We start from the raw sequence: 72089 nt of genomic DNA, 5'->3' as shown, positions 1-72089 counted from the left end.
TTCAAGAATGGTTATAAGAAAACATATTTTCTGTAGTTTATAATGAACAAGAAGCTCATTTTTTTCATTAAGTTTATTTTTCCTCCCCTTACAAAGATTGCTGTCTTGCTGCTGGCTCATGTGCCACATGGATCAAGCAGAAGAAAAATAAAAGCAGCTGATTTTATATGTTTTTTCCCCAATTCTCAAACAACGACCTTATAATGGAAATAAACATTATATAAAAGAATCATTTTCATGTTCAATTTATCCATTTAAAATAGAAGTTAGAGCATTTTTTCTCTCTTCCTTCTGTCTGCCTTCCTGGCTGTTAAAATAGCGTTGCTTTGTATCACTTGGTTTCAGCAGTCCCTGAAACTCGATGGAGTTGCAAAGCTTTAAACAGTTGCACAGGTCTTTAATTGTAAATTAGTCTTGACAGAGCTGCTAGGCAGAGGCCTGGCCCATCCCGTCATGATGCTAGCCGACAGCCCCTTACTGCTCCTGGAGCAAGAAAACATGTGGAAGGAATTGTTCTTTTACATTTCGCAGCTTGTCATTTCCTCTGCAGGGCAACCTCTGACCTCCACGAAAGATCCTGACACCCATAAGGGAAGTATTCCCACTGTTGTAAAGGAAGTGGAAAAACAGTTTAATACTGCAAAAGGAGGAGCTGCGTGTGTGCCAGAAGAAGCTGGGAGGAAAAGAGAAGAGCTTAAAATGTTTCCAGCAGGTTAGGACTTTTATTGCATCATTTAATTTACTCAAAGTTTGCAAATAGATCTGCTTGGCATGTGTGTAAATGCCCTCGTTTCCCTTCCCCCTTGGACTGCGATATCATCTCGTAATTATTTCACTAGGCAAAGGAAGCAATGGAAGAGTTTAAATCAATTGTGAGGGATCAAAAGCAGCTTAGGTGAGAAGGTACAGAAGTGGTGGGCTCCTCTGTCTAAAATGTATTAGTAGGCCAAATGTGTTAGCAATTACAAGGTGTGTGTGGAGTGCACTGACAACATTAGATTAGGGCTGGTGTTTCTGTGACGTTTTTACATCCTTTCATTTTATTTGGTCATTTATATCCACAGATCACAACGTGTTGTTAGACACTTGGGAAGTATTTTTTTCTTCCTGCACCGTATTAATAGCACTATTGTTTTATTTATTATTAATTGTGCGGAAGTGAATTAAGTAAGAGTGCCTGTCTGTATTAATATCAGATAACATTTGTTTCTGGGATGTGGGATTACTTTTAAAAAGGAAAGACCTTCCAAGTCATACTGTTATTTATTTTTTTTATCCCAGGTAAAATGTGTATTTTAGAATAGGGTGGTACAACCCCTACACCCTATGCTGAACTCAGATGCTAGCGTGATGGCCAGATTCACCAGGTGGGCCCCCACAACTGAGGGCTGCAGTTGTACCCACGTCTCACTGCTGTGCCACCCACTACAGACAAGGCAAGGGGCACTTTTCATTTTAGGGAAAGGATGATCCTCCCACTCTTGGAATGTGAAGAGCTGAAATTGCAGTAATTCTTAGTCTTTTTCAAATCTTTAGTCTCCCTGCAATTAGGTAGCAGAATTTTGGATGCTGGTGTTGAGGCAACTGACATGGCAGCTTTCTTGTTAGAGCAACCCATGAAACATAGTTCAAAAATAATTTCTTTGGAGGTATTTGTTGACTGCCCAAGAATTTTAGGTCTACGTGTTTGCTATTATAAGTACATGCATTGAATAGTTCATTTTAAGTGAGTACAAGCAGCAGTAGGAAATAGTATGGTATTACTTAGTAGGGACTTATAAACATTGAATATTGATGTAGACTATCGTAGATGCATAAGAAGGAGAATACAGAGCTGGTGACAATTTATATTAAATGGTGACAACAGGTTAACCAAGTTACAGAAAAACACAGCAAACATTTCAGTACACTTTCTAATAAGAGCAACAGTTTGTTAGCATGTCTTTAACTAGCATGTCTTTTCTAGATGTTGATTCTTCCAAGAATGTGGATAGCTTACATATTTTGTAGCTTATGTAGCTTATACATATTTTTCCATTTTTTACTATAGTCAATTATATAATTGACTTCGAAGTTCATTTTGTTCATTTGCACATTAGTTGTACAAAGCTGCTTAGAATATTCATTTTTTAAATGAGAGTAACCTGCATGTGCAGAATTGTATTAAATAATATCTAATTGTATTTTGACATTTGTTTTCTGGTTCCTTTCAGTTCTTTTTTTTGTCCTTGCCAACATTTGGATGATTCCACATTTAGAGTGGATGTGTCAAAAAGCAGTTATTAGCTGTGCAAATAGACAGCTATTCCTTCTGCTATCTTCCTCCTATTCCCATGGCCAATGTTTATCTAGGTCAAAAATCACAATGTTGAAATTTTATTTAAATTAGTTGTATGGAATTTAGCTAAATAAAGCATTTTTGGGACCACATTTTCAATTCAAGAGGGTCTCTCACAAATACCCTGAAGCAATGTAGTTAAAGAACTGGTCTGATTATGAAAGGTAATAAATTACTACAACTTTGATTGAAGTAAGGTTAGATACAAAGGAAATTATTTTGCATAATCAAAGGATCTGGTCCAGTACTTTATGAGAAGAAATAGTGCTGTTACTTACTGAGAATTTTAAGAGCTGGTCTGGTATAATTGAAAGTCTACCTGAACTATTAGTAGTCCTCCAAAAGCACCCCTGAATTTGAATTAGGCAAAAAAATTTTTTTGCTTATTTTTATTCACAAGTCAACACTTGACAAGTTCGATTTCTGATATTCGCTGTATCTGTTACATCTTCATTTAATGCAAAACTTTGGTTTCAAAAGGTAGCTTTTTATGGTGGAGGATTGTCAGTAATATAACTACTAGACTCTGCATCTGTACTCAGAACTAGAGAGGAGGAAATACTTCATTTTGAAATCCCCAGATAATTTCTGCGGAACCACATATAAACTACTTTATGCTCTAACTTACATTTAATTTGGAGTGTCAACAGTGCCTGCATTTTCCTTCCCACCAACACTGGCATTCATAACTCCCCTGCCTTCCTCTCATATGAAGCCTGATCTCTTTTTTCAAAACCCCCAGTTAACACATGTACCACAGTACAAACCCTGGAAACATGTAAAATATTTTTCATACATACTGTTAGTCAACTTGTTACAAAAAGGTTGCATTCTGTAAATTTCAAATCTGCTGTTCCTTCACAGAATCACAGAATGGCTTGGGCTGGAAGGAACCTCAAAGTCCACACAACTTCAACCTCCTGCCCAGGGCTCCATCCAGCTTGGCCTTGAATGCCTTCAGAGATGGGGCATCCACGGCTTCTCTGGGCAGTCTTTGCCGGGGTCTATTCAGTCACTGGGTTAAGAATTTCTTCCCATATGCCACATAAATCTTCGCTGCTTTAGTTTAAAACTGTTCTCCCTTTTCCTATCACTATTGGTCTATTTAAAAAGAATCTCATTCAACCCCATACTCTACCACCTTTCTGTAGTATAACCAGGACAAGTTTTACATTTCCAGACCTTCCAGTTCAGAAGAATTATTCTGGTTAATGTGCAAGTTAACCAAATATTGTCTGAGCATATTTATAAACTTTAATTTGGAACTATCTCCACATCTGTGGAAAAACATTGCAAGTGGACTGTGTCCTTTCATGACATCAAAAAAGTTTGTCTGAACGAAGCTTTAGAATAACACCTAATAAAGAGTGCATTCAAAGTAACCTAGGAGTCAGTACACTTGCAGGTAATGTTCAGGGTATTCAGAACATATTATGATGTCCCCTCCATAGAAAAATAGTCAACAACGTCAGCAAAACAAACAATCAGGCAGAGACAGCTTCATTCTACTTATATTGCGTTGTTTGGAAAGAGTTTATTTGTTAAAACATACTTGTGTAGTTGAGAAATGATTCTGTTGAGAGGATTGTATTTATGCTTACAGCCACTTCTGAGACAATTTTGTGAAATCCAGTGAGTCTTCCTTGTAATATTTCTCATTATACTGCAGTGTTTCTTGTCCTTTTAACATGCTGTTTGCTTATACATAAGCATTGTATGCAGATGCAAAGTAATTGCTTAAAACAAAAACCCCAAAACTTATTTTCATTGGTAGTTCCTCATGGGTGACACTTTAAAGGGAAAAAAAATATGTTTTAAAATCAGAGTTACTTGTGTTTCATTTTTTTTTGTGCAAGAAGAGTCTCAAACGTCTGAACCTTCTCTTTCTCTACTGGGCTTATTCTCCTCTGAGCTGGACTGTGTAAAAGATTGGGGTGATTCTTGCAGATAGGATCAAATTCAGCTCCTCTCATGGTTGTGCAATCCATGTAATCCACATTCTTCCCTTTTTCCAACGCTAACCACATCGTTTGATTTCCCACAGGACAGGGTGTAACTGGGGAGAGAGTCCAGATTGGATTTTCATGTTATTTTCTATTTCCCTGCTGTAATTTAACCAAGCTGGAGTTTTCTGTGTCTACTATCCCACTTCTGGATGGCACCACTGTAAAATTCTTTCCCCCTGACTGAAGCAGCTGTAGCTCTCAGACAGAAGTGTCCTTCATCCTTGTCTATATTGCCTCAGATTAAGTAAAAAATATTTTGAATCAGATCAATATAAGATAACTCCCTAGTTTGTGAATGTTCTTTTCATTCGCTTTTTTTCCCCCAAAACTGAGATGCTCCATTTCATGGTGATAATAATTTCAGGAAAAAAAGAACTGAATATCTAACCTTTCTGTACCAATGTTCAAACAGGATAGGGAGACTAAGATACAAATTTCTGACGTGGTTACTTCAGCTTTGACTACTGCAGGTCCCTTCCCACCCCTGGAATATATCAAAGTTTCACAGTAAATTCTATGTATGCAGCCTCTACTTTCACAGCACAGATAACCTGTTTCCCACTCTACTGAAATCCCTGTTTGCATTGACTATACCTACACTTACATTTAAGTTTTTAGAGCATTTTTGAAGCAAATAGGCTTCCATGCTTGCTGCTCTTTGGTTCACATCGCAGAGTGATCTCAGGATCACAAGAACTGGACTCCATAGTGTGAAGCTAAGCAACAAGGTACTCTTTGGTTGTGCTCATTGGGAACTATTGCTCCATCATTTCCTAGGACCAGACGGGAGCAAGCCTGAGAGTAACTCTTCAACACATTCTGTGATCCCCAATACTTGTTAGAGTCCTCTAAATTTCTGGAGTTTACTCCACAGACTTACTCTATTACATCACAGTACTTTTTAAAGAAGACATAATAAAAAAAGATAACTTACACCTTTTACACCTGATATGTAGCAACTAAACTCTCTTGGAGACTTTGTACTACCAAGAAATAAGGCTGCCTTTAGCACTGTCAAGGTCTGGAAACAAAATTCATCTCACCAGTCCTTATCAAATCCAGGTGTTACACTGTGCCCATTCTACCATGTCATAAAAATGACATCCAATTTTTCCTGTTTGTTTTATACAAATGTGTAGTATTAAGCATTATGGTTGTATTAAGGTTTTTATTGTCTTTGCCAGGCCCTGGTATAATCACACTGTTTGATTCTTATGCATACGTTTATTGACTTCCAAATAAACCTATTATCCTCCTCTTGGACCTTCATCATAGGTATGGTATCTATCCTTGATCATTCTTAGTTAGTGCTGTTTTCTTTTCTTCTGATTGTTCATAGCATTATGTTCTCTTGTCAGAGAACAAAATGTGTTTTAAGTCAATTTACTAAAATGGTCACTGCTAAGTGCTATATCTGGACAAAGTTGACACCTTTGACATTTTCTAAAATGGCAAAAAAAGTGTATTTAAGGTATGATTTATGGGTACTGCATGTCAAAGGAATTCCTATGTTACTACAGTTCCTGATGCAGCCACTGTGACTGCTTCAATGAACGAATTGCTGATAGCATAGCTAGTTAATGATTTATTAGTTTTCTGTGGTCAATTATAACAAGTTATTAAAAAAAAAAAAAAGGAAAATGCAATTTAATAATGAAGAATTGTGTGAATCTTGTTTCTTTCTCAGGACTGCTTCATTTTGTGAATGCGAAATAAACAATTTCTACACAGCTCAGTTTTATAAGACACATTTCCTACACACTAAGAGCAACTCCTATGATTAAAAAGTAGACTGGAGTCTTTAGATGTCTTTCTGATTGCTGGCTTCTATTAAAAACTTCTTAAAATAATAGATAGGTTTAATTCCTCAAGCCAAAGAAAAATTATATCATCTTAAGTATTATCCATATTTATTATATTGATGAGACTTGGCTGCGGAGAAAAAAAAGGGAAGCAAAATCTCTTGTATTGCAAGTTTTAAATGTACCAGGCTAAGGTTTACTTAATTAGAACCTCCAGGCAATAAAGGAGCCCTTTTTTAAATTCTGTGAATCTTAATATGCTAAATAATGCAAAGCTTCAACTCTTCAAGCATGAGACACACATCTGGCAGCTTAACATTTAAATTACAGAAAAAAAAAACCACTTCAGTAGTAATTTTCATGAAGAAAAGAATGGGAAATGTATTACAACTAAATTTAATTTCTTTTTAGATTTTTCATCCTGTCTAATTGCAAGCATTTGCCATCTTCTCCTTTATATATTTATTTTCATACAGATTTTTTTTTTCTGTACATTTTATTGATCTTTAATTTGAACAGCTTCTTACTGTTACAGCCGTTGAAGAATTACATTGTGTTTTTACTTAGCAAAAATTGTTCAGAGAAATCTATGAGGAATTAAAGTAATGAGCTCACTGGTATAGCAAGAGAACAACATCCAGAGCCTTACAAATAAAATACAAAAAGAGCGTGTAATGATTAAGTAACAAACTGGAGTTCCTTCTCCCTCCCATTTCTTAAATTTGGGCTATTATTGTTTTCTTTTCAACCAAGCTCTTGTGCTATTCTTTTGACCAAGGTAATTATTTCTTTTTTCATTTGTCTGCAAAAACATTGTCAAAGTCTTCATTATTTCAGCAAAGCTGTTTGGAAACGATTTCAGTGTGCCAAAAAAAAAAAAAAAAAAAAAAAAAACCCCAAAAAAACACAACACAAAACCCCAAACAAAAAAAAACCAACAAATGCACAACAAAGAAAACCACAGTAGCCATCTTTTCAAAGGTATGCTTATATTTTAATATGTGTTTGTGGCTTCGTACACCAGCATATTATGGAATACGTGGAAAAGAATCCAATTATTTATACCACATGTGACTTATCCAGTAGCTGTAATTTATCCAGTTTCGCTGATTTCTGTAGACTCAGATGATGTAAATAGTTGTGATTATCTCATCTACTATTGATGCATTTATATACATCAGTATCCATTAGTCTCTACACAAACCGTAACATTGCATATGCTTATATTGTATGTCTACAGCTAAAATAATTAAGAGCAGATCTTCTCTATTCCATTTTTAAGTACTCTTGACTGTATTTTGTTTAGGGAGAAGTGGAACTAACTGTGAAAAAAAAAAAGGTGAAATAATCATTAAGTATTTTTTGGCTTATCTTCTATGTGCCATATATTAAGAAATTAGATGCAGAGCTTTATTTCCTTCTCACCACTTCTTGCTCTGATACAGGAGCATATTTTTATTTGCACTGCAGGTCACTGCTTTTCTGAAGTTCAACAAACACACTGCCTTAGCAAATAATGCTTAAAAACATGAGCATTTCTGATCTCTGTGCCTTATTCAGTGGGATTCTTGATGCACAGTCATGGCCATGAGAACAAACTTTTTTCACTTTACAGATGAACACATTTGGGAGTGTTTAAAATATCCTGCACTATTGTTCTTTCTGTGTCTGCTATTTCTTTTTCTATTTATTTTTTCCCCCATAGTCTTCATACAATCAGTATTTCCTGCACCACTGTATTTGAAATCTTCTCTGCATCTATCTTCCTAACACTTCTGGAAGGTAGGAGAGAACAAACAACCTATTTATAACTAGCACAGAGGGGAAAAAATGACCTGCCTGGAGTCACTCACGATTGCGGTGGGAGAGGGAATAAAAACCAGCTCCTTCCTTTGCAGAACTTCGTCTTACATACCAATATAAAAAGACATCTTTTTTTTTTTTTTTTTTTTTTTTCCAGAGAATGATTTTTACCAGGATTGCTGTGCTTATACAGATGAGCAGTGTGGCTTGTTTCAGCTGAAGGATGACCAAGGAGTGCACCACAAGGTATCAGGTTTGTTCTGAGCATCACCATCTCTCATTCACTGTACAGTGAAGTCATTGGAGCTTCCACTGGTGCCATTTGGGAATAATCTATATGCACTGTAGTTGCTGGGTTTCTTTACCACTGTGGATTTAATTATGGCTACCATAGGTTTTTATACAGTTGGCAGTATTTCAGTCTTCTGTGTTGATAAAAAAAAAGAGCTAATCTCTCAGCAAAACCAAACCAAAACCAACTAACCATTGAAACAAGCAAACAAAAAAGAAGAAATAATCTTCAAAAGTGGATGAGGAAAGATCATTTGATAATCAGAAAACAGCAGGTTGATCAATGCTGCACTGCAAGTTGATAATATTTCAACAATCATAGAGTCACAGAATGGGCTAGGTTGAAAAGGATCTCAAAGACCACCTAGTTTCAACCCCCTGCTATGTGCAGGGTTGCCAACCACCAGACCAGGCTGCTCAGAGTCACATCCAGCCTGGCCTTGAATGCCTCCAGGGACGGGGCATCCACAAGGAGGTCCATGGGCAACCTGTTCCAGTGCTTCACCACTCTCTGTGTGAAAAACTTCCTCCTAATATCTAACCTAAAACTCCCGTCTCAGTTTAAAACCATTCCCTCCTATGTATCTATAACCTTCCAGCCCACATCTCTTTGAGCAGAAGATCCTTACCACTGGATCCTTTTTCGTATTCTTATTCCTAGTAACTCAGTCAAGTACATAATTAATGCATTGTGGATCTAAGGTATTTTCTAAGGGAGGATGCCAATTTTCTCTGTAACTGTTGCTCCACAGTAACTATGTATGAATTATGGCTTCAAATATTAATATTCAAAATAACTGTTCTGGCAATTCATCTCTCCCTCATTCTAGGTCTACTCTGAAACATTTTAAACAATTTTAGTTGTCCTTGGAATAAAGTAGTCATGGTTAAACACTGCTCAGAGTACTCACAATCTTGCTTAACATGTGCATATTAAATATATATAATAAATACCCAATAGCTCGAAATTATTGTTGCAGCTTTGATTTTACATAATTGATGATGTGCACATACATATTCATGGACTAAACCTGATTGGTTAACAGGAAATTCCCTGCATTTCAAATGGCTAAGATTTCATGTTGTTTCTTTGGTGAGGTAAGGAAAATTTGGAGAAATCAGAGTTGTATATAAACGTCTGCAGACTGATGTGCACATGTGTGTGTAGTCCTATATCTATAGGAAGACCAATTTAAGTACTGATGGAGTGGGTGTAATAGGCAACGCAACCCAACCCATGGGAGTGTCAGAGTGAAATTCATTTCCTACAATCCCATAATAGCACATTGCCTTTGAACAAAATGCCATGCTCCTATAGGAACCTCAGCCATGGCTAACTCTGAAAGCCACATTAAAGTGACCTGGTTTCAGCAAGGTGTGTTAGCTCAAGGGTGATTCAGCACTGTCTAACCCCTTTGGACACTGTGAAATGACTCACAAGCTTTCAGTTATTGACATGTTTAAATAGATTTCTGAACAGCGTGTCCTGTGAGAATTGTTCTGCACAAAAGAAACGTGAGCACATGAAATCTAATTTCAAAGGTTTTAAGAGCCCCTTTCTTTTAATGGGGTGACTGAATCCTAATGTTGAAAGAGATCCATGTATTATCATGTTCAGGATTTAAACACTTGATCTGAATTATGTCATTTGAGTCTATTTTCTATATCCGGAACTGAAACTGTCTTCTAAAATAATTTTACTCAACAATCATAAATTGGATGCAATTGCAAACTAAATTAATTTAGGGCAGATGTAAGGGGAAAGACAGCAATTTATGTAGGGGATTATTCCCCTTAGCTTTCCCTTTTCCTTCTGTAAGTAGACTTTTATTAAAAAAAGACAACCACAACACACCAACCACAAACATTGGACCTTGGGGGGTCTCACTTTTTTGGGAAAGGTAGAATATACCCGCAAAAACAGAGGTGTTCCTCCTGCTTCCCCAAATCTTCTGTGCTACAGAGGTGTGTAGTCTCCCACTGAGTATCTTCCAAGTGGTGGTGATTAGTGACAACTTAGTGTCATGTGAAATAAGCATGCACACATATGCATGTATTTAAGATATAAAATGATGGCTGCAAAGTGCTGCTGGTCAGTGAACACAGTGCTGCTGGTCAGCGAAATCCATGAGAAGTAAAATACATTTCTGAGGCTTTAGACTCATTCTCATGCATGTAAGTGAGCTCCTCTTGTTGTTCTTCAAACAACATCAAAAAGTCTCATAGAATTGCAGTCATAATACTTTCCAACACCTTTGACATTTATGTCTCAAATATGTTTTCATATGTATTTTGCACAAGGGCCAGTTGCATGGAGACCATTGTCAGTGCAAGCAAAGTACTTTGCACACACTATCGAGAATGAATCCTTGACTTTTTCCTAGGGTATTAGTTCAGTCATGTGGCTAGGTGAAAGTGCAATGCTATCTATAGCTGCCTGGTGTTAGTATTTAAAAACAGCTTTGAGCATGCTACTCACTTCTAGTCTGCCTTAAGTATTCATATTTACACAGAATAACTTTTTGGCTATATATTCCATTCCTTGTGGCAGCTTTTCCAGTGACTGCTGAAAATATGATTGTATCGTATTTACTGATAACCATGATTAGCATTATGTAGGTATGGATATGAACCTCTCTCTGTTATATCTATAAGCCTTAAATTAAAATTCAAAATAGCTGTAGTCTATGTAATCCCAGTTTCAGAATACAAATATGCCTTTTAGAGCAAAATGTTTAACTCTGTAAAAAAAATAAATAATTTTTTTAGGTAGTTCTCATAATCAACAAAATATATAGTGAAATGACTACCTCTAATGCTAAAGCTGTGTTCCCTGGAAACTTAGATTTTTGAGATCTACAGAATAAACTTGGATATTTTGTTCATTGCGGGGTCATAAATGCTAAGATCAGGAGGGACCTTAAGTCATTTAGCTTGTCTTCTAGGATGTGTAGTTTACACAGATTTATCTAGTTTGGATCATTAAGACATCAAACACCTAGCAGACCCTTCACAGGCTTTGCTGTTGTTCCTAGGAGGATATTAATATATAGCTTTGTTGTCTCCTGCTGATGTCCATTTGGTAAATTATGACCTTATAGTATCTCTTGGTGGAAGTGATGCTGAGACATCTGAGCACGGTCAGTTAATACTAAGCACTTCAGTGAAAGGGGATACCACTGTTAAACTATTTGGCCTGAATAAAAGCCAAATCATTCCAGAGATAAGCATGGATTAAGACTCTGTACTTTGTATTACACTGAAAGATGCAGTACTGTCCCATCTTTCTCCTCTCTCATGCTGGCACCAGCGCAGGTGGCCTGGATCACAACGGGTCCAGCTGAGAGCTAACCCACTTTTAAAAAAATGAAAAGGAAAGAGGCCAAATAGTGATCATTTCCTTCTCTGATCAGTTCCCTCTATATGCTTTACTGTGCGGATGTCCAAATTTTTGTGCTGAAAATGTATGGTGTACAACACAGGGAAAAATGAGCAGCTAGAATGTGAGATGTCCATCTCACAGCCCATGGGCTGCATGTGGCCTGGCACAGCTCTCACTGTGGCTGCCTCTTGCCCCACGACATCATAGCAGCAGGTTTGCCTCACCAAGCAGCCCAGCCTGACCATGGGTGCACATCATTACAACAACCATACACTGAATTGCAGTTGACACTGACTGGGCTGAAACGAGGGCACATGGAGAGTGCAGTGCAGTGCTGACTCAAGTGATGGCAAATAACTGTAGGTGTTGTGATACAGTGGCTAAACACGGTCCTGTGAACAGTGAAAAACATGCAGCCGTGCTTTCTGTTTTGATACAGGAAATTGAGGATAGGCTTCAACACTGCAAAAGAAAAAAAACAAAAAAAACCCCAAAAAACATCAGTTCATGATTGTTACTCCATTTTCAGATCATATAAATACATTATTTGCAAATGCTCAAAAGGAATGTATAGAATTGTAATCAGATATTCAATTCAAAAGTTTGAAGCAGGGTGAAATTGGCCCTTTGGTACTGCACCCAACCAATTATTAACCATACTATTCTTTTTTTTTTTTTTTTCATTTCAAGTTCAACTGGAATAACCCTCCTGAAGAACACTATCAAGAAAAATCAAGTGCTATGAACGACACAAACCTAGAAGAAGGTAAAGCATCTTCAGAGAGCAATTTTTACTTGGAGGAGTTAGAGAAATATACCTTTTCTGTGTGGTAAGTAATCTCAGCACTAAATCGCTTCACAATCCAAAGTATCTTTTGTTGTTATTGTTACATAGAGGTATCTAAATTCAGATGAATACTATAAAGCTGCAAATCCAACCTGCAAAGTTTGCCTTTGTGAATGCAAGTTATGACAGACATCATAGGCTATTTCCACCAAACTTGTTTTTCTATATGTATGCTATTTTTTTCAGGTAAATAGTATTTCATTTTCTTCTCTTTGTTCACTATTGCCTATGGCATTATTTACAACATGCACGCCCTGTGTGGAGTACAGAAATACTGATTTTCTTGTACATTCTGTCTCAATGGAACTTTATAAAGAAGAATTAATTTTTATATCCCAAATCATTTTAAAGTAAGGAAGATGTGTTATTTTCCTTTCCCAGATAAGGGCAAGAGGCAAGATATTTCTAGCATTTATAAGCAACAAATGATTTGGTTTTTCTTCTACTCTATACTATTGTATATTGTACATCTCTGGCACCCTTTGTTTTCTGAAAATCATCTCATGGTCTCAAGCAGAGAATCCAGAGAATGAACATCAGAGTAGGATAGACATCTTGAAAATTTGGTTTCAAATGATATCTCTATCAAAACAATATAGGATTATTTAATTAGGGAAGTCAAGAATCCTCCAGCATTGCTGGTCTTGGGAGCAGCCCGTTCTCTATTTTGCCACTTTTTGCATTGGAAGTTTGGCAGGAAGCAAGATAAAGACCCTGCAGAAACCAGGTGCATTTCACTATAGAAACCTGAACCAATTCGTAGAGGTGGTCAGCTCTTACTATTATATTCTACTTGTCTCAATGTTCTAATTAGATTAACCATATTATCATCAGTGCTTTCCATCTCAAGATGCTTGATTTCTGTGTTAATGAACTTCAGTGTCTCTTCTGTTTTTTGCAGAAGTTATGGTGATCCAAATAATATTTTAAGTCAGCAGCTGGGCAGCACTGATCTTGCTTTCCAAAGCCATTCAGCTTGATAGTGTTGTTAAAGGCATCCAAATCCACTCTTCCTTAGCAAGGAAGAATTCCTGAAACACACATTGGTTTCTGGTCACTACTCAGGGTGTTGAACTGGTGGCTTTTGCACTGGCACATGGTGCCCCAGAGGGAGCAGCCATGTGCCTCAGTTGGCATGCACCTTGCAGTTTGACGTGGGAATCAAGAGAGAAACATAGTTCTTCCCCTTTTCTGTTGTACCTTTTCCTCTCTTTGACCCTTTTGAGGAGGATATAGACATGAAGCTTGGTGCTGATGCAGACAGCGGCTTTTTGATAAATATAGTGGAAATGCCACATCATGGCTTGAACCAGTGATTGAGCACTTGGTGGGAAGTCAGGGCTAGCCCAGGTGCAAGCAATGCACCTGAGTGATCTGAAGGGGTGGAGCCAGGATTCCTCTGTTCCCAGACCTCATTTAAGGGTTGGCAGTGGAGATAAGAGTATTTTGCTGGAAATCCCTGTATACCTGAGTCTTTCTTAAAGTAAGTAGTTTCTTTCCTTTATTTGCGTGCCCGCGGTTGTTGCATTTGAGCATGACCTTACTTGCTGCAGCCTAGGACCTTGCTACTCTGCTGTTGTTGTTGTGCTTTCCATTGTGTTTCAATAGGACAAGAGGTAACAGCCTTAAGTTGTGCCAGGGAAGGTTCAGGTTGGATGTTACAAAAAGCTTATTGTCTGAAAGAGTGTTGAGGCACTGGAATGGGCTGCCCAAGGGGGTGGTGGGGACACAGTCTCTGGAAGTGTTCACGAAGTGTGTAGAAGTGGTACTTAAGGACATGGGTTAGTGGGCAATGTTGGTGGTAGGTGGATGGTTGGATTAGATGTTCTTAGATGTCTTTAGCAACTATATTCATTCTGTAATTATGTGGTTTGCTGAGGTTTCTTGAGGGGTCAGATCCCTGTCTGAGTTACTGGGTGCAGGCTGTGTATTTCTGGTACAAAACGAAAGCTGCCAGGTACTTTTCACATGGTCTGTGCTGTCTGGCCTCAGTGGAGACAACTGAGGCTAGTATTTTATTATTACAATATGCTATTCTATTTATTGCTTCTGCCATCCTCTTTGAAATAAACACCAGTGCTTGCTTTATTTACTTATTTATTATGTGAAGGTCCCGTGAGGTTGGAACAAAACAGAATTTAGAGAGAGTGTCTTTGTTTCCTGCTTCACTAGTGGTAAAATGCCATCTTTATGGGAAAGGAAGGGAATGGGAAAACGAATCACTCAATTTTCGATAAAGTAATGTAGATATTATAATTAACATGCTACTTAACAGACATGTTTTTAATCATGACTTTTTAAACTGAGAATTAACTCAGTTTAAATGTATTTTTGTAATTGAAGGAGTATCAAATACTGTATGAGTTGTTAGCTGCATTTGCTAACACATCAGTATGAGGTTCCAGTTGTTGCTTTTGTCTTTATTTTCTCCTTTCTTCTCTCCCACTTTCTTCATGAAAGAACATCAACTCCTCTTTGTCTGTTTCCAGACCTTCCTCTCCTCTAGGACTGCTACCTTTTAAAAAATGCAATGCAAGATAATTAGCTACTACAAAATTTTTTAAGAGGACTGTAGATCTGGGGGCAGCTTAGATCTCCATAAACTTCAGAGTTTTAGATGTTCCAAGATACAATCTGAGCAATTTCCTTGATCTTTTATTGCAGCTGGTAAATCATTTATTGGAGCAGGTTATTTTACGAAATCCTCTTTAAAAACAAAATCCCATAAAATGTTTTTATCATAAAATACTGCACGACCAACAGTCTTCAAAGCTGTATATACACTGTATTAATTAAAAGCTAGTGTTGTACTGTGGCAAGTTAAAAGTATGCAGTCTGTCTCAATCTTTTTTTCCTCTGCCTCTCCTGATTATTTTTTTTTTTCCCTCTCATCTTCTCTTTTCTTGTAGGGCTTTCCAAAGGGGAGATTGGAGAGCATGAGCAAAATTTTCTTTAGCAATCAAAAATATTTTTGTGATAATTGTGATTTCCATCCCCCCCTACTGTTGCAGCATGCTTGTCCTCTTCTGTTCAGATTAATCTGACAGTGGTGCCTCACATCCGTAGGCCATAGTCAACCCTCCTTATAGTGGGCATTATATGCACATGTAACAAAAAGATTATTCTGGCTCCAGAAGCCCATAGGCTTCAACCTTGATCTCGCAGCCTGCCTGAGCAGCTCCTCCCCTGTGCCCAGATGCATCCTTGCTGAAAGCAACAGGCTTTGCTTAGAACCACCAAATGGATGGGGATGAGCACAACCTGTATAAAGAGAGAGAGCAGGTTAAGACAACACATGCATGTGGTCAGGTATTAAAAGGAGGTGGGCACAGCTGGTGTGATCAGCCCCAGGGAAGCTTTGCAGGTGCTGCTACAAAGCTGCCTGCAGGACCTGGCCTTCCACCACAGCTTTTCTGAGCTCCTTTTGCTCAGCAATTGGTCTTTCTATGACCAAGAGCCTACACAGCCCACAGCAGAAAGTGAATATTTCTAGTTCTAGTGGCTATTGTCTAAATTAGGTGAAATCTATAAGCTTGAGAGAGAAAACGTTTGGACAAGCTTCAGCCCTTGCAGCCTCAAACCTTCTGTCAGGAGCTTTCCGGCTGCTTATTCTTCAGTTCCCCAAGGAAAAAAGTTCTTCATGGCTATTTGTCACTATAAAGGCAGATTTTCTTGAAGTAATACCTGCAGATGGGAGAAATAATTTTGGCGCTTGAGCATTTTAACGCTACTTTTGATGTGCAGTTGTATTTGAGTTAGAACTGCACAGATTGCAAGAACTTTCATCTGTTTCGATACCCTCAAATAAAGGCATACTGTCTGGGACTCTAGAAATCTTCAACTTGACCTCAAATAATGAATTAGCAGCTTCAGATACAACTGATGTATCATCAAATACAGCTCTTAAGGATTAATTTTGTGCACTAATATAAAGTAATGATCATCTTTTGTCTCCGTGCAATTAGCTTTGAACCTATGTGCCTGTAGCTCAGACAGGCTAAATGATGTTTGAAATTCTTTCTCCTCTCTGCTCCAAATGTGTCAAGCTGACTCTGTCCAGCTTCTGGAAAAGCAATTTACTGCAGCCATTCAGGGATGCAGCCATGTTTTGCTCCAGGTAGCTCAGGAGCAGGCTAGGTGATGTGTTTCAAAAGGATCAGATAGCATATTGAGCGTTAGTAGAGAATAAATCTACCTAGATTTACATACTCACACCTCTAAAATACCTGGGCTTGGATCAGGCATTGCTTCTGACTTGTAGCCATTCAGGAGCAGCCTTGGTGTGAGATGGCAGGATGGGGAGAACAGCATGCACTTGGCAGCACACACCAGCCTAGACAAGGCAGATGGAGATGATGAGCCACTTGTAACACTGCACTTGTACCCCTTATGGTATTTTCTGGTCAAACTCATGAGCGAATCGAGGGAAAGGAAGGGTTAACTGTAAGCAGCACAATATAGTAAAGTAGGTCTTTAATAAAAACAATAAACTTCCAATTTATAACACTCATGCGATTTGACATTGAAATAAATGCAGATGCTTCTTTGCTTGGTGTATTCCCTGTTGTGCTTTCTAAAGCACCTTCACATATGGTTTGCCTTGTTCCTGTGAAACTGCTTGTTGTTTATGTCACACAAACAGAACAGATTGAATTTACACTGAGTAAAGGGATGATGAATTGAATGTTGGAGGAGAATCCTTGTCTGAGCGTTTAAAATTTGTTCAAAATTAGTGTTGCATGTTTAAATAGTTTCTGTAGAATCTCCCTTGAGCTCCTCTAAAGATTTCATTAAAATAAAAAAAAGAATGGTGTGGCTGCCTATAAATGCAACCTTTTACTCAAATATGTAACATTTACCTAAGAACAAAGGTCAAATTTTACCAGTTTTTTTATAGCTGCTCTAATACAACCTGCTTCATGCACTATATATAAAATACTGTCATTAAGTGTGGGTGTTCAACTTTCTTTTTGGAAAGGAGACTGGCTTTTTATCCCTTGCTTTATGAAGGTCTAGTTTTTTGAAAATTACTTTAAGGAAGTAATTTCAGTGATTTCTGAGATGCCTACATCTATGTTTCTACTTCTGTTTCAAACTGGAAACCAGTTCACATATTCCAAGATGCAAATTTAAGGGTAAGCCATGTTTAAATGTTTACTATTTTCTTTGAATACTTGCAAATATTTGATATGTCCTTCCTAAAAATGCTGTGCTTTGGCCAAGTGAGCATGGAGTACCACCATGTTCAGTCCTGATTCTGGACTATCCACAGGAGTTTTGTTCTGCAGGCGAGTAACAGCAGGATGCAGGTCATTTTTTTTCCCCATGTGTTCAGATGTCAGATCATTGTTGGCATTGGTGCATGTCCTTGCAGTTTTGCAGATTGAGTTTTTGTGTTAGACTGGTATATATTTCTGTGAGTTTTTAGTTTTATTTTTAGCTGTGTGGGGCCCTGTGTGGGTTAGTTTAGCTTGTTGTGGTGAGTGTTTACGTTCTAGGTAACTTTACTCAATAGACAAAGCATTAAATACAGCTACATTGTCTTTGCTGATCTCACAAGACATCTGCTGCTTCTTTTCACTTGCTGTCATTCATAAATGGGCAATGTTGAATGAAATGCGTACACGTAGAGACTGTGTTCCTTTGCAGTCTGGTGTCAGTGAAGAACAGTACGTCTGTATGGATGTGCTGTGATGCATAAGCTGGTGCAACTTAAGGGTGAACGATGAATAAGGTGTAGATCCTGCTGATACACAGGTGGAAATGGAGAGGGCCAAGTTGCGTGAAGACAAATTGGAAGGCACAAGCATGTGCAATCTGCTACCTCTACTGAAATTTAAGTAATAGAAGTGGCATAAGAACATAGATTGGGATAATCAAATGTAATGAGTTTGTAAATTCCTGAATGTGGATTCACAGAGTAGACAATGAGAAAAATGGTTGCCCTCAAGTCCAACAGCATCAGAGGGAGGGCTGGTTGTCTGTCATTATATGCTATAAATTCCATCTTTGGTTCTTACTAAATAACTTGCTTGAATATTTGTAGCCATAACCTTCACCAGTTTAATATCATTTGAGTTCCCTTCTAGCTACAACGCACTCATTTTCATGTTTTACACAACATTTGGTATTACCAGAAATAAATGCTAAGGAAATACAAATCTATTCAGAGCTATCTTTTATAGAACACTTTTGCAAAGCCCTCCAACGTCTATGCACACAGTGGATTTTGCCCAAATTTGTATCACTGCAGTGACAGGAACATTTAATATTGCAAGTATCTATTTACTTCATCACAGTTATGCTTGAAATTAATTTTATTCATGTGTTCAGAATGGTGAGATGAGTTGGCAGCTGCTGCCCTGCCTCCTGCAGTTTCCTGATCTGTGGAACTTCTCTAGCTTAGAGGTGGCCTTCTAGCAGTGGGGAGGAGGAACTGGTGAAATAAATCCTTCAGCAGGCGCTGAGGGTTGAGTGATCAGTGGGTGACTGCTTTCTGATGGTGTCAGTGAGGTTTTTTTTTCCACTGGGGACTAACATTCTCAGGCAGAAAGGAGCAGTGAGCTCAGTCCTTGAGCAACTCCATTAATAAAACAAGTTTTCATAGAGATGTTGGCAAGGAACTTGTGTAGTTGCTGTGTGTTTATATATAAATAGAGGAGGAGGAGCAGGCAAATGCTCCCCCGTACTGTAACAGACAAGCCACTGTTTGCCCTTGCCCTCTTTGGGAGAACAGCTGTACAATTCTCTGCTATAATGCTTGTTTCCCTCTCTTCCTCCCACTTAGAGAATTCCTGTTTGGTGAAAGTGAAAGAAGATAGCAGTAGTTGAGGGAAAGCTGTTTATGGTGGTAGAGTATGGCTTTCATGCACGAAATCGTTAATTTCTCTTCTTAAATACTGGGAATGTTGAGTGTCCAGTCTCTGAGCCTGGTCAGAGTCAAGTAGCCTCTCAGAATATTACCTGTTTTTCTCCCTCATAAATATTTCAGACCATTTAGCATTATTCCCTGCTCAGCACAAAAGCACTTTTTTGACATAGCTGAATTGCTTTTCACTTTCTTTCAGCTCAAAAGAAGGCATAAGACTTTGTAAGCTAGCTGTGCTGCATTGGGTAAAGAGAGATGTGGTGGTTGCTTGTCATTTAATACACATTTTGTTTTCATGACATAGAGAAAATGACATTACTGATGACTAGCAGAGAAAAGAAAAGCTGTGAGTGCGCCCTACATGGTTATTTCTAATGAACAGATTGAATAAAAATAATAGGTGCATTACATAGCTAACTGTCACATCTTCAGGGCACTACAGTAAATAAGTGTTACTTATACATGTGCATTAGTAACAAAGTGGGTACCACACTTTGGATCCTATTGAGTACAGTGTGGAGGGGGAAAAAAAAAAAAAAGATAGATTGCTGCTTTTTATCTGTCACTGCTGAGGCACAGAAACATAGACCATATGTATGTAAAACAACTTTGTTATTTCAGTAAATTCTCTAACTCTTTCTCTTGTAGCCTGTAGCAAAATGTATAAGTAGCTGAAGATCCTGGTGGGATAGTTCTGAATCTATCAGAATAAAATACCTCTGCAGAGGCATAATTATTATTAAATACACAGTGATGTGTGACAAAACAACCAGATAACTAGAAGGTTCTCTGCCCTTGCAAACTTACAGTATAAAATGAGACACTTTGCAAGGGGTAAGAATATGAGACTGTGATGGCAATATGAAATGATGAAGAGAAGGAAAGTTTGGGCACATATGGGTCTTCTAACTGGTGAGGTGATTTTAAAAGTGTGAGTGTTCACTGAAATAATAAGGTGAGAGGCTGAAGTTCAGAAGTGAAGATGCTGGAATGGGGCAGCCCTCATATGTAGTTATATTAATGGCTAAGAGTTCACTTTGTCTTATGACAACCTTCTGGCTTAACTTGTGAGCTTATTGGTACTGAGATCTAATCATACATTTGCATTACGTCTTTGCTGAGTGATAATGACTAGCATTCCAGGGTTTGTTTTATAGGATTCAAAATGATGAAACTCCAGGTTCAGCCATTCTTTCTTGCAGATCTCTTGAATGCTACGTCTTTATCACAGATATGCAGAGATGCCCTGACTTTTAGCCCTCCAGTCTAAGCAGTTGCAGGAGTTAAGAGCTGGGGACGGAACAGAAAAATTCCTATTTGTTGATCAGCCCCATTACTCAGAATTAGGGAGAAGCTATTTCACAGAGCTTTTAACTAACTACTCACGTGACATGTTCTGTATTGTTTGGCCATTAATCCAAAAATCACTGTTCCCTTTGAAGCTTGCTGTATATAGAAGAAGCAATGCTACCCTTAACCAGTATATATATCATTTTATACAGGGTAACTGTCTGTGTTTGCATTTGCATGGAATTTCAGATAAATGTAGCGTAAGGGCCTTATAACATCAAAAAAACACTAAAGATAAGTTATGATATTTCAAAGTTGGAATAATTTCCATTTCAAAACATTGCATCATGATCTTCAGCTTCCGAAAGATACTCATGTATTTTTGTGCCACAAGTATTCAATTTAGCCTTATATTTGACAGGAGTTTTGAGGAAAGAAAAGATTCTTTTGTCTCTGTGTATCTGTCTTCCTGTCTCTGACTTTAACATATGTGCGTTAGGTATTGGGTTTGACCTACAAAATAGCAGAGAGCAAAGGGTGAAAGAAGCGTATTCAGTCCAGTTCATCATGTGATAAAGCACAGTGCATGTGGAGGAGTGCTTCCCTGTCTGCTCATGGATCATATACTTAAGTATACAATCCATTTGAAAACATTTCCAACAAAACTGGGCACTACCTGTAAGAATGAGAATATTGTCAGTGGTAGCCTCACTCATTCCTCAGCTTTCAGGAAAAAATATGACAAATGGAAGCTTTAGTAACGATAACCATGCCTGTATTTTTAGCTCAGGGCTGGAAACAAATAAATACTCATTTTCTGGATTTGAGATGCTGAAGGGAGGTCAATATCTGATACTGGAAACTAAACAATTTTATTGTGGCTTTAGGTGGAAATATGCTTCCCTGATATCTTTATTCAGTTCCTGAAACACAAGAAATCCAAATGCTGAGTTCATATCAGGACTGTCCAGATACTGGTCCACAGAATGGCTCCAACCAGCATCTGAGCAGCTTTCAGCAATGCCTTGTCATTGTACATGCCCAGAAGATTAATATCAGCTTTGCTGTGGTCACAGGGATGTGACTGTTGTGCACTGCCACCAATCTGCAGACGTGTGGGAGATTAAAAATTCTACCAAATAAGCTTTTACTTTTGGTTGGTTTCCCAGGTAAATTCATCATGCTATGTTAATAATCTAATTCTGGGAGAGTTACTTCAGGGTTTAACAATCATTATTAATTTCAGACACATTGCCAGGCTTCAAAAGTGGGTCTACATTCCACATGCACTAGGAGTAGCCTTTTCCTACCTCAAGTAATGTTACAGGAACAATAAAAAATTCTTGCTACTAGGAATGTGAAGCTCTGTGGGACTTAGATGGGACCTGACATTTATACAGTTCATCACTACTGTAGATCAAGGAATGCTACTTTTAGCAAAGAATGCATATTCATTCTTTTTTTGTTAACCTTTGCTTCAGTGCTTTCATGACAAGATTGTATGGGTATGTAGCTGTGTTTTAACAGTTTTTTAATTTCAGTTGTTGCTTGAAGCACTATGCTGGAAATTAGACACTTTTAGTAGTTCAATTATTGTTGATTTATTCATCCCTCTTGTAGATACAGTGAATGTAGTTACTATAGTAAGGTTATCTAGTTCTGAATGCCAAATGCCAAGTTTCAGAGCTTACATCTTGGCAACTGTGAGACTTATTGGCTGGGAATTTGTCATGCCAGCAGTGCTGCCTTATAGCATTTATTTCACAGATTTTCATTAAATGGAAGAAGATGAGAGAACAGTGTTACTAGTGACGCTGTGCATCAAACTGTTTACTAATGGCCCAAGAAAATCAGTTCAAAATAAAGTATTCAAGGCTTCGTTCTGCCGTTTTCCTAGACTTCAATGAAAGAACGATGGCATTACACAGTGTATAAAGATATAAAAATGCTAATATGGAAAGATGATTTATATAACATCACCCATTTTGAAAAAAAATGGGAAGCTTAGAACAGCATAATGAACTAAAAACTGTTGCACAGAGCTTAACGTTCATTAACTTTGTTGTAATTTCTCTTTTGGGACAATTAGTCAGCAGAAACTTGCTTAAATTCCACCAGCTTTAGCATCTGCTTTCAGTATTTTTCTAAAGACAGCAAATGCGTCGGTAACACACGGGCAAGTCCTCAGCTGAAGTGAGTTGTTAAAGCACCATTTCCAGTGGAGTGATGACAATTTACTCTGACTGAAGTGTAAACTTTCATGTTAACCTGCTGTAATGCTTTCCATCACACTCTGGACTGTCTACGTTTGAAATATAATGCACCTACTGGCATTTAAATTAGCTATCGGAGTCATCTGTCACACTATAATCTTTCCTAGTCACTTGTAAGGTCTTCCACCATTTAGCCTCCCTCTATTCTTTGATAGTGTGCTCTGTGCTGATGTTACTGTATGTCTGAAGTTATTAGCTCTTATCTTTGCTTGTCACTACTTTCATGTGCATCTTTGACTCCCTTTCTCTTGGGGACAACTCCTCATAGAATCATTAAGGTTAGAAAAAGACCTCTAAGATGATCTAGTCCAACCATCAAACTACTCGTGACCGCTGTGCCCACTAAACTATGTCCCTAATTCGTGACATTCATGAAGTCACTTCTTTAATCCCACCCTCCTCAAATAGCTAGAAATCATCATCTAGCTCTGCTTGGAGTGATGAGAACTTGAGAGTGCTAAAACTAGTGTGATGCTGGATGAAAGCACAGCACTACAAGTGCCCTTCTGCTTAAACTTGTTTAATTCAGTGCTTTGTTACAACCTCTTCAAAACGTTAGTTGGCAATGTTACTGGTTCATATAACACTGATACTTCTAGAACAATAATAAAAAAAAAAAAAGCCAGTTATTTGCATTTACTGTTTAACTACAACAGGACTGCAACTTGTCAGTGCTGCTGCAGTCATCTAAATGGTTGTACACAAGTATGAAACTGATTGTAAATAGTTTGGCCAAAAACTGCATCTGGCATATGAGAATGAGTACATTCAGTGGAGCTATCCATAATTAACTGATTAGTAACAACCCATGTACTGTAGGTATTTCTTTATTTCAGTGGCTGTCATCAATTGAAAGTGTCATCTTTTAGGATTAAAATGAAAAATCACTAATACTCCTACTTAATTCTAGCTTGCAGCTTTCATCTAGCGTAAGTAATGCAAAAGCTTAAACTGGAACAAGCTTGAGCTTTTGACTATTGTCATTATTACTTCTAAGAGGCTGAGGATTGTATTCTGTGCTGGAATTGAAAACTCTGTGCTGAGGTTTTCTCTAAAAGCTTTTAACTAAAGTTTGAAGACTTTAGCTCTACTAAAACTGTGCCTTTTGTACTGCGCTGTCACTGCTTTGTTTTCTGAACTAAAACAAAAAGATGCTTTTTTATTTTTTTAAAAGGAATTGCTGATCCTAAGCTATATCAAAGCTCGGTATTCTTTTGATCAATATTTCTTTTTCTGATTTTGAGTGCCTGCTTCAGATCCACTGACTTATTAACTATTTACATTACTTGGCTAATTTATAGTATTTCTAATTTATTTGTCGTCCCATTTTCCTCATTAGTGTTGCACAGGTTTCTTAGGCAGTTGAAAACACCTGCTATTGCAGGATACTTTCTAACCCGTGTTTGCCACTAACTGAATTATACATGGGTGGCATAGCACACATTCAGTCTTTCATCCTTATCTGTTACTTCATCATTACTTTCAATCTGCAGTGAAAAATGTGACTAACATGTTGTGTGGTATAAATAGACACTGCAGGTTGAGATCATTTATGCATGGTTTGAATTTTGATGAAATTTTATACTGCCCTCTGGGCTAAACACTTAACCTAAGTGATTGTCCCAATAATTTTGTTGAATCAAACCTTTTCAGATGGAAGTTTTACCTTTCATTATCTTCTAAATTGTTTACTATAAAGCTTTCCAGTAGTGTTAGGGAGCAAATAAAAAGGACACAGTTGCTGTTTATCAGTGATTCTGTGAATCATTATCTTGTCAATATAAATGACTAGAAATAAGGATACTTAAGAATACTTCAGCTCAAAAGACTGAGCTTTAAGTTATTGCAGTCCATCCTCAGTATTTTATTCTATTACAGCCACAAGTCTGACGGTTCTGCAAAATCTAGAACTATTAATCCAGATCTGCCTACATGCAAGTATTTATGTATAAATATTTTTGCATTCAGTACAGCACTGTATATCAACTTGTGTAATTCTTAATTTTAATTTCATAATTGCTACAACTGTGTGATCTTGCAGTATTTATGATATTTAAATTGCTTCAGCTGTATATCTGTTGTTTTAAAAAATGATGCTTCATGTCTATATTTGGGTTAATTTTTATTTCAATTACAAACATTCTCTCCATGCAGCTTTGTTGTTTTGATGTTGAAAAGTCTACAATTTATTACTATGAGCTGAAAGTAATCGTTGAACGCTGACGTTTTAAGTATAAAAATAATGTAAGTAATTGTCATTCATTCAGTTAAGATATTCCATTTCTTGCAACAGCCAATTAAAAATACTGGGCTTTTAACTGGAAAAGTGTCTCCTTCAATTTTCAGCTGAGCATTCTGTAGAGACTTTCGTTGTTCATAACCATAGCACGTTGCAGATCAAATACCACCCGTTACTTTCCCTTAACTATTTTAAGTTAATGGCCCTAATTTGTACACTAAATTTAGGAAAAATATTATCTTTTTCTCCAGAAAACAATGGTGTTTTTAACCAAGTTGTAGCATCCAGATCTAAGGAATTAAGTGGCTCAGTTTGGAAGGGCTGTCACTCAGTTGTGTGCCTGCTGTCACATCGGCAGGCTTTGTGGTACCCTCTGAAGGCCAAGTCTTTTGGTCCTCTTGAGGAAGGCAGGCCATGGGGTGCTCTCCTGCCTGTCCTCCTGACTTTCTCTGATGGAAACCTGCCTCGATAGGGTGAGGATGGAGGAGGTTAAGATCAGTGTGTGCCTCTGAAAGCATGTGGGCAGCAGTTTGGCCACTTCATTGTCTCATCTCCCTGCCTTCCACGGAAGCCAAGGCTTCCCACGGAGGTTCCGTACTTGCTCCCACAGAGTGTGGAGCTGGAGCCTTTAAGGGGCACATTGGGACAATTGGCTGTGGAAGGAGTGCCTCACACAGCCTTTTGGGATGTAGAAACAAGCTGGTTAGTTCTTGAGAGCACCAAAATTTGAATATTTTATCAATAAAAGAATCCCTGGAGAAAGGCAGCTTTTTGGCAATCGCTGCTAGTCAGTAGTCTCAATTTTCCCTTGCACAACAGCCTCAGTGGAAAATTTTATGGCTAGTCCTAGTGCAGACTCTTTCAGAGGTGTTGAGCACCCACTGTGCCCATTAATTTAAATAAGCCCATAATGTGGTTTACATTTAATAAAGTTGCAGCCTCCACATGAAGCAGGTTTACTGAGTGTTGCCTGCTTTCCTGCTGGGTCTGAATCCGCTGGTCTGGATAGTGTAAGAGACTTGGACTCAGCACACGCCTTCACCCCCTGTGTTTGTTACAACTTCAAGCAAAGACTACTGAGAATGTGTTTATACCCAGTAGAGAAGGGTTTTATTTGAGGATAAGCTTACACACAAGTAAAGTGAATGATGAATAGGTTTGTGTGAGGAAAAGCTTTTTTTTTTTTTTTTTGGTAGGATTGCATCTCGATAATCACAATTGAACTTTGATAATTCTCATAAATAAAAGCAATATATTGCTTTTATTTAATACAAGAAAGATAGCTTAGTGTTTTTTTTAATCTTCAGCTACAGTAATAAAACAAAAGCGCCAAGTGTGTATTAGGAAAATTAGCAAAATGAAAATAGGTCAAAAATTTCATCACTGTGAGTTATCTTGCAAGTCCAGTGAGTTCAACAGGACAGATCTGTCAGCTGAGAGCTGAATCTTAAGTGTGTAATTTCTACAAGAGGAAACGTGTGGTTTTTATACAAGGCAACTATGGAAAGTAGTGTATGTGTGATTGTGTGCTCATTTATTCCTATTTTTTACAGTAAGAGAGCCTCAGTAACTGTAGCTTATAGCAAAAGTTTCTCATGATTGGCCTTCTGAATTAAATAGACTGGTGGTGGCTGCTTTTGTAACACAGCCTAGTCTTGTAGGCTGGCTGCATATGCTTCCAACATTGTGTCATTCAACTCATAATAAATCTAACCAGTTTATTGTTCAAGACTCTGCACCAAGCCCTTGTCTACAATTGAGTCCCAGCTTAGTTGTTATTAAGGAGGAAAAGATTTGTGGGAAAAACATTTTTGTCTAGTGTTGACTACAGTCCAGAATTCTCAGTACCCTAAAATTACCTGGCTAAGCAGATCCAGAGTCACCTTTCAGCTGTCTCATCAGTGGGTTGAAATTTGTGTTTGTATTTTGGTGATATCCCATAGTGATTTGGTCAATGTGTAGGACTCCTGTTCTCTTTCTTCCCCAGGGACTTGCCAGGCCTTCCCTGGTCCTCCCACATAGCTTCTGGCAGCTTCCCTGCCTGAGCTGGAGCACAGCCTCTCAGAGTAAGCACAGTGCCCAAGGTTGCTTGGATAGCACAACCAAAAATGCATTTCCATTTTTACGTTCCTTACTATGAGTGCAATCTCAGTGCTGTGTACTGTCTACCACAATGCTTACCAGACCAGTGCCACAGTGGATTACACAGAGTATTTTACAGTATGTCTACAGCTACCCATTTGAAACAAAGGAAGCATATGACCACATCAGAATCAAGGATATGTGGTGTTACTGTCTTGGTTGAGGTTTTTCTAATTTATTTTGAGAAAGTACTTTTCACTGGAAAAATTAATTTTTTCAAGATATATAATTGGAGAGAAGATTAACTGTTAACTCTTCTTCTGATTCAGGAAATAATAATTGTAACAATGCTTGGATGTTGTTGAAACATTCAGTCTTGACATTTTTGAAGTGACTTTTGTTTCTCATGCTTTAATATATACAGAATTCTTCATTTTCATTTGAAAAGATCAAAATAATTTCAAAGAGTTTAAATGATCAAAACAGGTCCTTTCACTAACCAGAATACCAGCTTGCGTATATATTTTTCGTTTTCCACATTTTTAATCCTGATTTGGGATCAGAATTGTATTTGAAAATCTTCACATGAAGCGAAAGCTATTTTTAGTCTCTCTTTATTCTGCAATCAGAAACTTTTAAGAGACCATCGTACCTTACTTGAAGTGAGATCCTGTGAAGCATGAAATAAATAATACACATTCTCTTTGCCTGCATTGGTAAGTAATTGCCTTGTGAAACTCCTACATCTCAGCAGCAAAATAATTAGATTGAGTATGAGAAAAGAACAAATGGACACTAAGGAAGTTTCCCCACCCACTACTGTCTTATTTTATCTTGGAGAATATCCTTACTGTCTGTACCTGAGAATCCTTTTGTAGTCTTATTATGATGTATGCCATGAAAAATGTTATTGGGAGGGACCTTCACGTTTATTCTTCTTCACACAGATGGATATTGTGTGCCTTCATGCTTGTTCTCAAGCTCTCTCTCTGCCATTTCTCTGCCAGTCTTTTATTTTCCCTGTTCTCTTGTTTCAATTTCTATTGGAATCAATAGAGTTCAGGCCAGTGATAGCTAGTGCATTCCCTGAATTTTTAGAACTGATTGGATGGCATGTTCAAAAATTATCACATAATAGAAGAACATTCACAGAGAAATGTTACTGTATTTTATGTTCATTTCTCACCCAGTTCACAGAACCTGTTTTTTCCCAGATTTTCCCTTTTGTGTCTGAGTGTAATCTGAAGACTTTCAGCATTTATTCAAAATGTCTGGACCCTTGACAGCCCATGTGGCAATTCCAGATGCAACCACTGGACTGTACAGACTTGCTCTACAGCACATGAGAGGGGAACTGCTCTGTGCCTGAGATGTGTTAGATCTATTGTGTGTGGATTAATAGCCTGCAAATGTGCAGGAAATCTGGTGTGCTCTAGACGCCTTGGACTTGCCACATACATGCAGCTCTCTGGACAGTACTTCTGTAGTAAATCCAACATAACCCTGACTTGATAGTATGTACATGCTTGATGGAGTGTGTACATGCTCTGCCGTGCATGAGTATGTGCTCCTTATGAGAAAGCTCTGAGGTACGAGTACAGTAAGTAGTGCAGTTGTAGCTCTTGAATATAGAAGTGAAAAACACCGTAATTATTTTATCTTGGCTTATTTTATTATTATTGTTATTCTTTAACAATTATGCATGCCTTACATTCTGATTTTTGTTCAGTGCAATGAGCTGTATTTCACAGTATGACTCTGTGCTAGGAGGTTTATTACTACTCTGATCTATTAGGGGCTCATTTCCAAACTGCATTGATCAATCTACAGATGAAGGGGGGGAGGGGGAGAAAAGCCCCCAGACAAATCACATTGTAAGTAGAGTTTCTTCAGCTTCTGGAATTGTGACTATCAACTGGTAAAATATCAGGGTGACTTATAAAGATCCATTAAACAAACTTAGATGAGCCTCCATACACAGTATAACAGTCTTGATCAAAGGACTTGCTTTCATGCAGGGAGTTGACTCGCTTCCAAATGATTGGAAACAGCTTTTTTTTTTTTTTTTTCCAGCTTAGATTGGGTGATGATAATGTGGAAAGAATAGAGGCTGGAAGAGGCATGCTCTTTCACTCACTATGTTGGAGAAAGCATTGAAAGACTATTGCAGAGCAGAGAAGACAGTCTCTTCTTTAAGCCCTTTACTATGAGAGTGGTGAGGTGCTGGAACAGCTGCCCAGAGAGGTTGTGGATGTCCCATCCCTGGAGGTATTCAAGGCCAGATTGGATGGGGCCCTGGGCAGCCTGGTCTGGTATTAAATGGGGAGGTTGGTGGCCCTGCCTGTGGCAGGGGGGTTGGAGATTCATGGCCCTTGAGGTTCCTTCCAACCTAGGCCATACTATGATTGTGTGATTCCAGAATAAAGACTATTTCTGGGAATGCAGAGGTAGGGGAGATTCTGACTTACTGAAGAGAGCTCTGAGCTCAGTCAAAGGACTGTTCAAGAACAGTGAGAATGTGCAGCGATGATGAACAAAGTCTCTGTTTTAACCAACATACGCCCCAGGGAAGATGCATCATTTACACAGGGTAGTCATAAAGCTGGAGTACTGCAGCCTGTGAAGTTAGACCTCATCTGAAGACAGCTGGGCTAGTGCACTATATTTTTCTGGAGGCTTAACACCTGTCTAACCAGAAGGCTGTGTGAGACATTTGGTGAGACATTGACAGAACGGAGAGTTGGGCTGAGAGGAACTCAGTGAGGATCAACAAGGGTAGAGTCCTACATCTGGGGCAGAATATCTGCACACGTCAGTACAGGTTAGGGGATGACCTTCTAGAGATGAGCTCTGCAGTGAAGAACCCAGGGATCCTGGTGAACAACAGGTTGGCTGTGAGCCAGCAGTGCTCTCCTGTGGCTAAGAAGGCCAATGATATCTTGGGGTGCATTAAAAAGAGTAAGGCCGATAGGTTGAGGGAGGTGATCCTCCCTCTCTATTCTACCCTGGTGAGGCCATGTGTGGAATGCTGTGTCGAGTTTCAGCTCCCTGGTTCAAGAAACACAGGGATCTAAAGAGTATCCAGTGGATGGATGGCCACAAAGATGACTGAGGACCTGGAGCATTCTCTATAGGAGAAAAGGCTGAGAGACCTGGGACTGTTCAGCCTGGAGAAGGCTAGGAGAGGATTTCATCAATGCTTACAGATTATATCTAAAGGGTGGAAGTCAAATGGATGTGACCAGGTACTTTTCAGAACAGGGGGCAGTGGGCACAAACTGAAACATAGGAAGTTCTGCATGATGAGAATCTTTACTTTGAGGATGACAGCCCTGGAACAGGCTACCCAGAGAGCAGAGTCTAGAGTCTCCTTCTCTGGAGATATTCAAAACCCGCCTGGACACTTTTCTGTGTGACCTACTATAGGAAACATGATTTAGCTGAGGTTGGGCTGGATGATCTCCAGAAGTCCCTTCCAATGCCCATGAATCTGTGATTCTACGATCACTGAAAGAAAGGAAGAATATCAGGATTTGACAATTGACACATTGAAGCTTAGAGGCAATATTAAAATAAATATTGGACATGTCAATTTTCCTTTTCCTCATTAATGAGCATCTGAGCTATGCATCTTCTGTTTGAAGCAGCAAGCAGTCATTTTTCCAGGTTCCTTCATGCTATGACAAGTCACAGCTCTCCTGACACATAGATGAGACAGTATAATATAGTATGATAATTGTTCCTAATTTTATGAATGACTCTTAACTTTCCAGCTGAAGGAGAATTTAATACTTATTCTGAATGTCAAATGATGTCTTTGAAAAACGAAAAGAAATGCAGTTTCTATGCAGTTCAGCATTGTTCCATACTTTTAATTTGGTTGTCTCACAATAAATGAGTTCAACCACTACTTCCAGTCTGAGATTCTGACCAGTCAAAGAACAAAGAGGAGGAACAAAACCACCAATAAGAACAACAAAGGAAACAAGGCCAGAACATGCTCCTTTTTACCATGAAAACTCAGAGGTTGCTGATGACCTTCATTAAATGTCGCAACCAACTTCTGATGTGCTCAGCAGTGAGTCTTATGACCAAAAAAGCAGAAAGACAATCTAGACCATGGACTGGCTGTATTTGTCTTTTGTGTCTAGAAATCAGCTGCTGGGATTTGCTGAGTGTCTCTAACAATATAGCAGAAGGTTCACTGGAAAAAGGCAATGTCTTTGTAAATCTTACCTTCAAACTTTGAGCCCAGCAAGTAAAAACTTCTTAATAAGCAGACATAAGAAAATATTAATAGAAAAAGCAACCAACAAAAAGCACAAACCACTAAAGCATCTTTCACACTTTTTTTTTCTCCCAGTAATGATTAAAAGTTTTCACAATGAAAGAATAACAGCAACTACAACCTGTGAATGAATTTGCCTTCAGGTTAAAAGAGAAGCAAAATAAATTAAAAAAAAACAACAAAACACAGTATGTTAACACAATTTTAAGGTTGCACAAGTATTGTATCACTAAACAGAAGCCAGGATATGTGAAAACTGAAGTTTTAACATGGCTGGAAGTTCTGATGTATTGTGGGTCAAGTTTTGGATTGATCCCTATAGAAATAAATAACATAGAGGCTATGTTTTAAGTGAGAGTCTGTAAAATGCCATAATGTGAGAGAACATTATTATTTGAATTGACCCAGAAGTTTTCTAAGTAGTCTATGTCCAGTAACCTCAGAGCTCTTTCTCATTGTATTTCACCATCTAAATTTCCTCATCATCTTTGGGAACCTCTCTCTGGCAGCCCTGCCTGGCTTCTTGAGGTTTTTATTATCACTGCTACCAAACTTATGAGAAGGTGAGCAGGCTCCTTAGCTAAACAAAATTAACACTGTGTAAATGTATCTGTTATGCTAGGCTTTAAAATTAATCAAAAAAAGCTCTGGGTAAGAAGATAGGACCGACAGCAATTATGCTACACCAGGAGCTGTTGGAGAGAAAAGGGGCAGCAGGCTTGGCAGTGTTTTTAGCCCATCACTGTGAGTCTTGGCAAGGGTCAGCTTGTTCAAGGGATGAGCGTGTGACTCCTCTGTGGGTACTTCTAGTTGAATTAGTATATTTAAGTCAAAGGAGCCTCACCAAAAGTCAGTGAAATCTCATCTGAATGCGGACCATTAGTAGAAGGCTGTATGGGTTTGAGATAATGGGGTTTTGTCTCCAAGAAGTGAGTGTGCATCTTTGTTGTAGATAGAAGATACTGCGTAAGTACTAAGGCTAGTAGGAAAACTTACAATCTTTTTTTTTTTCCCCCACTGCACTAAAAAACAAGCCTTTTGTCAGACTAAGGAAATGTTAAAGCTAAAATTCAGAATCGCATCGGTGGTGCCTTTTGAATTTTAGTAGTTGTTTCTTACCTCTATTTTATAGGTGAACCAGGCTCTTTGAAAAGTTGCAATTGTGTTTTTCAGGGTTTTGGAGTTCTTTGATGAAAATCTAAAGCTTCTAAGAAAAAGCTGAACTGTATCTTCATAAAAGATAGTGAAAAATATATTTTTTGAGCTTTTACAAAAAAAAACAAACAACCCCCCCTTGCAAAACCAATAAGAAACCCCACCCTTATTATTTACCAATACACTTCAAAACAAATATACATGGGGGAAAAAAAAAAGCAGAGAAGTTACTTCCATTTTAAGATCAATATGTAGTAGCTATTATTTATCAGAAATAGCAAAAAAAGAAAAAAAGAACAAAACAACAAAAAAACAAGGCTTCTGCTCTGCTCAGTGCATTGTTTTTCTGTCTTAGGATTCATTAGACAAAAGTTTCTGAACCGTAGGGTTTATTTCATAGCCAGATTTCCTAAGAAAGCAAAGTTTATTCAATCAAACTATCACTCCCTCTAATAACTTCTGAACTTCTGGCCATTTTTAGGCGAACTTGATTAAGAGAAACAGTCTGAGATTTAGTTTCTACAGACTTTGTGAGACTAGAGGGCTAGGGAGAGGGGAAATACCACAGTTCTTTCCCCAGCTGAGAGAAACACTGAGGTGTGACCTAACACAGAATCAATTCCACCTCTCCTGAGAATCCTTGTTATATGGGTGAAATCTCACAGCCCAGTCTCTTTTGAACAGTTGAACAGTCTCTATATCTGATTAGAAGGAGTTAGTTTATTGACATCTTTGAAAGGTGTGTACCCCTTCTTTACTTTTGAGTGAGACTTTCTTTGATGCTAACTTCAAAATATTCTACTTCCATCGTTCTGATTAAATTTCAAGTACATAGGAGAAATAACAAAAGTCTTGGAAACTGCGAAACCTCGCATGGATGCTGGTTAGCTACGAATTTAGCAAGTCAATTTTCATTTTAACTGACTTTGCCTTTTCTAAATCCTCACTTTCCACTCTCTAAATATAAAGATAAAGCTTTCTGTGAGGATGATAATGTCTTAGACTAGCATACTGCAGAGATGGGAGAGATGGCACACGGAATGTACTTAGGGCTGCTCTGAAATTAATGCCTCCTGTTTTATTGTGTTGGCCTATGACATCAGATGCAGATGTTGGTGGGCAGTAGGGGTTGAATCTTCCAACCAGTATTCCATTATGTTTTCTTGCTGTGAGAGAGATAGCAGCAGAGGGGCAGTCTGACAGAATGAAGTCTGACATGGGAGCGTGTTGGAAACAAAAGGGTGTCATTGGATCCCTCTATATGGAATAAATGACACTCACAGGCATTTCTTGATGCTTGCTGAACACTTCTGGAGACCACTCAGTGGATGTGAGCACAGTGAGGCAGTGGGTGTTGATTTTCATCAGGAGAGATAGCAATGTGAAAGACACACCATGTTCTGAATGGCCATGCAGATTTATACAAGTATGGCATGCAGGCTCCTTTTCATTACTGGTGAAAATGCATAGCTTGTGTTGGTACCTATGTTGAAAAAATAGAGTTTTGTAGCACAGAATTTTCTCTATCAAGTAGTGCTATTGAGCTTTTGTATCTGTTGTAGTCCCCATGAAAATCAAAAGGAGGCATTGCTTTTGGGGGTGGCCTATATAGGCGCATAAACGTTTTTTGCAGAGTATTTATTGTAGGCATAGTCATCTTTTCGTACCCCAACATAGTCTACCTTCCTTTCTGCTTCTTATTATTGCCATACAATTGTATTTTTTTCAGTCATGCTTGTTTGTTTTTTGGCTCGTATTGGAGGTCAGTTAGTCATACCTGGCATAGCAGTTTGGGATGTGTCTGAGAAGAAATACTCAGATGCAGAGCACAGTTTTATACAGAGTACTCAAAAACCACATAGTGTGCTCATAATATTACACTTTCAATATTGCAAAGCAATTCTTTCTACCAAGAAAATCACGGCCCTTGTATCGTTTGAGCATGTATTACATGTTTGAGCTATGTATTACAATGGTGCTGTGAAGTAATTAGCAATAAGTTTCAAGATTTCTTAGCACCAGACAGAAAGGTTTGCTTCTCATAGTAAATGTCCCCTTTGGGAAGGAAATTTCAGATGAAGAGCATTGCACTGGATCAATAGATGACACCAACAGGAAAGAAAGCTTACATTTGTCTTGCTGTGTCTTACATGCAGCTATAGGCAATAGAGGAAAGTATGTTATCTAGAGATTGTTTCTGATAAGGGAATATCCCTCAAACTCCCTGTGCAGCTGGCAATCACACATTGATTTTAGGGAAACACACTGCAGCAATTTTTAAATTTCTGTTTTATACTTTGGAAGCAGGGAACTAAATGTCTACACATTGGAAGAAAATTTGTGAAATTTCTCTCCAAAGGCAGCCTGCTGTGTAGCACTACTTGAACACCTTGAACACAGCTAGTATCTATTATGTCATCTGTGATAACAAGCAGGAAGGAGAGCACTGCACAAGGAATTACACAGTTTTCTTTCTTTCTCTATTTTTTTTTTTTTTTTTTTTTTTTTAAGGCGGGAGACCTGATTTCTATAAACAACCCCCTAGAGGTACTCCCCTACCAATAGCAGTCCACTGTGGAATAGATGAGGTTCTCATTATGTATCCCCCATGTCTTGATCATAATTTCGATCACGGTTGACATTCTGGTCCAGTTATATCAGGTACGTTCTGTGTTAAGTCCTTTAGAAGACTGGGATAAAACCCTACTGAATGCAGGATCGTTTTGCCTTGGGGAGAGAGTTAGTCAAAGTGCACATAGTTCAAGGTGGATTTCTAGTCAGATTCTGCAGCACTGGGGCATTCAAAAAGAAATATTTTTGAATTGAACATAGCTCAGAAGGAATTAAATTAGTCCTTTAATGCTTGTTTTCTTTCTCCAGAGCTATCAACACAAATTACATTCTAAACTAGGCAACTAAATATAATAATGCAGCATTAAATTGAAACTAAAAAGTTAATACTGTTATTATGTGGTGCATTTTGTTTGTCTAAATTGTATAGATATTTTCCACCATAATTTCAGTGGTGTTTATAAAGGTCTTTTAAAAAGATTTCAGTTTAACATTTCTTATAGCAGTGCCTTTTCAAAATGTAATTGAATTTAAGATATCTTTACGGTATCTGTTTTTCTCCTCTTGACAACTGCTTTATAATGTTTAAAATAGTATATTGGAGTATTCTGCAGATGCACACAACTTTTCCCTTTTTCTTCCATTCGTTTCTCTTTCTCTGACTTTCCCACTTCTTTTTTTTTTTTTTTTTTTTGGGGGGGGGCTTTTAAAGACATAAGTAATCCATCCTAAAATAGATTTGTTTTTTTTTTTTTTTTTTTTTCAGAAATCAGTTTGTATTAGAGCAGGCATATTTTTTAAAATGAAATGTTATAACATCAGTCATCTGTTCAAACCTGAGATTGCTCTCGTTTATCAAAACCTCGAGGAAGAGTTTGGATAAAGTATTTCGGACAGTTTTCTAATGGTGAGATATTTATTTTTCGCCATATTGCGTTTTCACTGTCTTTCCATGAACTGCCTTATCTGGTCACATTTAAACATGGAAAGATTTATTTTTAACTGCTTTCTGACTCATACTGTATCTGATTTTCTTCATGGGTTCGTATTCCTTTGTCAAACTCTTCTGTGTGTGGACATTTTGACAAAATAATATTAACTAAGGAGAGACAATTGATATCAGAAAACAATTTCTACTGTTAAAATTGCTCTAAATATGTATCCCATCCCTCCCCCACTCCCAATATGTTTTGTCTACTTAGTTTTGTGTTAGAAAACTACAGGAAGAACGTGTCATTTATGACACGTTGGTATGGAAGCTGATAGAGGTCTGACAGAAACAGTAATAGTCACTAGCAGATTTCCAGGTCGCTAATAGTCTTTTAGAAACACAAGGTATACACAAGCTATAGCCTTAGATTGACCATTTTCTCTCTCATATTTGTGCTCACCTATTGTGCGCAATATAAATCTGCACATCAAGTGAACTGTGTATTAACAATTGGCATCCTAACTTCTTAGCATCTTCACGTATATACAGTTTTACCCATTGCAAGAGAGACAATGAGAGCATGCAGAAATTTAGTGTCTGTTTCAGCCTGTTGCAGTAAAAAATAGGTACAACTGAAGACGTAAAGGTTCTTTGATTCATGGTTTGTCTGTGTTCACATGAAGTAGTTTCATGCTGTGCAGCCATCGAGCTAAAGATCTTTCTGAAATGCAGGACCACCACGTGCAGTGCATCTCCTGCCCTACTCTGTCCACAGCAGGACTCAAGTCTTTCAGTGCACACTGAAGGAACATCGCCATTTGACTCCAGCTGTGGAGACCAATGCTTCTAGTATGATGCTGCTGCTAATTAACTCCAGGATTGAAAGATTGAAAGTGTGCCTTTTGTTTCTTTCTTTCTCTCTGTTTGTTTGTTTGTCTGTTTTTTTAATACTGCAGAGTTGCCTCTTGTTTTGAAGCTTCATCACGCTCAGCTACAATTTTCACCATAAACCTTCACCTGTTTGCTCGGTGGAGTTTCAACCAGTACTGGATTGCCATTATAACTTGGCAAACTCAGAGCCTTGTTTCCCAATGGCCTGCCAGCTAAATTGGTGTGTTACAGATGAATGCACAGCTCACAGATGGCGCTTGAGTGTTTAGTGGCTCTCACAAGTAGATACGTATTTGGTCAGGAGGAAGATTACATTTTTCCTCCAGATAGAGCAAATGTCCCTGGGGATGTTTTCTATGTCAGGGTGGAAACGGTTCCACGCATCAGGTATGGAGTACTCTCTTACCTTAACCAAGAGTATTATATACATGTATGTGTATTTCTTTTCCTTCTGGTTAGGGTACACTGCAGCTATTAATGTGAATGAAAAGTTTTATCTTGATTCTCTCTAAATTCTATAGATGCCTACCATATGTGTGTTTTTTTTTTTCTTTTTTCGTTTTAACTGTGATGGGTTTGAAGGTGTATTTTTTTCCTCCTGTTACCACGTAAAGTTCTCCGTGGCCTAAACTCCTTGATTGCAACCTCATGTATAAGGTTGAGCATTCACACTACTTGCTGTTAGACAGTTTTGTGAATAGTACTGTCTTTGTGAGGTCTATACCTTCACTGACCTCTCTCATCCTCTCATAACTAGGTCATGTCTTTTTCTCATTCAATCACTGTTTTCTTATTTACTTAAAACAGTCAGAGGGCAAGAAGGAGTGGAGTAATTACATGCTTTTACTTCTTGACTGGCCTTGTCATGTCATGAGGATGAATAGCAGAGACTCTGCTGCCTTTTGTTTCTTTCTAAAATGAAATATAAAACAGAGTTTCTTAAAAGTTCTGCGAGCTGCAGAAATTTCCTTGTTTCATGTTCCCATCTAGAGCTGGGACCACATAGACTAGGATGTTTTAAGTTGTAAGACTTTCAGACTGGTTTGCCAAGCAAATAGGCTCATGGAAATGCAACCGAAACTGCAGCCATGACAGTAATCATTTGTTGTTGGCACTTTTGCTTTGTCGTTCTCAGATGCAGCTAAAAGCTAAATATGCTAAGCATTGCCAGCTCTCTGCAAGGAACCATGTTGTCCTCCAGCACCATTTCTATTCTGCTTGAACTTGTGATCCCTCCTTCCTCTTATGATTCTTTCCCCAGCTTATTAAGAAATCTCCTCTCAAAAACTTCTCAGTTACTCCATCAGGAAATTCTTAGCTGTCCAGAGACAGAGGATGGACATCAAAGAATCATTAAGGTTGGAAAAGACCACTAAGACCATCTAGTACAACTGCCAACCCATTCTCACCATGCCCACTGACCATGTGGTGTCTACATGTTTGTTGAACTCTTCCGGGATGGTGACTCCATCACCTCCCTGGGTAGCCTATGTCAGTGTTTCACCACTGTTTCAGAGAATAATTTTTTCTTACTGTCCAACCTGAACCTCCCTTGAGGGGAGGCTGCTGAGGACAAGAATCTACTGGTATTTTCTAATCTTCTGTCATCATAAGCTCTTATATAGAGAGAGTTGAATATGTTGTGGCTAACATGGATATATGGAGATGAATGTGAAACTCTCAGCATTTCCTTCCCTTCCCCTTCAATGAACGCATCTTGTCCCAGTGATGCAGTCTCCATTCCTCAGTATAGACCTGTGTAGTTGTCTTCATATGAGGCAGCCAGTGTGCCAGAATACATCGCTCTGAGCTTCTTGGCATGAGTGCATTACACAAAATGTTCATCTGGCATGCTTGTTCTGGCTCCTGCCTATCTATGTTATGCAAACACACCTGGGCTATTGCTGGTGCAGGGCTTGCTGCCTGCTGGACCTATCTTCATGGGCTGGCATTGCCTGGACACTACAAAGGACCTGGCTGCTCTCACCCTCCTGCCCAGCCTGGTGGGGTAGGGTAGGTGCTCTCCAGTGCACTCATGTGCCTGCATCACACATTTTGCAACCAACCAAAGCAATTAATAGCTGGCTATTTTTCCTGCTTTGCAAGGACATTTAATTCCTAAGGCCTTACTTGTGTTTTTGGATGTTGGAAGCTGTCTTCTGACAGCTTCTTTTTCACCATGTGTGCACCTGATATAAACCTATCATGATTTTCAGCATTTCTTCTGTACCGTGATTTTGGATTTTTCAGCAAGCTGTAGAACAAATTCTTCTATTGGCATTTGGAATAACCTAATATTAGGAATAACCTAGTATTCCTTCATATTTCTTTCCACCTCTCTTATAGCAGATAGCCCCTACATAATCCCCATAATTGCTGGTGGTTCTCACTTCCTTGGTGCTTGTAAGCTTACAAATTGGAACTGTAGTATATCCTGGGAAGAGAAGGGCAAAAGCAGTGTCTTCATCCTTAGCAAATGTTATCCCTGGTTATATTCACTTTGCATACAAATAAAAAAAAAAAAGTAATATTTTATTAGGAATCCATTGGATAGAATAATGAACTGTAACTCAGAACTCTGCCACTGGCTTATTGGGCTGTCATTGCATAGTCATGGAATAATAGCCTGGAATAAACATTAAATCATTGTAATGCCATGTGAACTTTATAAAGGAAAAAATATCATGCAGGGGGATACACCCTTTCTAATATGCTCCTTACAATGGTATTTTATATACATGCATGTATGGATATATAGCATATATATGTTTATGTTACACATAGTTGAATGAACTAGATGCCAATCTGTCTCATGCTTCATCAAAAGTACTGTAAACTGTTTTCCATTTCAAGGGCTCATGTGTTAGTGTATTATCTTTAGATGTACATTCAGATTCAGCATGTTTTTCCACTGGAACTGATAGTAACCGTGGGCATCATTTGTTACAACTTCATTATTGCTGACAAAAACTAAAGAATGTGGACTCATTTATGGAAATCACACTAAATTTAAACGCCTACCACTTATGGTGATGATAAAGAGTAGTCTTTTTATTTGTAAACCAGGTAAATGTGTCACACTGATTTTTGAGCTTTGAGGACTGGGATTTCCTAAAAGTAATTTGTGCAAATTCTTTTGTGTTTGCATTTGCTTTTTAAATATCATTTTTGGGTGTATTGGCAACACATAATGTTTATTTTGCCTTCTTTTATGAAAAGTAATAATAGATACTTTCAGGACTGGATCCTGAATACCTCAGCTGTTATATATTGCTGTAGTTCTGGAACAAGCAGGATTACCTGAGCTGAGAATCTACCCCCCAATATCAGCTGTAAGTGCCACTCTTTCAGTACTTTATACAAATGTTCACTGTAATTTGTCAGCAGCAAATCTGTCATCCAAGAGTACAAACTGCCTTCTATCAGCCATTACGTTTCTGTTATCATCATCAAGTGTAGCTTAAGAGAATCTGTGCATTGTTTCTTTCCTTCTGAACAAGTTCCATCAGAATAATTGACCTGCTTTTATGGTCAATTATTTTTAGTCTCTGCGATTTGTTACTCCAGTGTTTTGCAAAGAAAAATGCAAAACTAATGCCCTAGAACAGAAACATTCAGCCAAATTACTTACCAGTAATCCAAGGAATCATGGATAAATCCATTCCTCAAGTGGCTTCTCATTCAGAGCTTTATATCATTTTCACCCAAGGGTTGAGGTTTTTTTGTTTGTTTGTTTGTTTTTGTGGGTGGGGGAGTTTGTTTTTGAAAAGTAATACGCTCTCTGCCCTAGAGCAACTTTATATAAATCTCTTCTGCAGAGTGTATCTGCCAGTGCTGCCATTCCACCCACCAGCATTCACTATAGCAGCACCAGCTAAAAATATTTAAAGGGGCTGTTTCTGCTTGTTTGGTGCATTTCATGTTTCTTCCTCTTCTTTTATTCATCCTGCAAAAAAGTCAATTTTTTGGTATAATTTAAACCCACTGTTTTGAAGTGACAACCAGTAAACCGCCTTGTATTGTGATTAATGAGCATTCAAGAATAGTTTGCTGTAGCTTTCATGTATGTTGGGGCTCATTGAATTTGTTTTGAAGTAAATGGAGAGATTCAAGTCATGGGTTGGGGACTTCATTGAGTCACTGGCTAGGCTGCATCTTCCAGCAGTTTCTACCGCTGCTACTGATGTTTGTGTGATGGTGTTATATAATCCTAGGGAAGTACAAGAAATGGCACTTGTGGAGTATGGAATGTCTGACCAGTAAAACAGTAAGGAGGACTTCAGTTTCCAGCTAAAATCTAGAAACTGTGGTCAAGATGTGTGATAAAAATCATGAAATCTTTCAAAAAAAAAAATGCTGTTTCAAAAATCAAAATAAAGTTATTTTGTTTGACTTAATGAGTATGTTTTTCTTCTGTGAAACTGTGAAACTATGCTGATTGCTTAGAGAAGTCCGGTCTTCTTCACCTTCCCAACTTGGCGTTTTGATCACTAATATTTCTTTCTGGCTCTTCAGGAACACAATTTTATTTTCAGCACTCTTCTTTGAGCTGAATGCCTTCCTTCATAATCTCTATTAGGTAGCAGGAGTGATTTGTGTCTTGAAAGGTTTTACAAATGTTATATTGAACCTTTCACTCCAGTGTTGTTGTTCAAAGGTAGCTTAATTTAGAAAAGTGAACCCAAATTATCTGCTATCAAGTGACTTCTACCTGAAATGATTACCAATCCAGGATTTTGTGGAAAATGCATGATTAGTTCTTCTCTCAGCACAGAGATGATGACTAGCAGTGATCCCTGTAAGATGTGGATTTCTTACATGGGTGAGGACAGGTGGGACATCTGTGTGATACTGCTTGTTTGGTTAGGGATAAGAAGGGTATCATGAATGTAGATGGTACTATTTCTTCCGTTCTTTTTCTGATGTATTCTTCTTTTGCACAAGCAGCAAACAGTTCAGTTTAACTATGAAATGGTGTGGCTAATCCTACCCTATTAACTCTCCTGAAGTGGTGAATACCATATGTATATATATTTGGAAACTTAGATGGAAATTATTAGAAAAAAATAAAATTTAAAAATAAATGTGATAATATTTTATCTTCAGAGTTCAGAAGATCCAGAATGCCATGACCATTTTAATTATAATTGTTATTTTTACATTTTTCTTTTGTTTTTTTTTTTTTTCTTCGCAAAAACCTAGAGTATGATTTCACGTTAATTAAAATTGTGTTGTGATGCTTCTGCAGACGACTATGTGTAAATAATTACAGTCTGAGGAAAGTGATTCATAATGTGGCTCTAAGCCTGTGCAGTTCTACTTTGTGACTAATTAGGGTGTAAGTAAAGTGGACTGCAATGTCTCAAAAAGTTCTTGAAAACTTCTGACAGATCAGTTTTTAGCCACTGAAAGCATCACCAATATTTGCCCTACAGATGATTCTATGGGAAATTCTAGTGATTTGTACTTGGGGCATTCTTAATGACAGATATACTAATTTTTGTGATGTGTCCCTCCTGACTGCTCCTTCTATTCTTCCAACAGATAAGCAACTAAATCTTGAGCTTTCTCACAAGAAGAGGTGTTGAGCTGAAGCCATGCCTCCTCTTCCTGTGTAGGCATTCTGCTCAACACCAAGTGTCAGGAGTAATGTGATGCCGAGGCCAGTCCAAAATCCAGGACTATGGCTGACAAGATTTTGTTTATTTGTTTTGTTCTTTTTAATTTTTAAATTTGTCTCACTTGTTCAAACCTAGACCTAGAATATTTATGAATTTCTCCATGGCTATTTGTAATAGCAAAGAGAGTTCTGAGGGATGTGGGATTTCTGACTGCTAGAGAAAGAAACATACAGAGTTACTCAAGGAATGTGCAAATGTAGACAGGAAAATACTTAAAGAATATAAAGTACAATGAGAATATTGCTGTCACTTCTTTAGTCATATGCTACAATCAAAAAAGCCTGCATGTTTGCAGCTACAAAAAGATCTTTATATTTATGAACTTTCAAAAGGCCTAATCAATATAAATAACGGCTTGAACACAATGACATCATATTTATTCCTGGAGTTGTGCATCTCAGCTGCTTAGTCATTTAAATCAGTGGAAATAAGCATAGCAGTTAGTTCCAAAAGGTCAGAGAAACTACTGTCTTTTCAGCTTTGGATCAGCTGAGGGACTCGAGTTTCTTGGAAATATAATGCCAAGGCGGCATCTGTGCATCTCATTTCTTTTCTTTTTCTTTTTTTTTTTTCCCCCTTGGAAGCAGTGTTGTAATTAGCTGAAAGGGCAGATACCACAGTCAGTAGAATACCATACGGTGCAAGTTCCTTTCCATTTCCTCTTCCACTTGAGACTAGTTTAAAGGGGAGTTTTAGTCTACATTGTATACTGAACTATTTGAAGTTCTCTTAGGCGAATGCCAGAAAGCTGTTGACATTTTTTTAATGAAATGAATACATTGTCAGTACAAGTATGGCAGTTCTTTCACCCTTTTCTCAGAAAGAAAGTAAGTAAAAAAGCTTTCCTTGGAGAGCCATTTGCATGAAAATTAAAATCAAAATGAAAGCAAAAGACATTTTAAAACTTGTGATATGTTGTGTTCTTTGTCAAAACAACATGGTTCCTGGGAGGAAGCTACTAATCATCTAGACTACAGTGTAATCAAATTTCTTTTTTTTTTTTTTTTTTTTTTTGTGTGTGTGTGTGTGTGTGTGTGTCAGATATGTTGGTCAATCAAATGTTATGATCAGAACACATTTGTCTATATAACAGTGCTTTACTGTCTTTCAGGGACTGCTATTCCTTGCATGTTTTTCCAATGGACTCTTCATCATTTTATTTCAATATGTTTGCAGCCGCTGCTCTGCTGTCAAGGTGAAGCTGTTCCGCAGGGTTGCTGAGCATTTCCATTTTGGGGTATACGCGACTTTCTCAGAACTGGGAGCTGCACACCTGCATTCCTGGGACTTCTGGCTGCTTGTACTGCTGGTCTTGTTGCTTTGGTTCTTGAGACTCTACCTGCATTACTATAGCCAGTGGCTCTTCCTTCAGAGCATCTCAGTTCCTGTTACAAAGTGAGTTCTGCTGTCTTCTTTCTCTCTTGGAATATTTCTACTAATTGCCTAATTCAGTGAATGTTATGAAGAGAATTGGTGACCACATCCAGGTTCCAGATATGTACGTGTGACCATAACTGGAAGGTGAATGTCTTAGTTGTATGTGTTTTAAATTCAGAACAGGATGTATCCATTTATGCATCTTGTGCCATCCTTACCTCTTACTCCTCTGCTACATCCAGCAGATAATGTATCTTTTTCCACAAGAATCATTTATCATTTTGGATGAGGTATTTCAAAATGCCTAAGAAGTGCACAAAACTGAAGAAGCATTTAAATCATATTCGATGTTACCAACGTGATCTATGAGTAAAATACTTCAGAAGAATTTAGATTTGATATATCAGTTTTCCTGTGAGGACTACAATGGGTTGGCATATTTTAACTATATGATACATTAACTTTGGATCAGGAATGAGAGCTCTCTAGAGAGCTTCAGGAAAACCATTACATGTCATTACTTGACATGAAAAATAAAAAGATGAAGAATAACTCCACAAGGTGATGGATACCTAGTTCCCCATATGTGTCTGTGGGGAAGAGAATAGGCATGTAAAGCAAAAAAGAACTGCTGTAGTTAGAGTAGGAAAGGTTTTTCCAAGGCAAACAGATACATATTGTTTTCACTTTAAAGTATAAAAAAAATTAAATCATTAATAGTTCGAAAAAAAAAAAATAAATCATTTGGTAGGAGCCAGTAACTTGCAACTCTGTGCCCTGTCTCTGCTTTGTGCTAAATTGGGTGATTGGGATTATCAGTTACAATCTGAGCAGGATGTCTGAGCAGTATCTGGACAGTGCTGGGTATAGTTAGGGCTGCCTGCTAGATCTTTATGCAAGACCAGCCATGTCTCACTTCTGGCCTTGCAGAGACCAGGCAGGCTCAGCCATCTGGCCTTAAAACTTCAGGGAGGCCAAGCATCAAATCTGTGAAAGCAAAAGAAATGGAACAGAAGAAAGCAAGGTGTGACAGAGAGATGGTCATGTTCAAAGCCACTAATCACAGCTGTCCCAGGCAGTCAACTGCATTAATAAGCCCTCACATCAAGATGCCCTGGCTCAGCATCCAAATCTGGAGCTACGTACCCTCAGAACAAGAGTCTGACTTGAATACCTTCCAGTCCCACATAATATTGTGGTAGTACTCAGATCAGAATCAAAATGCAAATCAAACCAGTTTACCTGTAGCTGGGAATGAAGTCTAAGCCAATTCAATCTTAAATTTCAATATCTGTAGCTCATAATATCAGATGCAGTTCCTGCCTTCTAAAGCACCAGCATGTTTACTTCTTAGGCAAGCTTTTTAAATCCCTCTTCCATGGTAGCGACAGGGATGTTTTTGTCACTTGATCCTACAGATTGTGTCTTCACTTCAGTGACACGTTTGCCACTTAGTGCAGAGCCCAAACACGCTGAAGTTTGCAGAGGGGTCAGCTCTTAGGACCTGTGCTCATACTGCTGTTGGTGGGAGCTAGCATCCTCCTGTAACATAGCTGATCAGTCCCAGGGGCTTGTGCATTTGCTGAAATGAGAGTCAGAGAGGACAGAAGGATGAGCAGACAGGATGAAGCTTTGTGGTTTTGTGTAGCTTCATACTCTTTAGGTCAATGTTTTATGGCCAACATAAGCACACAACTTCACAATGTAATGTGCTGTATGCATTATTCTACTTTTTTAATGGTTTATCCAGGAGCACAAACAAACTTTCTTCCTGTACTTATTAACAGATTCAAGTTTTTCCCTCACACTGTTGAACTGTGCTACCAGAACTCCTTGCTGCAGACCAGTGAAGAGTTGGTTGTGGTCGTGGTGGGACCCCTAACCTTGAATGCTGGGTTGCTGCTTATGGTCCTGATCAGATGGGTCTGTCAGCAGCGATTTGACTCATTCCCTTCCTTCTTGTCAAAGTTTATCATAGCTCTGGGACTCTGGACAGTGCTGGACCCGTTGGCAGTGTTTATAGTGGATTCATTCCTGGGGGTAAGTCACTTAAAATAACTTGGACGTGAGTTCCTTGACGTAGAAGTTTGTTTTATTCAGTGAATCAGCGGAAGATACGAAATTCCACCCGTGGCAATGGAACATGAAAGTTAAAAAGAAATTAAGTAATAATGTTATACATTACCTTTTTATTAACAAAATTCCCATCTAATGGAGTCGCCGTGTTTCTGCATAAAGCAAAGATCACTGCACGAGCCATATCTGGAGATGAGAAAGTGAATCCACCGCTGGAATAATTGCATCTGCTTTGAAAAGGATTATTTCAATTTTGGATATTAATGGAGATAGATAGGCTAATGATTATTAGCATTTCAGATTTTTTTCTGAGCATTGAAAAAAAACTGAAAAAAACTAGCAAAACAAAATGGACATGTTGTTATGTGCTTCTCCGACATGGGAGATAGTCAGTACTCTTTTCTGGCATATCTAGAAGACCTGTAAGGTCACAAATCATAGAATGGCTTAGGTTGGAAGGGACCTTAAAGATCATCTAGTTCCAATTCCTCTGCCATGGGCAGGGCTGCCCCCAACCAGCTTAGGTTGCTCAGGGCTCCCTCCAGCCTCGCCTTGAACATCTCCAGGCACGGAGTACCCACAGCTTCTCTGAACAGCCTGTGTTAGTGCTTATCACTAAATTCCAACCTAAATTTCCTTTCTGTTAGTCTAAAGCCATTCCCTCTATTTATTTCCTATTACTATCAAACTGTGTACCCCTCCTGTTTATAAGCTCCCTTCAAGTTCTGGAAGGCTGCAGTGAGGTCTCCTCGGAGCCTTCCCTTCTCCATACTGTGCAACCCCAGCTCCCTCAGCCTGTCTTTGTAGGAGAGGTGCTGCAGCATTCTAATAATCTTTATGACTCTCCTCCAGGCTCTCCCAACAGTTCCACATCTTTCTTGTGCTGAGGACCCCAGGCCTGCACACAGTACTCCAGATGAGTGTCCATGAGGACAGGCATGAAGACAAAGAGACAAAGAAATACCCTCATTGTGCAAAGTCTTGAAAGCAAAGATCCCAGCTCCACCTGTGCCTGCATATGGGCTGCATAGCCCACCTATACATTGGTGGCAAGGAGACCTCTGCCATGTCAGTGTCCAATCACCCAGAATATGACTTTCAGATCTGGGTCTCACAGTGGGCCCTATCAGTGGGCACAGGGAGCTGCAAGCCTTTGTAAGCTTCTGTGCTATTGCTGTTCCTCTGCCTGTCTTCAGTGACATCTGTTTCTGCTCCGAATCAAGCAGTAATCCACCATCTTTGTCACTGATCTGGTATTTGCACGTCTCATGATTCCTTGTCTACTAATCTGTGCTCTGCTCTTAAGAAGTCCTTTTGAAATGTGATTCTCTGTTGTTTACGTGCTGTTTCTGATTGCTCTGCTTTTCAAAATTAAAATTCAGCTGCCCAAGAAGTTTAATTGGAGCTTGCTTGTGAGGTAACTTCCTAATTTGCCTAATGCCTAAACTGCCTAATGTGGCAACACACTAGCTTTCACTTGGACAGCCTGTTTTTTTTTTTTTTTTTTTTTTTAATGTTTGTTTGTTTTTAATGGTGCAAGCCATGCACAGATTTGAGTTTCAGTTGTGATTATTATCATGAATAATTTTTTTTCCTAAGGAGAAATATGTTTCTTTTTCACCAATATATTGGCTAGAAATATCTCAGTGTTTAAAAAGATTTTCTTCCCCTCTGCCCAATATTGATGTAGTCATAAAATCTGAAGGAAATGCTGAGTTAGGTCTACCTTGTCATTACCATACTTGCATTGAGAAAATCATTGCCTTTGACTTCTGTTGAATTGTGCTTGGTTCTAGTCAGGCTGGCTTTGTTACCAATTTCAAATACAGCTTCTTTTCTTGGTCAGAGGGAAATGTGAGATATGAATAAAGTTACTGAGTTTTTTGTTATAGGGTTTAAAAAGGCACAACTCTCTCTGTACTTCATACTGAAAATTTGGCAATTTTACCAGCAGAGATTATCGTTGGGAGAAACTCATTTGTTCAAATATTACACAATATAATGTGTGTATCCCTTCCAAAATGAAACTGTGTCTCTTACATGTGTTTTTGGTCATGCATTTGTATGTTTTTTTAATCTTGGCATTCTTTCAGCAGCTATTTCAGACTTACTTGCCAATCTATTTTAGAGCAAGTTTTGAAAAAATGTTGTGCTGTGGTAATATGAGTAATTTTAGTGCTGGAGTGTATTTTACTATTCTAAATTGATTTAATACTTACGAAAGATGACGGAGAGCCCTGGGGACAAAAGTTTCTCCATTTACTACTTTTTTTATTTTTAAGGAGAGACCAGATAAGAATTGAATGTTTGCGGATTTCAGCTCATATTTCAAGATATCATGTCAAATGTGTGATCCCAGGTTTGCTTTGCAGGCAGATCATTCTAGACATACGAAACTTGTCCCTGATTGTGATGAAATCAGCTCAAGGTCCAGTTCTGACAGATTTTTTCCTAGGATCAGTCACTTTGCACAGCTTGTAAAATTCAGAATAACGCCTCTTCACACCCATACAGATGTGTGTCATACTAAAAAACATTACAGACTGTGAAGTGCTCACACAACCATCACTGTGTGTTGTGACAAGTACCTAAGACAGATGTTGATGAACGCTATCAATGAATGCCACTTAAACAATTTAAAATAAAGGCGCCTTTCTTGGATTGTACCTTTGAAGACCACAAAAAAATATTCATTATTAGAAAAATATGGATAAAGAGATGCACTTCTCCAGACTGTTTTTGCCTTTTCAGAAAGGACAGTTTGGATAGGAAAGAAATTTATTTGCCGCTCAGACTTTGCCTCTCTGGAGGCATATCAGAACGTGACTGCTCTGCAGAGGGTTTTCCTTGGTAGACAGTCGATATTGTAAGAGGATGGAGGCTTTTTTTTTTTTTTTTTTCCCCTCCAAGAAGAGAGGACAGAACAGGGAGATAAAGAAGAACTAAGAGACAATTTTTATTTATTTATTTATTTATTTAAGAATACTGACAGATCTAAATTAGTGACTACTTTTTATATGCTATTACTGGTCTCCTGGGACCTGTAATTTCCATTACAGAAACCTGGCAGTGTTGCAAAGGGTGGAGAGAGAACAAAAGTACAGTCAAGAATCACATTCCATGTATAGCTCATCACAGGACTTGTAAATGTTGCTCTTTTACTATGCATGTCACCACAAAGGTGGCCAACAATAGGGAGAAAGTTTTGACTCCCTAAGGATTTGTCCAGGCAGGTTTCTTCAGAATATGCTGGTTCCTTAATCCTAAAGGTCACCAACTCCCTCTCTGAAAGATAAACACTGGAAGTTTTTGGTGCTGCAGTTTCATATGTCCTTGCAAAATGTGTTAACATTATTTAGAATGAATTGTATCACTTTTCAAAAAGGAAAAAAAAGAAACGTGAATGGAAGAATTTATTTTAGCTCTGAGTAGTAGAAGACCTGTGATATGTAGTTGAATTCTTCTAAATTGATCCAGCAGAGGGCAATAATATGTCAATACAGTAGTTAGTACTCAAGAATTAGATATGGGGGAGGGGGAAAGGGAGGGGGGAATAGATTTTTTTAAAACCTTCTCCTGTATATTACTGGAAATAGATTGAAGCATAGAGCGCTGTGAAATTTTCAGCATTCTTTGTGAATCATTGTAAAAAGAAAATAAATACGCAAACTGCATTATCCCCAATTAAATTAATATTTTTACTTCTGTGAGTATGAACTCCTTATATACAAATAGTACGCTAAGTTTTAAGATGCATGTCCCACAAATTACAGTTAAACTTTTAGAAATAAATTCGTGTTCTTCTGTGTCTGCATGTACAGAGCCTAATTAAGTTTGGCATTTTCTTATGTTCATCTTTTTTCTCCCACGGCAGCGACTTGCATACAGTGTAGAGAAACCCATTGCTGATGCTGCAAAGCTCTACTGGGCGTTTCTAAGATCAGAGGAATCAGGGGTTTCTGGTGCACTAATCACTGTGATGCTTTACACAGTCCTGTTCATCATCTCATCGACAGTGTTATACCTTTACTTTCTAAGGTATGTCTTTTTATCTCATTATTCCCATAGGAGCTTAGGCTCAGGGCTCCTTCTCCTGTAAGATAAAATAAGGTGACATCAGAAAAGATGTTTCAGTGTCATATATACTGAGCCTGAAATTGCAGACAGTCAAGGTGGGGTTAGTTTCTTTAGGGACAGTGAGTGAAAGATGGAGCCATATCTCAAAGGGAATGTTATTGATATCACGAGTTTTCACAGTGTTTACGAGACTCTGTTCCACTGGTATCTAACAGTGGTGTCTGTTTTCAAAGTGTAAGCTCTGAAGTGTGTGTCCTTAACATGTAGGTACTTCGGAAAACCTTTTCATTAGACTTCCTAGGAGGGTTTTTGCAAGAAACAGAAAAACTTTAGAAAGTTATGTATGGTATGAAGTACAAAATCTCTCCCTGAGTACACAGCAGCCCCCAGACTTGTTATGTCCATGGGATGATGCAGGATATTTGACCTGATGAGGCTTAAACCTGATACATGACATGACTTAATTTGAATAATCTTTCCTTGACTTTTGTCTGTTAGCAATATTAATAGACTTCTGCTCATCATGAAATTTGACCAGTTGCCTTTCCTGCCACCCGTCTGGCACATACCATTAACTGTACAGGCAGTAGGGAAAGGTCTGGGACACTGGAAGCAAATGAGAAAGATTGTCTAATATATTACCTAATAAAGAACTGAATGTTGCATTGCATTCACTGCAGCGATTATCAAGCAAGCACCAATAAAAATCTGTACAAAGAGGCAAATCCAGGCAGGTGTGAAAATAGCAAAGCTCAGTATGCTCCTTGCATTTGACAGAAACATCCCTCGATCTTTCTCACACAAACTCCACTGCAGCAGGCAGAAAAAGATAAATGGCAATCTACATTTCTGCAAAGTATTTCAAAGCTCCTGCTTTCCTGGAAGCTGTACACAACTCCAACGAACTGGTAGTCTAGTTAATTAGTTTTTGAGATGTTAATGCCTTCTTAATCATCGACTTAATAGTTTTGAATAGCTTCATAAGTTTTAGCTGCTGTCGTTTATTACTCAGGAAAATTAATTTAAATTAAAACATTTGTAAGGCAGGTTTTTATGAGAATATTACCAACATCTTCATTGTCTGGGGAACAGGTGCAAGATCATCAAAGGTTCCTTTCCTTCTGGATCAATTTTCCCATAATGTTTTCCAATAAAGGGGTGGGGAGAGAATGTTACTGGGGGAAAAATGTTGTCTTAGTACGCTGCATTTTTAAAATGATTCATAGCAAAATACGAAAGCTAAGGGAAGATAACAAAATCTGTTATAGTGCATAAGGTCTTTGAAGTTTTTTGCTTGATTATAAAAAGAAACATTTTGAATACTGGAGAGCATGCAGAGTAAATTTATACTGTGAGCTTCTGAAATTGGATCAACTTTTTATCTTTTTCTTCCTTGTCTGTCCACAGCCTAGCACAGTAAGAAACTTAGACCTGGCTAGGGCTCTTCAACAACATGTTATCCACTAATGATAACGTTAAAACAATTTCAAATATCTTTAAGGAAACCTTAAGTGTGTTCCCTAGATATTGATATTTGCTTTTGTTTGTAAGAGGAAAATAGTATGATAAACAAGGCCGTAATTGCCCTTGGTGGGGGTATACAGCATCCCCAGATGCTGTATCCCAAAGATATTCAAACATTAGAATGTTGCTGGACTCAGAAAACATGTTTTTTGCCATTACAACCACCACACCCTTCCCTTGTAAGGTGAACCAGTACAAATCTTGAGGGATGTCTTCTGTGTCTGAAGAAACCCACCACAGGAAAGAGCTGGGTGGCAGTTAACTCCACTGATTAGAATTACTCAGCCATTTGCCATTTAGCAGAGCTGTTCAGAAGAGTACAAAAAAAGGGATAAGAACCATGAACTCACCAGAATGCCAAAGCAAGTAGGGGAAATGCCTGTTTCTGCCACAGTAGAGAGCTTCCTGGCAGCACTGATGAACAACTGGGAAGCTACGAGAATCAAGATAATAGGCTATGAAAGTCAAGATAATAGGCAACTTCTTGTGTCTTCATAAAACAGCAAACCTCAGCATAACTGGCTCTTCTTGGATAACTTGAGTACATCTGCGAAGGAGGGATATTCTAATTACTTTATTAAAAAATGGAGTAGCATTTCTTGCAGTTCCTTCATTTGAATTCCACTAGGCATTAGAAACAGTCAGTAATTTATTGGTGAAATGTTTTCTGCACTGTGAGAAAATGCAGACCTATTTCAAACTGAAAGTGTCTGCTGGAAAGTGTTTATGTCTAAATTTCCTGGTATTGAATTTTCTTGTTTTTTTTTTTTTTTTTTTCTTTTGAAAAGCCTCAAAATTCTACATTTTTCAATGTTAACAACAAAATGATTTTAATTTTTTTACAGCTTTTTTTTTTTTTTTTTCTCCAAAAAAGCATGTGAAAGGAAGAAATAAGGGTGCAATAAATTGTTGTAAGCATTCTTCTCTTCAGTTTTTTGTTTGTGAATTTTTCAGAAATCCATTTTTTTTTAATCTTACTCTGGATAGTAAGCCACTTCAATCTTATTTTGTGATTCTTTCTGACAAATTAAGGAACTTGTAAGATTTACTGGGTCTCTCATATCTTTAGTAAGTAGAATCTGAATTTTGCTTTGCTCTATTACATTAGCAATATAAATTATTACTATTGTATCTGTAAAAGCCATGTGCACATACAACAAGTGTTTTATTAATGATAATGCTAAAAAAAAAAGAGTAAAATCAGGTATCAGGAGCAGGCTGAGTACATTTGGGCAAAAGGAACAAAGCTGGAAGACAGGCTTCACGATTCCTAATTAATTCAAAGTTAATTATATTGTTTATTACCATGCACTTAAAATCTTCATATAGAAAATGTTTATGGCAGCAAATAGACAGTAATTTAACTGCATTAAATTTTGCTTTGTTTAAAATAAGAATGTTACATTAAGTGAGTTTAAATAAATGGTGAGGTCTTGTTCTTGTTTAGCAAGATAAGTGGCAAGCCATTGAAATTGCTGACCTGGAATTTCAAAGACTAACAGCACAGAAAATCATTTTCCAAGATGAGCAGAAGGCCAGAGAGACCACCAGCTTGATTACTAGGTTTTCAACTAAGCACAGGATAGTACAAAATTATGGGTCAGCATTTGCAAAAATGTAGTAGAACAAACATCTAACGTAATCCAGATAATAAGAGACAAATGTTTCTTTAAAAAAGCTGTAGAACATGTAGAACTACACCTTGAATGGTATTGATAATATTTTTTTTTAAAAAAAAAAAAACTATTCCATAGTGTGTTTTAAGATGCCTTAGATATCCTTCTCTACCTTGCACTGATTTATATTCCATGCTTTGGAATTTTTTTTATTTTTTCTTCATAACGAATTTCCTTATATTGCCAGGGTTACCAACATCTCAGGTTATCTTCCATCCAATCTCCTCTTCTGGTAAGGGAATCCCACACTGACATCTTGGAATCTTAAACAAATTTCTGGCTGCAACTACAAAAAACTGTTTCAAATAGAAAAAGTGCAAGAGCTAAAGCTCCTTCTGAGATCAAGTTGAAAATTGGCCTTTTGGTGCCATTCCTTATTTCTATTCTATGCTGAATCTCAATTTTGGGAGGAATTGTATAAACATCTTGTTGAGTGAGCTTCTCTGCAATTACTGTGCTCACTGTAAGGCACGATGTAAAGCTACTGCAAATACCAACTTCATTCTGATCTTGTTGACAAGAATTCAGAGGGTTAAAGAAGCTGTGCTTGTGCTCACTCCCAATTGCCGAGAAATGAAAGACCTGTACAGCACCACAGAAATCTGGGTATTTTGTTGGTTGCAAAGCCACACAGCAATCCCCACACTTCTCATGACTACCCAGCTGGTCTCTGGAAAGGATGGAAAAGTTAAGGCTGGCACCAAGCAATAGCTGAATTGTAACAAAGTATGAGCGTGGAAGGGAGTACAAAAAGAAAGACCTCAGTTCAATATCCAAGATTGAGATTCCACATTTTCTGATCTTTTTTTGGTTTTAGAATAAAAGTTGAATGAGAAAGAAGCTCCATTTGAATTAAACAACAGTGTTTTGAAGTTTTAGAGTTCATCTAAGGCTAAAAATGTGACACTAGGCTTTTCCAAGAGCCTCACAATATTTCTTGGTTTCACCTACATTAAGAAATACCACACAGCACGCCTTTCTTGTGGTAGAGAATTTTACTGTGTGGTGCTTATTCAATTCCCTACCACAGCACAGAAATGTCACAGAAAAACAAAGCCAACAAACAAAATGAACTTTTCTTACATCAAGAGAAGTTTAGATTGTGCAGGCTTCAGGTTTGGGGTTTTCAAAAATGATGAGTAGTTCTTTTTCTATATGATGTGGTTTGCCAATTATTTCACTCTGGCACAACAGGACTTCCAGTCATGCCTAACTGAAGATTCTCCATTTTACCACTGGGAACAGCCCAAAGCTAAAAACCAACACTGGACATTTCTGAAGATCAGAACCTTCTTTGGAAGTGAATATCTTGTGACAATTAAAAGAAATTGCTGCTTGCAGTTATGTGATTCGACTCAAGTGTTGTAAAGGACCTAGAAGGTTGGGAGGGAGGGAGTTATATGTTGGAGAACCTATAGGTTCTTTTCTTACTCATAACCAGAAGATTTAGAAGTCTACAAAAGGGTAAGATACACTTATTTGCATGAAGAGTCCTTTCCAGAAAGAAACAAACATGTCATTTCTATCCATAGGCTACACAGTGAGGGGTGGCTGTTGGATGTATTTCAACGCATTCATGGTGAAGAAGGTACATTCTTCGTTCCATTGGACTTAGAGATTTCCATTCAGGAACTGAGCTACATTATGAAAAGAGCTGAGCAGTGGAGAGGAATCAATGGTGAAAGACGGATGGTGAGTGGCTAAGAGTGATAAAAAGAGTCAGTGAATCACTAGTCCAAATCCTTTTATTTCCTGGATGAGGACAGAAATACATAAGGAAATGATTTGTGGGGGCTTTTTTTTTTTTTTTTTTCTTCGAGAAGATAATTTCAAGAGAAGGGTGTATGTCCATTCCCTGAACATCCTGAAGGATTTCAGTCTGCTTAGCATCTCTTTAGAGAGATGACAGCATCACTGATGGCAAAAATTATCTATGCCATCTGAAGATTTCTGATTGGGTTACAGAGACTTGCTATGTGTTCAAATATGAGTAGCATCCTAGAAAAGCTCTCAGCAAACTGAAATCCTACAGACAATTTGAATCTGCTCTCTGGAAGGGCATGGATGGGACTGATCAGAGGAGGGGGACATGAGGATAGTGGGTTAGGAGTTGTGACAGTCAGTGTCCCAGCCCTTCTAAAACTATCCAGAAGTGTGGACTGAGTTGGAACTGTGCACTGAGAGTTAGGAAAGGTCTGAAGTTGGTCTGAGCTACTGTGGTTATCAAACAATTCTGCTTTCTTTTCTGTTAGGACATTAGCCTATATCCAGATTTAAAGCTGTGATGTGCAGGAAATATAATTATACCTGTGTTTGCAAAGTGTCTGGTTTTGGGGTTCCCATCCACAAATGAAACTTCTGATCGAAATGGCTTGCAAAGAATTGAAAACACCTGAAGCTACATGGTCAGTAATCTGCAAGGTATACATTTTTCCTTGTTCTCCAGATACCTTTGCATCATCATTATTAATTACAATAGAACTATCTCAAAAACAGCTCTTGAACAATAATTAACATGCTCATCAACTGCATTAATACATCTATGACTGCCTCAGAACACAATGCTTTGCTCAGCAACTCTTCTGCTTCAATGTAAAAATGAACAGATTCTAGTTAGGAAGGAAATTATCCCTCTTAAGCATGTCTGAGTTGTTTGTTTTCTTTTCTAGCGCACTGGAACAAGTGATTTCACATTAGGGTCTGCAGGTTTTTCAAGTCTCTAAAGCTACCTCTGAAAGATCAGCAGTTTATATAAATATATAGCCTCAGTTGTCACTGCTATAAACATCTGGTACAGTTGTAACTATTTTCCACTTTTTTTCTTGATGACAGTTTGGACCCTGCAAGGAAAAATAAAAAGGTGAATGTGCCAATTGAATGAAAAAGCAGATACTCAGTAAGCTTTGTTTTTCCTGAATTGCAGAGCACCAAGCTGCATTTCAGCATGGGGGAGGGAAAGCACTTCCACAGCCTCAGACATTCCCAGTTTTTATACAGATAGTACTTATTTGCTTTATAACAGCAAGAAAATAAGCTTTTTGTGTCTTTTTTTTCCCCCCCACTTAGAAATTTTTTGCAGAAAGTCAAAACAAAGCTATTAATGACTGGTTACTACTACCTTTGTTAGATGTTAAGTAAGGTCAAACAAAAAATATATGGTGGATCTCATTTTACATGCCAGGACAACCAGTACCATATGGAAAAGGTGGTGGATAAGGCAACTGCAAACAACTGCTTTTCTGTTTTAAGTATTGAGTACGTTTCTAATGATATTACCAGCAGATTGTTTCTTGTAGTAGTGCTTAAAGATCTAAGTGACAAAAAAGAAAAAAAAAATAAAAAAATAAAAAAAAAAAATAAAAGAAATGACATGTAGGAAAGGATGGGAGTAAAAAATAAATGGAAGAGAATGGAAATAAAAATTGCTTTTCTATACACAAATAGTCCACCCATGACTGACAGAAATCTGGAGCGTCCACTGCTATAATACAGCACGGTATCATATTTAACATGACAGTATATTATGAAACATGACCAATAGCTATGATGGCTATGGACATAAAGTAAGCATCTAGTTTTGCCTCATCGAAGGGGACCTGACCTTGCTCTGAGATCCTTTAAAATGTGGACCCAGCCCCAGTCAGATCCGGTAGCCAGAAAGGTGCAATCAGAGCAGAAAGAGGACACTTCTGTGTGGCATAGAGAACAGTGCTATCTCATTTCAGCAAAGTAGGATGATGCCTGCTTTAATCGCTGTCTTAAGATCCCAAATTTTTGACTCTTATTCTGTCTGCATCTGCATCATTGTCATGCCTTTCCTTTATATCAGCCCTAGCTAAAAGCAAAGCTGTGATAGTGTCAAACATTCCTGTTCTCTGTGGGATGTGCTATTGCAATCAATATGAGCAGTAGGATTCTCCTATTTCCCCCACTGGGCTCAGTATCTGCCTCACAATAGGTAAAACTTGTGAGTGGAGAATTCTGCCCCGAACTCCTGAGTTATCTGCATGAATGTTGTGGAAGAAAAACCATGTTCTCCAGAAACGAGCGATGTCCCCCTTCCATTCCAAGCTTTTACTTATATTTTGGTGGAAAAGAGGACCACTGGACCAATTTCATTTCTTCTTTGATAAGTCTAGGTTTCTAGTAAAAACATGTTCCGCTCCTGAAATAAGTTCTCCCCATGCAGCAAGACCAAGAGCTGTGTTTTCAGTTCTTTCATATTCCTTGGCATTGCAGATACTCACAGATCCTTTTTTTCTGCCATGAATTTGCATAAGGTATTTGTCTTGTCTCTTTCTTTATGTATGTCTAGTTGTACAAGGTAATCAGTATGGAAGACACATCACTGGGCCTTATTGCGTGCATTATTAATGTGTTAATTTTTAAATAAGATACCAAATTAACTGTGAGCAATTTTTAAAAAGAGAAGCGTGAGCATATCTTATATTGCTCCATATAAAAAATATGCTTTAAATGGAGGTCATTCAAGTAAATAGTCGGTCAAACCTTCTGGAAAAAAAATAGGCCTGTGTCTTTGCAGTATTTTCTTGCTATTAACCATGTGCTTCTCATTTTTATTCCCTGGATTAAAAATTGCCCCATAAATGGGTATTTTATAATATGCTTAATTTCCTTTTATTAAATTGATAAATGCAGGAGCAGAGGACACATTTACAGTATGATGAGAATTTAAGGTTATTGCATTTTATAATTTTTATATTGTTCAGAGAAGCGATTTGTCATTTGGGGAATGACATCCATGCCATCATTTCAAAGTATTTTTAGTCATTCTTTTGATAGGAAAAAGGTCACTTTCTGTAGACCAGGAAGACATCACTCTATTAAACTAATTTGCCTACATGCAAATTTTGTCATTTTTACCTCATTAAGTATTTATCATAGAGTAAAAAAATATATATATTCATGAAGGGGCAGCTAGCAGCCTGATGGAGCTGGAACTAATATTTTGCAACTCTAATGATTTTTTGCATCCTTAATTAGATAGCATAAGGTTGATATGATTAGGTCAGGATGTAGTGTTTTTCATTAAAATACATTTTAGAAGCTGTATTCATAATCTGCCCTTGCAATTAAATAATGAGCCTATGAGTTTAATATTATCGACCCAATTATTATCCCATGGAAAAGTATACCTTAATAAATTTGTGCCGTAGGACCTTAATTAGCAACAAAACGAATTATATTTCCAGGTACACAGATTACATGGCCACAATCACATTTACACAGCAGTCTGGAATGCACTGTGGGGAGAGAGCCACCAGAGCCCGGCACAGCACAGAAACACACTTGATTATTTTGGAAGAAGTCATCTACGATGTATTTAATGAGGCAGGCTGCAAAGAAGTAAAAATGCCACCTACAAATTCAGGCAGAAGCATTTGCAGAAACTGTGTCCTGTGAACCTTCTAGAAGGGGGAAGCATGAGCTCCCACCTTCCATCCTGTTACAGATAGAGAGATGGATGTGACCATTTATGGAGCTTTATGGAAGTAGGCATATGTTAACTTTGTTATCCCATATTTGGGATACCAGAACCAAGAATAAATAGCAATCCATTGACCCACCATTGATCAGGATTTCAGTGTAGCTTTTTTCTTGTTGGTAGATGTTCCTAAAGTGACAATATCTCGCTGTTCTCGTCAAGCAATCACTTTCCTAAAGTAAACTAAATGAAGGTATAAAGTGGGGAGTTTTCTTCACCCAGCCAGGTAAAAGGAAGATAAGGAAAGAATGAGAAAAAGAAAAAAAAGAAAGTATCTCTAGTGAAACAGGTTCTGACCAAGGATGGTTCTGTCATGACTGAATTAGTTGTTAGACGTACAGTGCCCAGTGCACCATTTTGTTCATATTTAAAGCCTCTGAACTAGCAGGGGAATGAAGGGAAAAATTTGACTGATATCAATTTTTATGGGATTTAGACCACAGGGTGCCACCTCTTCTTGCAGTAGGACTTTTAGCATAGTACTACAGACAAGGAAAGTTAGACAAGCACTAAGCTGAAACAACACCTTTAGCATACCAAGCATATACTCAAAAACCTTGCTCATAGAGTAGCTTTCTGAAAAAATGCAAGCTGTATAGGCAGAAAGATAATGTGAAACTTACACTTCAAGTAAAGCTTGATGCACTGCAAAATAATTTTAATGAGACTAGAGCTCATTTTCTAATTCTAAAATGATATTATAGAAAACCATAAAAAATTACCCGGCAGTAGTTTTTTGAAAGGAAAATATATTTGTAATTATCTTGAACACGCAAGATTACTTCAGGGCCTATTATCGACACAATTTTGGTACCACTTTACAGTAATTTGCATTTATTACTCTCAGGCCAACTATTAATATGTTAATAAATAAGTCATTAATACTTGTTATTTAATTGCTATCTATTTATTCCTGTTCAATAATGCATTAATTACTTGTGAATAGTTGAGGGCAAAATCCTGCCCTTGCTAGTGCAATCAGCAGTGGCAGAGAGGAAACCAGTATTGGACATGTTAGCATTGCAAGAACTGCTGATCTGATAGAGCGCAAGTGCTTTAACCCATTTGGTGCAAGGAGAACATTTCATTCTGTTGGATGAAGCCTAATGAGTCTCCACATATCTAGTGAATATGCTGGGAGGACAATTGGTGTGTTTTCTGTTTGAAGGTTGAGTGCTATTCTTAGTGGATTGCGTGCCTGATTTTTGAGCAAACTGGTATGTAGGAATGGATAGTGAGACTAGGCCAAATGTAGGGCAAGGATGTCTGACTGTGAATCAAACAGATCTGATTATCTAAAATTTGGTATCTCTGTAGTTGCATGATAAATCTTACCCACGGACACAAGTAGAAGTGTTTCCGTCGCCTTTCAGGAAACATGATTTCCAAAAGACAGGTGAAAAGTAGCAGAGATGGTTGTTATTTTGGGCAGTAATAATAGGTAGAAAAAAGATAGGAAGAGTTGGAAAGAATAATAACGTAGTTCAGAATTGTGGGATTCTGAAGGAAAAGTCAGCAAAGCACAATGTGATAAAAGGAGAAAAGAAAGGAAAGTTGTCTCAGAATTTATGAAGAAGACACAATGATACTAAAGAAATGGAATTAGAACAGAGATGCTAGGTAAAAAAAGGTGATATGAAAAGCGTTACACAATCGTGTTACTTCTGGTTAGACTAAGAGAAAGTTCCTCTTAACAAATTAAAGATAATATCACCAAGTTAGAGATCACTGTGCTGCAAATGGACAAATGAAAACATGTTGAGAGAGCAAAAGAATAGAAAGTGTTAATTTTCTTTATATTTTTCTTCTTTTCACAAAAATCTTTCCAATGGTGAGTTGTACCTTATATGTTTAAGTTCTATCACTCCGTGTATATGAGATTTAACGTCTTTAAAAACAACAGATGGCTGTGGTGAAAGATAAGACCTTATAATTGTGGCTTGTGGTTTCTTTTCCCCAAATCAGTTCCGGTGATCTTTGGGAATCCTAGCAATTTGTGAGTTCATGATCGAGCTTTTTCCTAAGCATAACCCATGCTATATAACTTTCTGAAACCACTCACTGGAGATTTCCACACAACGTTTCCAGCAATTTGGATTTTACCCAGAATCTAAAAGGTTTTTTTTTGAGCTCTGAGAGTACAATAGGAGATCAGTAAGAAGCAGTAAAGCCAGTTTTGAGCATATGCAGAAATATTAGCAGTAATATGGGATTTGATCTTTTAGCCAGTATGAATAAACCATTAGATTTATCTGGGCTAACACACAGTTGTTTTAACTAGTACTGCTAAACTCTGCTACTCTGAGACAATTCTGCTCAGCAGATAGAGATGACCATCTATGTAATTAAAAATAATAATCTTTCTGCTACAGAAATGGTTGGAGGGAAAACTTTACTAGTTTGTGGTCCAGCATTGACTTCATTAGGGCCAGCGTTTCTGTCTATCTGTCTAGGCAAAGGAGAAGGGAGGAAATACGGCCACGTCTCACTGAACTTCTTTGTGATCTGTGTATTTAATGTCAGATTCTCATCTGGGGTAAATTATTGAAGACAGAGTCTATATTTTTTTGAATATTGAATGGTGATTGAAAGTCATGAGATGAGCAGAGGGAAAGCTCAGCCCACTGATAGAATGTTAGAAAAAATAAAGCAAAACGTAAGGTCCGAAAAAGAGCGTAGCATTCCATGGTCTCTTAACTTTAAAATATACTAATTCTCTATGAAACTTTGAGGCCTTTCTTGAAATGTGTAGGATCAAATTGACCAAATGGCTCTGAAGCACTTTACTTGCTGTTCTTTTAGAGTATTTAGTTCACAGGGAAGTGAAAAGGAAAAAAGAAGGCTGGATGCATTTGGAATGGTCAATTCTTCTGGCTATATCCAGGTATGTTATTAAAATCTCACAACAGTTGATTATTAATTTGTCACAAATCGTGTATGTTTCATCTGCTGCAATAAAGAAGGTGATGCATAGTAGGTAAAATGATAGATTCTTTTGCCTGGGTAGTTATGTCTGACAAGTGGAATTACAGTGAGCCAGTAGAGTAAAATTGTATACGCCTTTCTTGAGGCCATGTTGTATCCTTCTTAAGGAAACAACAATTACCAATTGATGAAAGAACAAATAGGTGTGTGAGCCGCTTTGAATCTGAAGCTCGCATGGCAACAAATTAATAGAATTTCAAAAAGATGAATTTTGCAGAGGCAAGGTTATGTACAGTGCTTCTTTTTTTGATTTTCATTTGATATATGATAAGGCTATACATTGAAAATGAAACGATGTAGTCAAAGTCCATGGAATTTGTTTAGGGAGGATTGTAGACACAATCTTGTTTTTAGAAAACGTATTTTGTTTCCATCTTCAAGAACTAATTTGTTCAGGGCTCCTTCGCTATCCCTATTATATCCACAATATAGGATTTCCAGACTGAATGGTAACAAATCATTTTAATCCTATAATCAATACATGAATTATATAAAGGTGTTAGTGCAGATGGAAAAAATTAATTGTCTGCTGACATCCTTCTGATTACTGTACTGGCAGAAAGGTGTTAATTTCTGTAATACTTCAACAGATATCCAAACTGTTTTGTCAGATAGGTTGGACAGTGATGGAGGAGGAGTACACTTAACTGTAATTTTTGTAGTAATTCATGGGAAGCTTTATTGACATGTGCTAATGGCACTTGATTGCCCTCAAGAGGTTTTCACAACAGAACTCTGCAAGTGCCACATCAAGGTTTGCTCAGTCAAGTAGTTTTTTTTCTCCTTGCATCTAGATAATTTGTGACCACAGGCAAACTTTTGAAAATCCAAGGTGGTTTGGAACAATCCATTGGGGTGAATCTGTCATCAGCTGGCTGGTACAGATTGGTGCACTAATGAAGAGCAAGCTCTTTGTGTTTTTTGTCATTTCTGTGCAAGCAATCCATTTCATTTCTCCTCAGTGGCAGGGCATGTTATACATCTCATCCCATATAATCTCACATTATAATTTGATTCATACACATCCTTTCCACAGAGATTAATTAGCAGCAGATTTTAAGTTTGCAAGTGAAAATATGATAATTAGTTTTCTTGGAATGTTAACATTTCAACACTCCGGGTTCTCTCCATCTTTGTCTTCAATGAAGCTGCAGTAAACGAGCACTATTTCTCTTCTAAATCAGACTCTTGTGAGGTTTGAAATACAGACATTTTCATCAAGCTGGATAATTTCCATACAAAATTTACTAGCTTATGAAATATTGCAAGAGTAATTCATACAGCAACTCCCTCCTCCTCCTGGAGGATGAAGTATGTATGATGTGAGCAGTTCTGAAAACCCCCAGGATAGTCACTTATTTAACAACAGTGATTTCTATTCTTTGTAACAAAAATCAGCTGACTCTTCATTTTTGCACAAAATAGAATCAGCCAATAGGTCTCTTGTACAGTAGTTGTGTAGTGTTATAAACATGGTTGCATTAATATCTTTGACTCTGCTCTCATTTATTCTCTTGGAGCGTATAATTCAAGCATTGGTGCATACAGTATCTCTATGTTTAGTCACTTAGCATGATTCTGACTAGAATTTGCCACTTACCTGAATAATGAGAACACTCAAACAGTTAAAACAGCGACTAGAAATGTTGCATGAAAGATCAACCCTGATGATTTTAAGACAGCGTAATTGCTAACAGATGGGGCTTAAGAAGAAAATTGTATTATGGGAAAGTTATTGTATTTTTGTCAGTTACAGGTAGGTGTAAGTGATTAAAAGATAATATTGTTTAATTATTTATGATTTCTCCTCCTTAATATATTGATTTTTTCTTTTTTTTTTTTCTTTTTTTGGCAATGATACGATCTTTAAAATCCTCAGTCTTCCATAATTACTGAGTCCATCTCAGCTTCTTACATCTTTAGCATTACTTATTCGCTGAGCTTGGGCAGGGTAGTGTAGATGCCCGTTAATCTTGGCAGGAAAGTGGGGTAATTCAAATATTTCTGCTAATGTTCCCATTATATGTGGATCACCACGTGATTATAAGCTTGCGTTTGTGATTGTATGAGGTGCATGTGCCAACTACGTATATAATTGCCAGCATGTTTTCACAGATTGGGTTTTAAGTTTTTTCCTTAAGAGGAAATAGGTCTACTAGTGTAGACTGTAGTGTTGACTGTCACACAAAAGTTTGTTACCAGAGAGTGATGTGCATTAAGTGCATTAGAGACTACTTGAGTAATGTTATAAAACTGGCACTTCAATTATTTTGCTTTCTAGTAATGACTTTCAAATGTTCTGGGGACCAAATGGTATTTTTTTCCTTTAAATACAAAAATCCTGCAGCAACAGCAGGGACTATTGAAGACACAATAATAAAGTGAAATTTTCAGCCCAATGAATGGGACAGGAGGGATATAGCAGGAACTGAACAAATCTTGGCTGTATATAAGAGTAGCTGCAGGAAAGCCAATGCAAAGGCTCTGTATCTGTCTTGCCTCTGTATCTGTCCACACAGTGAGTTTATCAAAGATACACACTTGTTTTCAGGCCCATATGTGCCTGCCCTCTTCATGTCTTAACCTGAACCAAAATAATCTTTGTGCCCAATTTTACAGATTTTTGACAATTTTACAAATTTTTGTCTGAAAATAAGTCTTACAGAATTCAATATGCTTATATACACTCATCTATCCTGGTTTAAGATATGCCAGTCTGCGACCACAGAATGGGCTACAAAACAGAGCTCTGGCTCGAGATTTGAAATAGTCACCTTTTCAAGCTGAACAGAATTGGATGCTGAGTTAGATTTCCTCTGCTGACACTTGACAGCTTCCACCAGAGCTTATTTGTCCAGATCTTATTTGCTAGAGCTCTCTGAAGGGATCGTAAATTTCTCATCCACTACAGTTTTTCTATCTTAGTGATTATCAAGGCTTCTAAAATAATAACTATTTCCTGGGTCTGTTTGAAATCTGGCACAAGTGTCTCTGAGGCCAGCCAGCGAGACTTTGTTGTTGCATGCAGCCTTGTTTTCTCCTGAGCCACAAAGTGGGAGAGGAAGCTATGCCCCAGGGAGGTAAGGTTGTAAGGAATTCCTGCCAACAACAAAAAAGAGAAGGAGGCAAATTGACTGTTTTATTAGGAACATGATCTGTAGCGTTTTTCATCTGGAGAGGGGATTGTTGCATGTTGATGAATATGGGTATCGTATCACAAGAGTGCTAAAATGCCCCTGAGCGAGTGTGTTCCTTCTGCTCCCCTTCAGCAGCTCCTACTATCCCAACTACTGACCTGTGAAATGTGGTCACATCCTCTGGATTTTTCATGTATTTTGAAAGCTGTGCAAAATATTACCCTAAACAGTTAAATGGGAGTTATATGTACAAGGATATGAGCATTAATATTAATGGAAAATCTGTCAGGTCAGGTGGTCAGAATGGGATAATTATGCCATTCAGGTAACCTACAAATACAAAAGGCTTCATGGGCATACTGTTTCAAAACTTTCTCAGTTCTGTCCAAAATAGAACTAATTTTAATAATCAACATTTCTGAAATAAAATCTTGAACTTTTCATGGGGGTATAGCGAGATCACCAAGAGAAAAGGAGACCAGCTTCTATCTTTGGCACGCTCTGAATGGAGGTGAGGCCAAACTTTGAGCCTGACCACATCTTGGTGCTAATGAGAACAATTCAGACAATATGCTGCCCACAATAATCCTAGAGCCTCCTGCTGCCTTTGGATACCTCTCTCTGTGCCTAATAGCTCTGGGATCTTCTGATGTGTTTATCTTTCCCCACTGGCTAAATGCTGGGCCTTATTTACACATCAGGCTCCTTGAGTATGGCTCCAAATGTGCATCATTCATGCAGTGACACAAATATCAGCATGTTAAAAAAAACCCACAAAACTGTGCTATACTAAGGTATGAGGATGAAAGAATCCCCAGAATGAGAGAGGAAAATGGAAAGGGCACTTTGAGGAGCTGATCTTCCCCAAGCCACAGCAGCCCATTTGGTGTTCTGGGCCATTTGCCTGGGCAGTCATCAGGAAGGGTTATTTAAAAATAGGAAATAGCAACTGGTCAGTTAAAACATCTCAGAAAGTTCTGTGGCTCCTGTCAGATGAATGGCCATTGAAATTGGCACATTGGCCATGACAGGAGAAATTCTTTGACAAATCAGTCTTTCTGCACAGAAAATTATCCCATCAGAAGCACTCCAAGTAGTGGTAGCCTGCAGGCCTGGAGCTTGAACTCCATCATGGCATAAAAACCTTTTCAACTTTGTTTTCTTTTGCAGCTGAGATTACCCACTTAGGACTTGTAGTTTAGACTTCTTCCTAGATAACCCCCCTTTTGTACTAAGGGGTCTTGCCTGAGAGAGCAAGGCTGCCAACTAGATCCTTACTTCACTAGCTCACAAAGAAAGATGTTGTTTTAGCTTTATTGAGCACATTTGGGTTTTGCATTTCTATTTAACAAGTAGGAAATGAAACAATATAGGTAGAAAGCTGTTTTCTGTCTCTTTCAAAGTCAAAATAGATAGAGAAAAAAACATACTTGATAATGTCTCGTTAAGCTTTTTTTTTTCTTCAGGATTACTCTACTCTTTCTCTTGATTATTTCCTCTTTGCTGAAGTCTGATGGGCTTCAAATAAACTAAAGGCTTGTGAACCTGGGAGCTTTAGACCTCCTGCTGTTAAGGAAAGGTTTATAGAGTAGTTCCTTTCATTACTCTTTTATAAATGGCATTGTTGGAAGCAATGTGTACTGCAGCTTGAACAACATCTTGGAAAATGTTAGCTGATTTGCTGTTTGAGAGCTAGTGTCTTTCAAAGTGGCTTTTGAGGTGGTTCATATAACTATTAGTGTTTGAAACAGATGGGAATCTTTCCTCAATAAAAAATGTTATCCCACCTCACGTTCAAGTCACACTGTGTTTATGTGGACTCTCATAACACTGAGTGCCTTTGACTTTGTAGGAAGATACGACTCTAATATAATCTATGGAGAGCCCTGCAAAATTCATCAAGTGTTTCTATAGGCTGAGAACTGCAGAACCTCTCTCAGATACCCCAGCTGCAGCCTGGAGCATGCAGCAGACCTTGCTGGTTCTTTCTTCTGTTCAAACAGCAGCACTACATTTAAAGCAGCATCGTTACATACAGCCTTAAGGCCTTCCTCTATAGGGTGGTCTTATGTAGCTGCTGCTGGCATTGTCCTCTGTTTGAAAATGTCTGTCTAGTGTCCTCAAAACCTCACTGCTTGTCCCAGTGCAGAGAAAAAGATCTTTTGAGATGGGAAAAGGTCCAGAGACAGACCAATGGCTGATGCACCTTCTATGGCGCAAGTATGGGGTAGTGCTCATGAAAAAGAGGCACTGTGAGTACTCATGAGTCATCTTCACTGGTTACATCTGAGTATTGATGAGGGAAGAACAGAAATTCCCCCCAAAAATGGGAGCTGCCTCCGCTCAGGCAGCTGGAACAAGCACTTCAAAAAAAAATCCACTCTACAGGTCTGGGAACTGCTGCTAGGAAGTGGCTGTAAACTGGCCACTAACTGAGAGTGAGGCAGTGCATTAAGCAGTGTGGGGAGAGCAGAACTGCTGAAAGTACTAAAAAGCTTGACAGCAGGTTGAAATGGCCAATTCCTGCTATGGAGTCCCTTAGTTGTGTCAAGGCAGAAGCCAAGGTGGCAGGAATCCGCACAGGCCATACTTTGTGGCCTCCTTGCCATGGAGGCTCTTGCAAAACCTCTCAAGGCATGCAGTTGGATGTTACACTGTGTGACTAAAAGCAAAGGAGGCCCAGGAATAGTAAAATATTCAAAATATTTTCTTGTTGGGTTTTTACAAGTAGAAGTATAAACACATGCGTGTGAGTGAGAATGAAATCACAGCGCATTATGACTGTTTTGGAGCCTTTACCCTCAATTTCCTCTTACCACATTTACACTCAAAAACACGGGCATGTGTAGCAGGATTCTTGTCACTCATGTATGCATCCAGCCTGAGGATCTATAATCAGCCTTTAAATAATACGGGGGCGATTTTTTACATCTATTGCAGTGTCTCATTGGTGTTAATCTCTCTGTATGCAGTGTTAAATCAACCCATCGGATAGCTCTGATAAATATTTGTGATGAAAACTAGCACAAGCGGAATGAGATTTTGAGGGGTCAGAGAAGGGAGGGAAAGGATCAACAGCAATGATAAACAGCAAACAAAAAGCTTCAAAACCAAATGACAATAGCAGTATCTTTGTGTAAATACAACATTCTTCTGCAGTGCCCACTGCAGTGCCACACTGAGGCACTGGAGAGGGTATGCAATTAGATGCAAGTCATAACTTAGTTTATTTTTATTTAATAGAAATGCCTGTATGTTTCATTGTCCAAAATGAATGCAAAACACAACAAAAATAAAGGAGATGAATTTACCAAAGAAATCCACCTCAAACCTCTTTGCTTTTGTGATGGTGATGGTGCAAGTAACTGTCTGTTTTATACGTCTGGGGTCTGACTCTCATTTATGTTATTCTGGCATCTTGACAACATTTTGCCATGGGTATAATGATGTGCCAGATTGGTGTGTAAATGCCTGAGTGCACAAAGAGAGGAATTTGTGATTTTCAAACCTGATGGTACCCTAACCATGAGGATACGCTGCTTGTTAGGCAGTGTATTGCTTCATTTCTGACCACTAAGGGTTACTATTGTCATTTGTTGAATGAGTAATAGGATTTAAAGATGGATTAAGCTAAATGTGTTGGCTTTAAAAGTTTGTTTTGTTTTGTTTTGCTTTATTTTCAGAAAAGAAAGCCTCTTTCTTTTCTGCATGCTGTACAAAGAAGGTTGTACAGTTTAAACAAAACCTAATGGAAATTCTTGAATGAGGCAAAGATGCTGCAGTTCAAATACATTCATTCTGTTTTTGTGGTGATGTGGCATCATCATGACTGGAGTTTGTTGTTCCATTTTTTGGTTGATGTGTAGCCAGGCAAAGACTCTGACTTAAAAGCTTAGGATTCAGATTTCCAGCCCAAGCTTTTTTGAGAATCATTATCGCTGCAATTGGGCAAGAAGACGTTTTATAAAACAAACAAACCAATACAAATAAACAGAGCTCACAGTATTTTTTCACATTTTCAACCTCATGATAATTTTGTTTTTCATAACTGCGTTAAGCAAATGAGGATGAAAGTTACCATAGGTCATAGGCTTTTCCTTATTTCCTGAGAGGCTCTAATACTTTCTTTTCTTTTTATAAGTGAGCAAAATTTGTTTCAGATACTCAGTGCATAACTAACCATTTTTGTAAACTCCCTAAATTCAGAGTAATAACAATTCAGCCAACTAATATATGCCTTAAGTGGATTACTAAAGCATGTTTATGTTCAAGCTAATCCTATTGTAATGTAGTTCTTTCAACTGGAAGTTTTCTTCTCCAATCTGTGCTGAATTTTGCTCCCTTCAGAACTTCACTGTGGCTGGAGAGAGAGAGAGAGAGAGAGGAGAGAGGAAGGGAGGGAAGAGACACTTATTGTTCCTAAGGATGCACACATAACTTGTCTATGCCAGGAAGCTCATTGCTCCAAGAATTCCTGCTGCCTTACCATCACCCACTTATCTTTTCTGATCCTCTCAGTGCAAAGTTATCAGGAGAGGCATGAAGCAGATATTTTTGTGGCTGGAATGGCACAATACTGTCACTTGTCCCTGCCACACAGTTGGCCAGATCAGACGTGATTCCCATGTCTGCACTGCTACCTCTGGAAGGCATTTTCATCTCACATGCAGTCCAGGGAGTTGTTGCTTTTCAGCTGGAACGATCGTAGAAAATCCAAACCAGAACCATATCACTGCACTACATTATTCAAATGAGAGGTCAAATTACCCCCACTGAGGTAAGCAGGGTTGCCAAGGTCTAAATGAAGACACAACTTGGCCAAAGGTCTGTTTCTAATGTGAGGTTTGAGGGCTGGTAGGTCTTGTATCTAATATCAAACAGCTGCAGGACAGTACCAGCTCCTTCGGAAAGTACGCACACGTGTCTAAAAAAGTCCTCCTCAGACAAAAGCATAAAACCTAGCAACACCAAATTTTAATGTCTTATTTAAACCTCACCAGCAGAAAGCTGAAAGTATAATTGCTCATTGTTGCCTGCCTTTTTGGTTTGATTTCTCTGTATGAGATTATTTAGACACATTAAAGAATGCTAAGATATTTCAGCTTAATGGTCATGCTGCTTATCCCCCTGCTGCTCCCACTCACACACTCAGACCCCTCAAGGGCCTTGACAAAACTGAAATCTCAATTCTTGTATCGTTTGCACCCCTGTAGATCTGTGGCAGTTTCTATTCATTTGCATTTGCTAACAGAAAGCAAGCTCAAGATGTACATTTGGTGTGATATTAGCACTAGTAAAAAGATAACTCATTTGTTTAGTCCTTACAGTTTCATTTTGCAGTGCAGCTTTTGGTGTCCTAGGTTTACACGAGAATACACTTTTGTAACTATAATCACTCAAGAACTCAAGTGAAGACATAAACATGAATACATCACTCCAAAATTGTTAATGGCCAGTAAAGTATCCTTTTTCTGAATTACTGCCAAGTTTCAAAACTGCACGTGTCATCTTATCACGTACTATACGTTAAGTGTTGGTCATGTAAGTCGGATCTGCCCTATGGGTATTTTAAATTGCAAACATAACTTCTTGGAAACACTGTTGTAATGTTGTTTATTTGCCTTGGTTTCTAAATCAGAGTGGTTGATTTAGGCATACCAGAATGTACCAGTTTAATGAGTTTTTCCTTATTCTTTGCTACTTTTCACACCCTTACCTGAACAAGAAAGAAAGATCAAGCAGTTTGATAGCTGAGCATCATATGCTGTCTAAACTCTCCATTATATTTATAGTAAATTTACAGCACGCCTTCTTTCTTTCTTTCTTCCTTTCTACCTTTCTTCCTTCCTTCCTTCCTTTCTTCCTTTCTTTCCTTTTTTTCCTTCTTTCTCTCTTTCTTTGTAAAAATAAGCCATAATGAGCTTAAATGTTTAAGATAGCAATCTCAAAAACTTCAAGTTTACGTATCTTCCAACCTTGATGATTCCATAATTTTATGATTCTATGATCTTCCTTCCACTGTACAGTTGTAGTTTCATTGTTCAGCTAACATTCTCCTTATATATAATGTTGCTCTTAGATTGGGAGCAGTCCCTTATTTGTCATCTTTGATGTGTCAACCCATTGCAAGCCTTTCTTTCTGCTTGAGACCAAATGTCTCTGCTGTTGTAATGATGCTCAGCACCTCTTTCATTTTTTCTTCCAAAATAATGAGAGTTTCTACCAGCAGCCACACTCCAAATTCCCAAATCACCAATGGGAATGCGAAGACATTAAGCAGCTTGGTGCACCAGAACCTACCATGTTGCTTCCCCCTAGGACACTGTCTGCCTGGGGACTTTTGCAAACATTTTTCTTATGTTGTGTGTCTAAGTATTAGAAACAGAAGATTTTGGTGTGCAGGTGAAAGCTTTAAACAGAAATAGCACTGTCCCTGAAAGTCATAGGTAGATAAGTGGATCAGTATAGAGTTATATATTACACAGACTATATCTGTGGGGTCCAAACAAGATGTAAAGAAATTATAAGCGTAGCAAGGTTGACTTTCTAGAAAATAGAGTTGTAACATTTTGAAGCACAGAAGATTAAAGTAGTATTTCCAGACATTTTATTTCAATGAATTATTGTACATATAAAGCCAGTTGTGCTGGAACTTGGAGAGACCATTTATTTCACAAATACTAATGCTATCCCTTGAAATGAAAATAGGATTGTAGAAATGATTACATTACACTGTAGGTTTCAAGGTAGCATCAGTTCACAGGGACCAAATGTGACACAGTAGTAACTGGGTTGCTTTCAACCACATCTTGTGTAAAAGTCTCTATCATCCATCCATGTCCATATGTGTTGAAGTTGGGATATCTTTGCAGCAGAGGTAAAATGCCATAGGAATAGGCTCTGGCATGGGTAGTTTCTGCTTCTGGGTTAAGCACCTCTGCTCTTGTTGTCTGCAGCAGCAGCTGTCAGCCTGGCTTGTTAAGCTTCACTGCA

At 38.1% G+C, this 72089-nt stretch overlaps 1 long non-coding RNA gene across 1 annotated transcript; it reads left to right on the top strand.

The window, feature by feature from the left end:
• The first annotated feature begins 13859 nt into the window (after positions 1-13859).
• LOC128087764 (uncharacterized) lies at positions 13860-61408 on the top strand. The gene is made up of 7 exons (XR_008209978.1): positions 13860-13952; positions 43915-44133; positions 46084-46155; positions 50066-50229; positions 55001-55160; positions 58682-59152; positions 59373-61408. It is a non-coding gene; the product is annotated as an uncharacterized LOC128087764 (long non-coding RNA).
• Positions 61409-72089: the final 10681 nt, after the last annotated feature.

This window comes from Tympanuchus pallidicinctus, unplaced genomic scaffold (genome assembly GCF_026119805.1).
Source record: "Tympanuchus pallidicinctus isolate F22 unplaced genomic scaffold, pur_lepc_1.0 scaffold31, whole genome shotgun sequence".
NCBI lineage: Eukaryota > Metazoa > Chordata > Aves > Galliformes > Phasianidae > Tympanuchus > Tympanuchus pallidicinctus.
This window is presented reverse-complemented; position numbering and strand designations above follow the sequence as displayed.